Source organism: Solanum stenotomum, chromosome 11 (assembly GCF_019186545.1).
Source record: "Solanum stenotomum isolate F172 chromosome 11, ASM1918654v1, whole genome shotgun sequence".
NCBI lineage: Eukaryota > Viridiplantae > Streptophyta > Magnoliopsida > Solanales > Solanaceae > Solanum > Solanum stenotomum.
Window position 1 is genome coordinate 41,363,193 of NC_064292.1, and position 72,089 is coordinate 41,435,281.

The window sequence follows — 72,089 nt, forward strand, 5'->3', positions numbered from 1 at the left end:
TCTGAAAAATATCCTAACTTTGGTCGAATTTGTTGTTACGATACCAAACTTTCATGAGGATCTATTACCCCCAAACTATTTAATATTGTATTTTAAACAGATATATTTGCCCATACTCAGTCTATGTTAGTTGAGTGTATCACACGCACGTTTTAATACATTAAATTTATTAAATTAGTCATTTTGTTCCCTTTAATAAACATATTTCGTGCCCAAGCTGTTCTTCCTCCTCTTCCCTTTTCGTTGCGTCCAAATAGCAGCTGAAATAGCCATCAAACAGTAGCTGAAAGAGCCAACAAAATCAACCAACAACACAGCCAAAAGCATCAGCCAAACCCGATCCAAAACCCCACTGGAAACAACCACCAAACTCGCTTGAAAACAACTACCAAACTGGCCTAAAACAGCGACCAAACGACCTCCTCCAATGCTGCTAACAGATCATGAAATAGCCACCATCACCACCAATAACCGGCCTCCGCCAGACACCAAACAAGCTGCCAACAACAGCTTCCGTCGCTGCTCCGGCGAGGAGCTTGTAGTTCCGATGAACTGGAGCTCGACCGGTTTCAAACCACCACAACTAGCCAGCAGCGAACCAGTCGCCTTTCCCCTCTCCCATTTACGATTTTGTATTACTTTATAGGTGTTTTGTCTCAACCTTGACCACTCCGAAGCAGCAAGCTCCGAGTTCAATGGCTTCACCCATCAGCGAACAAGACGCCGGAATCGCTCACCTGGCCCTTCAATGGTGGTCTTCCGGATTAGTATTCTAGTGAAAGAGAAAGGGTTTAAAATGAATTAGAATTAGAGGTAAAAAGAAATAGATAGAGTTTAATCAATGTATTGATACGTGGCATTTAATGATTGACCTAAAAAGGATTATTTGGTGCCCTACGCGCCTATGCATCGTGTTTTCACGCACTTGACCAGTTGGGCAAATATATATGTTTAAAATACGATATTAAATAGTCTGGGGGTAAGAGGTCCTCATTAAAGTTTGGTATCGTAACAGTAAATTCGGCCAAAGTTGAGGTATTTTTCAAACATTTATCCCTTTAATTTTTGTACCCTCTTCGTGAAATTCAAATCTCACTTGCAACAATTTTTTCCCTTTTTTAACAAGAGCTTTTGTTATTTAATTTTTGTAACCTCTTCGTGAAATTTCTGGCTCCGTCATTGGCTATAATCATCGGAATGTCAATAAACTACAACTTTGTAAGTTTGAATACCAAAGTATTTAAATTTTTAAAGGCTGATCATTAGGATTACATGGTTCAATCTAACGTATCTAGTTGCACAAAAAAGGCATCCACAGACGAGATACATCAAGCAGGTCAATTTAAGGTATAACAAAGTAACAAAGAAACAAGTAATTCAAATAACTATGTTATATGTATTTGACTGATTTTATAATTTTTTAAACGAAAAATATGAATTTGATCAAGATGTGCCAGTTGCATCAAATTACATCCCTGTAAGCAATTCAGAAGTTCACAAATCAACTTCACAGTAGTAAGATCAGTTGGAGCTAATCTTTGTACTCCCATTGAGTGCAGTGCATTCAGATGCAAACACCAATTCTGAATTTTTGATTAGTGATAGTGCCCTTCCACCTCAAATACTAGCAACCAAAATCGTTGTACACACATCAACAGTGGTCACGACAGAGACGCCAGTTCAATGGAATAGACAACTTGGAAGATGGAATAAATCACCATATGTTACTGAATTTGGATCTGGTTCAAGCACCAAAGTTGTGTCAGATACTTTTGCTCAAATTCATCCACAGGCTTGTGAATGGATGCAAGGCCATCACATATGCCTTTCAATTCATTAATATATTCATCAATCTTTTTGGTTCCTAGCCTAACATTTTGCAGTTGTTGTTTGAGCTAGAACTCCTTATCTTTCGTTGCTTGAAGATAATCTTCTTCCTAGCATTCCCACATCTCCTTGGCAGTTGAGCAGCCTACAATCAGGTACATGCTTTCTTCTGTCAAGGTGCTTAAGATCCAATTTCTTAGCAACACATCCTTCTCCTCCTAGTAATCAGTACTGATGTTGTCTTGTGCATCCTTTTCAACTGCTACAGCTTCCTCAACAGTGGAATATGTACTTTTAGTTGGTTCATTCTCTGTGATGAGGTAGGTTAAGCTTATCACTTGAATCAACTGAAACATTTGTGTCCTTCATATAAGATAATTTGTTGGTTTAAGTTTAATGGAACAAGATGCAATAAGATGGTGAAGTGAGGAGGTTGATAGGGTGTTGGTAGAAGAGGTCATTGCAATTCAATATTGTGGTTATTCTAATTTTTGGATCTAATACGTTAAAGAGCAGAAAAGCTTTAATGCTCTGATACCATGTATAATTCTCACGTAAGGTATAGAGAAATCAAGGATTGTATTGATAATTAAACTGTTAAGTTAAATGCTCCTTATTTAGGAGAAGAGTCTTATTCTAGCTACACTAGGAATCCTACTACAATACAAATATATTATTTACATGAGTAGTATAACTAAAACACCTTATCCTAGTCGACTTTAGCTCCATACAAGAAACATCAACTTAGTCGTACATAAGTTAGAATTTAGTAGTCTAGTCCTAGTGTGACTCCAACTCTACATCAGTAAACTCGTCAGTCAGCTTTATTGGACCAATTCCTTTGACATGTTCCAATCATCAGCTTCCTTCATCTTCAACAGTAACTACGTGTATTGCAATGATGCATATTAACTATAAATAATATTTCTCTTTTTACACCCCAAAAAGGGTCTTTTTCCAATACCAAATCACTTGTCTGTTTTTTTTTTTTTCAATTTAAGTCAATTTACGATTTGGTGTAGTTTTCGATCGATTTTATTCACATCTAATCTATATCTTATATTTTGACCTTATTAATTAACCATTGTATTTATGGTTGTTGCTATCACTATAAGAAAAGTGTTGATTACCTAGGGATTTTCATAGGAATAGTACAGTAAATTCGCAGGTAATTTGATTACCTGCGAATTTTCTTGCAAAATGAAATCCGATGGAAAAACCTTCGTAGGTAACTCTTACCTGCGGATTTATACAATCCCTAGGTAATTTACCTGGGGAATTTAAATTCGCAGGTGTGTTACTCGCGGATTTATCTGCGATAACTATCGAAAATTCTTGTGAATTTTTTGCTAAAATTTCTTATAAAAACGAAATTTCTTGCAGTTTTTCGTAGAAATATTTCGCAAGTGATTCCCCATGAAGATCCCCAAGTAAATCCATAGGAGTTTGGAGATGAAATTTTTTGAAATAAAAGGAAATTTCTTGCGGATATATATGAAAGTATTGCTCAAGATAATTCCAATGAAAAGAAACCCGCAAGAACCAACAAAAACACAATTCATGTTATATCACTTCATTCAACAAAAAAAACAGAATTCATAATTCATAATTCCGATGAAAATAAACCTGCATGATCAATAGTTAATGATTCTTAAACATACAAAAACAAAATACAACTCAAATTTGAATCCTAAATAGTACCATCAACTATCTCAATCCCCATTTGAAGATGATGTGTTATAATGGGTAGAACCACTGTCATTCACGTTATCATGGGTAGAACCACTATCATTCACACTATCAGAGTCATCACCACTTTCATTCTCATAAGCTTGATTGTCTTATTGAGATGATTGCTCATTTGAAGATGATGTGTTGTATACATTCTTTTTCTACTAGTCCAATTCCCTCCTCATCCGCTTATTTTTGTGACACTCTTTCTGCAGTTAGGCATATAAGTCAGCATTGGAAGCATTTACCTGAGCTTTAATCATCTCATCAATTTCTCTCAATAAAGCTAATGTTGATTGTTTAGACGATGCCTTTACAGATCGACCCAGGGAGCCAAGACCTTTAACTCTTTCTTTTTTCTTTCTACCAACAGATTGCACCCAGATATCCATTTCTGTTAATTGAGAAGGTTGATCAGCTAAATTAGTTTTTCCTTTCGCAGTTGATGCACTTTGAGAAGCTAATAATTCTTGTTTCTTTCTTTCAAAAGTATTCTGCATCAAAACAAGTTATTTGAGACAATATTTAAAGGCAATATAAAACTTTTGACAAAAAGATAATCTATCAAGTCTAACTTAAAAAAAAATAGCGTGCAATATAAAATATCAAGTCAACACTCCTAAAACAAATGAAATTGAATAACATAAGTTCTAAATACATTTTTAAAATACTAATAATCACTTTAATATATTAAGAAAAAATACAATTTTTTATTTATATCCTTAACCTAATGTCCTACTTCATTTCTCTAGGATCTTTTAAAATACTAATAATCATGATTATTTTAGTAAACTATACACTTTTTATATGAATATATGTAAAAATGATTGGAGTGAGCATTTACCATATTACCCTATATTTTGGTGTGGGGCGTGGGCGATGGAAGGCAGTGAGTTCCGCTCACGCACCAGTTTTTGCCATGCAACCTTATTGCGCCTTTTCCCAATTCTCGAACAGAAAATAAAGAGGGAAGAAGGAAAAATTATCCTCCCTATTTCCCTTTTTTTCTTTTTTTCTTTCCCTCTGAAAATTATTCACAATTTTACATTAATTAATTTTATATTTCCCTTTCTAATTTTGTATAGATTGACGTAACAGTGGGTGAAGGGGCCTCATCTTCTTCAAAGAAATCCAGGAAACCAGATTGTAATTCTTTTTCTTTCATTTTTTATCTTTGTGTTTTCAATGATCAATTTTTCTTTTAAAGTTTTATGGTTTTCAAGATTCAATTTTTATTGGTAGAAAAACAAGAACAGGGTAAATAAATATGGTCCTCTGTATTTTCGTTAAAATAGAGATCTGGGTTATTTATAAATTCAATTTAGGGATCTTTTATATGGGGGTATTTACATTGTTTTATTTATATGAACCCTATTTAGTTAACCGTAGAATTAATTACGTACATTGTAACAAATGCACTGCAATTCTCATAGATGTGTACGTTAACTGAAGCAGAGGTCTAAAAAGAATGCTAATAACATATGATGTATTAATTGAAGCAGAGGTCTAAAAAGAATGAAATTGTAAGCTAATTCTCATAGATGTGTCAACTGAGTACTTTTGACCTTTCAAATTCTACTCATGGTCCAACAGACAACTTGGTTCGGAAACGGAATATAATCACAAAATGGCTTGGGTTGAATTAACTGAATTTTGGGTTGTTCCATCAAGTAAAGGAAACGGAATGAGGAACACGATCCAACATCAAACGATAACATAACTAACAATTGGAATATAATCACAAAATGGCTCAACAAAACTTGATTAAAACAGAAAGAACGAAGCATCTTCGTCACTCTAAGCAAGAGCACCCACATTGAAGGTATCCTACAGACGCTTGGATACCTCAACCATCCCAGAAAACAGAAGCCCAAACTGCTCCACTGGTTCTTTTAAGCCAGAATAAAATCAAGACTTTCCAGATTTTAGTGAATCAGTTCCACATGATCTCTGCGGTGACCTTTTTCAGAAATCAAACTACAAGAACAGAAACTAAAAGGTGCAAAGCAAGCATGCTTTTCCACTCTCTTTCGTACAGTTCAGTATAACTGCTGAATTGAGCAAGGGGAAAAACTGATGAACATGTAAAGAAAAGATGACAACAAGCTGTACTAAGTTTCAAGATTATGAATATATTCGTACTCTAACTTTAGCTCTCTCTCAGATTGTACTTGACTCTACTACTCATTTGCAGTTATCCTTAAGTGGTTAACATATAATTCATGTGCTGATTTCCTCTCTAATAAAGTATGGACTATGAACAATATTAGACCAAATACATAGACAACCCGTAAAGTTATTAAAATAGACAGACACATAATGCATGCCTAAAAAAGCCTATTGAGCTATCAACAACAACAATCATTTAAAATTTAAAAACAAAAGAGAAGGAATAAGTACCGGGGGAGGCAAAAATAAATAAATAAATTCTATTAGAACCAGTAGAACAGAATGATCCGTACATGTATGGAAGAAAAATCTTTCAAAATTCAGGTCCTAAAGAAGTTTATACTCTTCTACTTGAGATTTGAATTTGTCTAAAAGGAAGAAATATCACATAATTAAAGGCTTTCCTAAGATTACTAAATCACTTTATTGACCACTAGGTTACTCCTTAGATGCGATGATGATCATTCAACATGTTAAGTACTATTTCTTTGTGGCAATTAACTGAAGTTGGACTGACAGATTATATGGTAATAAGTTAAAGTATATAAGGCAAAAGTTGAAGGAGCTGAAGCCACACTTAAAATTGCTAAACAATAATAATTACAAGTCATAGAGAAGACCCAACTCATCAGACACTATTTAAACGTAGTACAGTCCAGCAGCCACAAGTGACCAAATTAAAGGAGCAGTTGAGTTAAAGTAATAGTCGAGACGCTAGAACAAACATCATTTGTAGGATATTAAAATTCAATAATCTATAGAGAAGAAACATAGTAAGGAAATGCACTCATCTTCTCCAATATTGGTGGCAAGTTTACCCACCAACCAGCATCTATATATATGGGTGTGGGATGTAGCAATCTATTTGACGATTACCCGAAGTGTGCACAGTTGATCCAAACACCGCCATCATAAACAAAAAACTAACAACATAACAAGCACCTAAGAAGAAATACAGCTAATGAAAAAAAAATGAGCTAAACTTAACACCGCAACAATCATTGACCAAGTATTTAAGCGAGAAATTTGATTTGCAAGAAAATTTCACTCAATTTTCATCCAAACTACATCAGTAAACAAAAATTTATAGATAAACTTCACAGAGATTGAAATTTGTAGATTGGCAAGCAAATCTTCCGATATGTAGTCCTTTACTTCGGAAAAATCTGCTTGGAGAGAAGCATGAGGTCTGCTTGGAGAGTTTTGAGATGAGCTTGGAGATGAACTTTGGATGAGCTTGGAGCTACACCGATTGGAGCTTTGGAAAATCAGATCGCTTCCACCATTGCTTCTGCATGTGAGTTTTGGAGAGAACCTTTAGTGGGTTTGTGTAAAGTAAGTTAGAGAGAAGGAAAATGAGTATAATGGGTCTTACAATCACTTTCCAATTCCTAAAGTTTTAATTGAGTTTTTAATTGTTCTATTATCCAAAAAAAAAAAAATATATATATATATATATATAAGTGTAAAAGAATCTAATCATCTAAAAGATATGTAACTTACTAATTATTTCTGGAATTAGTAATTTAGGAATGTCTAGGTAAATTATTTCTCATTCCTAAATTCTCAATTATTTCTTAAATTCCCAACTATTTCTCATTCCTAAATTTTGGTCTAATAATTCCTAAATTTCCAATTATTTCTCAAGGTAATAAAATGTCTAGGTAAATCCCCATAAATAATTTTTTAGACAGTCTAGAATTTTCCTACAGATTAAAAAGGATTTTAAAAATAAAAATAAAAATTGGTCCATGTACCTAGGAATTTAGCTAGAGATATTGTTCCTGCGAATATATTTCCCTAGGTAATTTTGCAGGAACTAATTTAGTGGAAAATGGTATCAACTTTAGCTGTGAAATTTGTTGGGAATATAAGTTTCACAAGTAATATATTCTAATATTGAGGAATTTAAAATTTTCGCAAGAAAATTTGCAAGTATTACCTGCGACAATTTTTCCCAAGTAAAAGCCTCATGTAATTCACACTTTTCTAGTAGTGTATTTTACTAGTTTGTATGTCCTTATATCGAGAGAATTGCATGAATAAAGATTCAAAAGAATCCAAATTATTAGAAAGAAGTAGGAAAGAGAGAGAATATATATAAAAGAGAATTTTCAAAAGGCAAAATGATGTATGACTATTACTAACTAAAATAATGAGCTAGGAACAATCATAGCACAATCTTTGTGAAGGTAAGCAATATTTAAAAAGTGAAGGAAAAATCTTTGTAAAGGAAACTTATTTGAATAATTATCCAGAAAACATCTTTCGATATTAAAAAAATTAGATGCGGTCCTTTTTTTGAAAAATAATTTAGAAGTACCGCGTGACGTTCTATACAAGTTAAGAGGTGTCTATTAAAAAAACAAACAAAAAAAAAGATCTACCAACCAGCCTATTTAAAAAATATTGATCCTTGTTGACTTGACATTTTTTTTTAAAAAAATAATATTTATTTTATCAAACTAAAACTAATATCTANGTGTTTCTAAGCATAGTGAAGATGCCACACAATTATATTAGTTAGTTGCAATTATGAATAGTAGAGTCACAAAGTTAGTTAGTTACATGTTGGCTATGAATAGGTTAACATTAACTAAACTAGTTAGTTGAAAGATCTTGTGGATAAGTCACACTATATATTTGAGATGAGTAGACATTATATATGATTGATCTAGTAATTCATACTGAATAAAATTCTCTCTTCTTAGTTGCCATAGCTGATCTTAATTCATCAAGTGTTATAGATGAATGCTTCTTAAAATGTCTATTCATTGAATAAAGAGTGATTTTGTTCTTTTTTCAAACGGAAAATGTTTAAATATGTTGTCGAACTTTGAGAACAGACTCATCTATGTCATTCATTAAAAGTTTGACTCATCTATGCCATTTTCGTTTGAGAAAAAACTCATTCATTCCATTATTTATTAGCTGAAATGACATAGATAAGTCAAACACTTAACAAATGACATAAATGAGTTTTTTTTCAAAAATCGTTGATATATATATATATTTTAGCCTTTCCCCTTTTTCAAATAATGTAATTGTACTTTGAACAAAGTAAATTAAACAAACAACAATAGTAAAATATATATACTCTAGTTACTATAAGCCATGTTCTTACCCGTTAACTTTGGGTGTAACATGGTGTAGCAGCCAAAAATGAATGAAGTAACAAGATAAAAACTTGCTCGTAAATACGGTGCATATTATAAAGTTGTGTCTAGTAAAATTGTTTTAAATAATTAAGTTATATCAAAAGTATATATTAAATTGTAATGTATTGAACTTTTTTTGAAATTATCCTGATAATGTTGAAAATAATTAAAAAAAAATAAAATGAGAATATATAATATTGAAGAATTCATGCATAATATTCTACTATACATGCTTGCTAACTGGAGTTCACTAGTTTTTATTGTAATGATGATATCACCAGTTTGACTTTCAACGTAATGACCAAATCTACATTATTGGAAAATGACATTCATGCCATTATAATATAAAATACAAAATATTTAATCATGAAGTTTTCTAGCTTGACAAAACTTAGAAAATAATTCAAAATCGAACCGAAACTGATAGTTTGGATGGAAAAATAGTTATTAACTTATCAGTAATGGGTTATTGATTTAGCGATTTCGGTAACGGTTTTGATTTTTTTTCGTCGGGCTATCGATTCTAACAGTTTTAGGTTTTTCCTTAACGGGTTAGCTGACAACCCGACAGTAAATAAAATAATTATATTTATACAACTATCTGGTATATAAAGTTCTTGACTTAGAGTTTAGTTCATATGTTTATTTCAGGTTGTCTCAAATTCTCGATTATTCTACAATGTGACAGTGTTTTCTTTTGAGGAAAATACAATTGGTCAAGTTTTGTGTATGGTTCATTTAATTTGTCACCTAGTTTCTAAGTGATTTTCAATTATTATTTTTATCAAATCTTAAAGGTTAAATCGATAATGATCAATAAGTGATAAACCAATAATCGATAATCGATAATATGGTACGGATCCGTTTCACCCACTAGGCCAGTACAAGAATATGTAGCAATTAGAACAAGTCAAAAGAATAGCAAAGACAAAAGGCAGCGACAACGCGGATATGCAATTGGCAGCCAATAGTGACCAAAGAGATTTAAAATAACGTGTTTTTCTGCCTATAAATATTTGAGTGAAACATTATTCCCTCAACACATCACAAAGATAATAAACATCAATAATTCTTTCAACAAACTTTGCATTTTAATTTCAAAATGGCAAGTTCAAACAACTCTTTTGTTGCTATATTTTCTCTTCTTCTACTCTCTACCATGCAATGCCATGCACAACTTTCTTCCACATTTTACGACCGAACTTGCCCTAATGCTCTCACCACTATTCGTACAAGTATAAGACAAGCAATTTCAAGCGAACGTCGTATGGCTGCATCCCTCATTCGTCTTCATTTTCATGATTGTTTTGTTCAGGTTGGATATATACATTAATCTATATGTTTATCGAACTACTTTTAATTTATTGGTTTGATGACATGCATAATATTATACTAATACTAATTATATATAATTTGCGGCTTTAACTTTTATAGGGTTGTGATGCTTCTCTCTTGCTTGATGAAACTCCAACGATTGTCAGCGAGAAGACTGCGCTGCCAAATCTTGGATCAGTTAGAGGCTTTGGTATTATAGAAGATGCAAAAAGAGAGGTTGAGAAAACATGTCCTGGAGTTGTATCGTGTGCTGACATACTTGCAGTTGCTGCTAGAGATGCATCAAGTCTCGTAAGTACATTTCACTTTTTCACACTATGAAAAGAAGAAACTTTTTTTATTCTAACCAATTAATGTTACGTTAATAACAATCAGGTTGGCGGTCCATCATGGACAGTGAAACTCGGAAGAAGAGACTCAACCACTGCAAGTCATACTCTTGCAGAAACTGATCTTCCCGGTCCTTTCGATCCTCTTAGTAGGCTTATTTCTGGCTTTGCCAACAAAGGCCTTAGCACAAGGGATATGGTTGCTTTATCAGGTAAAACTCGATCTAATTATTGATATCGATTATATATAGATTTGTACATATTTATAACAACTTCTAACTTTTTAAATTTTCCGATTAATTCTAGGATCACATTCAATTGGACAAGCACAATGCTTCCTTTTCCGTGATAGAATTTATAGCAATGGAACAGACATCGATGCTGGATTTGCTAGCACTAGAAGACGTCAGTGTCCTCAAGAAGATCAAAATGGAAACCTAGCTCCACTTGATTTGGTAACACCTAATCAATTGGATAACAACTACTTCAAGAATTTAAGGCAAAGAAAAGGTCTTCTTCAATCTGATCAAGTTCTTTTGAGCGGAGGGTCTACTGATGATATTGTTTTAGAATATAGCAATAGCCCTCGAGCATTTGCCTCTGATTTTGCTGCAGCCATGATTAAAATGGGAGATATTAGTCCTCTAACTGGTCAAAATGGGATCATAAGAACTGTTTGTGGAGCTATAAATTGATTTTTCAAAAGCCTCTTACTTGTATAATTGCTAAGTTTATTTGTATTCATTTGATTTTTTTCCCTATATATTTTTTGTATTGTTTCAGGAATATAATGAAATAAAATCTTCGTTATGCTTTAAGGAAGTAGTTAAGTTCTAGCTAATGTTTAGCAATGTAATTACTTGGCTCCATTTTTAATACATAATTAGGCTTAAATATTTTGAAACACATTAATCATAATTATGATTAATCTTTTATCTCAATTTAAGATAATATAAATAAATTTTATACTATCAGCATATATATAACATTACTATAAATTTTTCGACTATTAATGTGCAATTGGAATTTTGTTGTAATTTTCGACTACTGTAATCGATAAATTAAAATTTATTTTATTGTATTTTTTTAATTTTACCCTACCATAATGAAGTCAACAGAAAAATAACTACAGTAATTCATAACTTGTTAAGATACTTTAAAAATATCATTAAACTGTGACTATGATCGTTATCATTATTAAAACAAATTAAAATGACTATCTATTTCGTAATAGATTTTATTGAGCATGGAAAACGAAATGTTCTCCAAAAGTAATAATTTAATCCCATTGACTATTGATTTTGACATTTCATAATTTTATCCTACAAATTAGATATTATCAAATCATTGGTACGAAAGGGCAATGTCAAAGAATTGATGATGTATGACTATATAAATAATTATAATACTCACATTTGACAAATAATAATTATTTTGACATTAAACTACTAGATGCTATCCTTTTTGTTTAATTAACCATTCCAAAGTCCAACTTTTATAGCGTGGTGTTCTACACAAGTTGCCTGCAGTCACTTTCTACGTACCCCACCAGCAGTCTAAAAGTATCAAACATTAGCGGCAGGAGTCTTAGTTTTCGTTAAGGAAATTGTATATAAAAAAAAGTTAATATACAAAGAAATCAAGGAAATTCAACACCTATAATATCAAAAATAAATTTGACTGAGTAGTAATTGGATATAGCCTGCTGCTGACTTTGATTTTTGGTTTACCGAATAAAAAGTTATTCAGAAAATAAATATATAACTTCTCACTTCTCTAATAAATTTGTGTGATATAGTGAAACAAGCAAATTAGCTGTAAATGTTTTGATATAGTGAAACAAGAAAGATGATATTTAGTTAGGTAGATTGTAGTGTATGATAAATTATTAATATTTAATATTTAATATTTATGAAGGGTAAAGTAGTAAAATACTATTGTTTTAATGGGTTATCGATTTACGCAATAACTCAATACTAAAAACCAAAATTGAACGATAACCCATAATTTATTTATTTTTTGTAAAACCATTAAAAACCCATAAATCTAATAAGATTTTTTTCAATTTAATTTATTAATCGATTTGATTTTCACAGCCCTACTCCTATTAGCCAAAACTGTGGCAAGAGTTGTCGTTGACAATAATGTGAACTCTTTTTAATAAAGTATTAGATGCTGCTTTAATTTATAAAATTTCGATTTTAATTCTGTTATATAATTGGATATAGCCTGCTGACTTTGACTTTCAACTAATATAATGCCTAAATATATTTTGTTGAAAATGACATTTATGCATGCCATTATTTATTGTTATTATTATTATAGTATTTAATTCATGAAGCTTCCTAGTACGTACGATAGAAATGTAGGAATAAAGTGAATTGTGAAAAGAAAAAGTCTTCTACAAAAGGAGACCATTTATTTATTAAATTAATTAGAGAATTATACAAATATCTCTAGCTAGATATTAATCTGATAAAAAATAATATCCGAAATTATAATGTAAATCCACATTGGAATAAAGATAAATTAAAATGACTTTATATCTTTCTCAGTTTATTAAATTTTACCCAGCTAAAAATAAATCTTCTCCTAAATACATTTTTTAATAATGTCATTGACCTTTGACTTTTGACATTTCAATTCCTAATAATTGTTACTTTGACTTTTTTTTGTTAAATAAAAATCCTTAATAGAAATAAATATAAGCAAAGAGGCTGGACCTTACTTTGTTAATTCATAATAATTGTTCCTTTGACTTTCTTATGTCAGCCAGAACACGATTATAAATTAATCATTGAAATCATAAGTTTTTTCCCAAAATAGAAAGGGATTTGTCAAAGACAAGATGATGTATATATGACTATAAGGATTAATGAGCAAGGAGCAATAATAGAAACCTAACAACAATCTTAATTTGTCAACACAATTATGTTATTATATATAGGGAAAAGGATCTGATATACCCCTCAACTTTGTCATTTGGAGCTGATATGCCCCTCGTTATGAAAGTGGCTCATATATACCCTTACCGTTATACAAACGGCTCACATATACCCCTACTTTTACAAAATGAGCTCACATATACCCTTCATTTAATGGGAGTGACAAAATTAGTTTTAAATTTATATATTTAACCTTTAATTTTTTTTAAAAACATTTAGGGGTATATATGATCATTCTAGCAAAGTTCAAGGTATATTTTAATCTTTTTCATACATAAATTATTTTTTGACTTCTTTGATTATCATTATTTGAGTTTCTTATTCTTATTTTATTTTCTTCTTTTATTCCTTAATGTAAGAAAAAAATTTAAAATAATTTTTTTGTGGCTATATTATAATTTAAAACTAGTTTTTCGGCTATATTGTAATTTAGTTTTTGTATTTGGAAAAAAAATTGGGTCATCTATAATAAATTTTACAAGAATATTAGTGAAACATAAATAAATTTGACCATCAAAATAATAAATCTAAATTAGTCATTGAACCAAAAAAAGAAATCAAAAAAATATATGTTTGAGTAGGATTAAGTATTCCCCATATGGGATTATACTTTGTTTAAAAAAAATATTAAAAAATTAAACTAAAATTAATTTTTTCACTTCCGTTAGAGAAAAGGGTATATGTGAGCCATTTGTATAATAGTAGGGGTATATATGAGCCATTTTTATAACAAGGGGTATATCAGCTCTAAATGACAAAGTTAAAAGGTATATCAGACCCTTTCCCCTTATGTATATACAATAGACTGAGTTACAATTTGAAGTTAAAGTTCAGAATTTTAATTTGTTTAAGTTATTGATTTTGATCGAAATATCACTAGTTTTGTTATTGATCACTTGCTACAATTAATATTTCATTATAACAATTAAATTATTTTTTGTTAGAGAAATGAATATACATAGTCGTTTATCAAAATAACAATTAATGAATATATATTTTTTATATATTAATGGATGATATATATTAAATATGTATATAATTTCGATACAAAATAATGTATATATGACTAGTAAATTTAATTATCTAAGTTGATTGGTTAAATATGTAACTTACTCTTTTATTTTATTTTTAGGATTAACTTTTCATGCTATATTTATTTGTCTATGCTAGTGTTTGCCTATAACAATAACAGCAAGCAATATATAACAATACACACTTTGTACAAGCAATATATAACAATACACACTTTGTAAATGCCTTACTCAAATATTAATTAGTTTTTTATTATTCCACTTCCGTTTATAGTCATATGTTTTAATAATTAAATTAAGGGAAAAACGATAAATATACCTTCGAACTATCGTAAATGGTATGCAGATACCCTCCGTCATATTTTTGGGACATTGGTGCCCCTGCCGTCTAAAAACTAGAACATATATATCCGTTATACTAACACACATACACGTGTCATAATCTTATTCACCGATCCAACATTTATTAAATATCGGTTCGACGGATAAGATTGTGTCACGTGTCCCTATTTAATCTTCCGTTAGAGTGAAGGGCATATATGCTCTAGTTTTTGGACGNGGATTAACTTTTCATGCTATATTTATTTGTCTATGCTAGTGTTTGCCTATAACAATAACAGCAAGCAATATATAACAATACACACTTTGTACAAGCAATATATAACAATACACACTTTGTAAATGCCTTACTCAAATATTAATTAGTTTTTTATTATTCCACTTCCGTTTATAGTCATATGTTTTTATAATTAAATTAAGGAAAAAATGATAAATATACCTCGAACTATCGTAAATGATATGCAGATACCTTCCGTCATACTTTTGGGACATTGGTGCCCCTGTCGTTAAAAAAAACTAGAGCATATATACCCTTTATACTAACGGACATACACATGTCATAATCTTATCCACCGATCCAACACTTATTAAATATTAGATCGACGGATAAGATTGTGTCACGTGTCCCTATTTAATCTTCCGTTAGAGTGAAGGGCATATATGCTCTAGTTTTTGGACGGTAGGGGCACTTATGTCCCAAAAGTATGACAGAGGGTATCTACATATCAATTACGATAGTTCGGGGATATATTTGTCTTTTTACCCTTAAATTAATGTCAACCATTTCAAAGTTGAACCTTTATAGCGTAGTATTTTGTCAAGGGTGCTTATTTGAAAAGAAAAAAAAAACTTGTTTTGACCTAGTAACATATCTTCCAAATATTATAATTCAGTTTCAATTCAAATATTCACTCCATTCATTTTTACTTGTCACAGTTTGATTTGACACACCCATTAAAAAAATAGTTAATGATATAGGTTATCCTCTATTAAATGATGTCTTAGAAAATGATTTGGCAAAATAAGTATTTAATACAACATAGAAAAAATTATTATCTTTTCTTGATAGGTCAGAAGTGACAAGTAAAAATGAAAGTCTATTTAGGAATAAGTGACAAGTAAAGTGAACGGAGGGAGTATAATTTTTTAAAAAAAACTTTGTTAAATGAAAAATTCAAATAAAAAAGGATAGAATTAGTCAAGGAGTTAAGCTGTCGGGCTGTACGGATCCGTTATTCATTTTATTTGAAATATACTAGTATAATTTATTCTCTTACAATTATATAAAAAATTATAAATTTATTTATGTAAGTAATTATATATACGTTAGTTACACTGATAGTTTAAAAAAGGGATAATTATACATAATGGCAAATTATTAATGTAAAATAAATAAAGTAGCTATCGTTTCATATATTTCCTTTAAGGAGCAAAGTCTCGGTCAAATTGCTATTAATGGGCCCACCGATTTGTATAAGTAAAAAAAAAACTGACGTTATTCCTTTTATACAATATCTTCTTCTCGTTTATATCTCTTATTTCCTTCAATTTCTCCCAAATTTTCTCCCCAAAATCAGTTTGAAATTTCAAATCTCCACCAGCACGTTCTCAATCGCGGTTTCAAAATCCCTTCAAAAATTTCAGGTACCGCCAAAACTTATCTCAATCGATTAATTTAAATTTTTGTCTATTTTTTTCAGTTTTTTCAAGCTATTTTTCACATCAGTTCCTAATCCATACAGAGTTTTCCTTCAAACAATGGATGCCCAGTCTCCATCTAAAAGATTCACAAGAGGTATACCCTTGCATGTCGAAAATAGTGTTTTGAACTTCAAGTTTTGAACTTCCAATTTTTTGATTGTAATATACTCATTTGATCGATTAAGTCTTTTACTTCCTTGTTTTTGTTAATTTCATTATATATGCAGTTTAACACTTTAATAATTATACAAACTAAATTATACAATGTATATTTATACATTAACTGTATAAATTTATGTGTATTTTTTATGTTGTGTATATGTATACACTTATTGATGTGTCGAGTAAAAAAAGGAAAGATAAAACTTACGTTTATACAGATCACAATGATAAACTGAAGTTGTTGTTTGTGGGTCATTGGACTGTATAATCATCATTTTTATATTTTTTGTGTTGATTCATGTCTTCTATTGTTTGCTTATACAATTTGTGGTTGTATAAATGTATAATATTAGTATACACACATTTATGAGGCTTATACAATTGTGGTTGTATTTTTTATGTTGTGTATATGTATACACATATTGTGAGGCTTATACAATTATCAATAAAATATAAATATACACACGACTTAAATAACAATGGTTTTTATACATTAACTATATAAATATATGAGTATGTTTTATATTGAGTATATAAATATACATTTGTTAGGATTATACAATTGTTCATAAAGTTTAATTATACAAATCAACTTATACAATGTATGTTTATACACTAACAGTATAAATCTAGGAGTACATTTATGTTGAATATATACATATACATTATTAAGCTTATGGGATGTTCATAAAGTATAAGTATACAAATCACTTAACTAACAACGACATATATTTACAGATTAACTGTATAAATTTTGAAAGTTTATACAATCTTTAATTCCCTTAATTCATTATGAATATACATTATCTGTTCAAAAAGGGAAAATCAATATAACTAATACAATAGAATACAATGTTTAATAGCCGGCTTATACAAATATAATAAAATGTTCAATTTAACTTATACATATAGAATTTCTGTATATGATGTACAATATATACGCCAACGATAATTCATATTATATACAAGAGCATGAATACAAAATGAAGATAAAAAAGGATCACAATTAATAGGACATAACAATTTTATTCCATCATCAACATTCCAACTCATACAGTTTAAACACAGAGCCAGTTTAGAATAACATTCAAGTATCTATAAAATTGAATTTACACTCAAATATAATCAAAAGAGCTTATTAAACTTCTTGAGGTCTGTTTCTACATGAATGCCTATTGTTACCTGCAACTCCACATGTGTTACACGTATGTTTTCCTTTGAGACCAAGCAATTCACATTTTGTTTTTGAACGGTGTTTATTTTTTGGCCTTCCTGGAGGTCTTTTGAATTTTGGAGGCCGGACTTCATCATACATTATGTATTCAGGTATCACCCATTCTGCTACATCATGCAATGAATAAATTGGTATCTCATAAATCTTCAAAATCGTCTTTGGTTTATACAAATTCGAGCAATATCCATCAGCCACTAGACTTTTCCTCTTTAGTACAACCCAAGCATGTTCACATGGTATTTCTTCGTATTAAAACTTTCCACAACTGCATGTTTTATTCTTTAAACATACCACAAAACTCCTACCATCATCAGTCACATTATATATATATTCAGTTGACAGCACAACCTGTTTCATACAAATAGATTTATTTATATGTATAAGTCTATGCAATTGTATATATATTCTATCTGTGTGCATAATTGATTAATTAACACTACATATACATAAAACATACCCCCATTTGTGTGCTCATTGCTTCATTTTCGATCAGTATCTTCTGAAATTTTCCAATCAACGGAGTAAATGTGCAGGCTATCTCGTGTTTGTTGTCATGATTCCATCTCCCAAACATCAGTTTAACCTCTTCTAGAAAATTAAAAATTGGTAATTCACGTACATACACTAATGCAACATTTATACTCTCTGCAATGTTAGACGTCATAGCCTATCCCCGATGAGTTTCTGCATGACACCTTGACCACTTATCATATCCAGCTAGCTCCAAATACTCTTTGACACCTACACCAACCTTTTCTACAGTATCCATCAACCTATCAAACTCAACTTTACTGCAAGTCTTTGCCATAGTATAAAACATAGGACTTAGCTCCTTTGATGCCTTCCTAAATTTCTTCTCTACATTACACCACCAGTGCCACATACAAGCATAATGTGGCACATTTTTATACACTTTTGTGACTGCCTTTATGATGCTCTCATTTTTATCGAAGACTACACACATATTACTCCTTTCCCCATAAGCCTTTCTTAGTTGTACAAAAAATCAAGACCAAGCTGCGTCATTTTCTGAATCAATGATACCATAGGCCAGTGGGAAAATATGTCCTACATTTTTATTTACATACAAATTAACATAAAATAAAAAATATACATTCACAAACATAATGAAACATACCTGCTCCGTCCATTGTACTTGCAGCCACAAATGTTCCATTATACGGTCCTCTTAGGTGACTTCCATCAACAACTACGACAGGCCTGCAATGATCGAAGCCTTGTATACAATTATTCAACGCAACAAAAAGATACAAGAACTCATTTTTGTCTGTTTTCTTTAGACGAATATGCGAGCCTGGATATGTAATATCCATCATATACAAGTATGCTGAAAGTTTGCTGTAAGATGCAGTTGTGGTGCCCCTCAATGAAATCAAAGCCTTTTCTTTAGCCCTCCAAGCCAACGAGTAATTTACATCAACTCCCAAATATATCTTTACATCACTCTGAATATCAGAAGGTGTATATTTTCTCTTGTGATCAACAAGCTTAGGCTTAACGATCCCACAAATCAGCATGTTTGTCGCATGTTTTTGTGAATACACTTTATCCTTCAAAGGACAAGTATGATCTGTATTAAATGCTCGGATCCTAAACGTTCCAGACTTGTTGATATTTGATGCTTTCATCAACCACTCACATTCATCAGAAATACATTCCAGCATATAACTACATCAACAAATACAACACAACATATAAATATACAAATAACTAAAACAACATATACAGTAATGTATTTGTTTGTATAAACTAGTTACCTGATTGCATTTGACCTCACAGTTCTATATTGAAATCTATTTTCAATTGCATAATTTTCCATCATAGATTTCAAAGTGGCTTTGTTCTTATACACTTGGTCAATCTCCACGTACTTATTACAAGGATCTGAAATGAATCCATCGCAGCTCCCTGACCCCAAGACACAAAACGGCTCTACCGATTCACCAATTGATAGCTGCCTAGTCTCAAAATCAGCAAATTGATGTAACCATATCATTCTCCTGATTTGAACTTTCACACAATTCAGTGATATTGCTATTATTATCCATTTTGCTTATACAAATTGGATACTTGTTGAAGTCATCTGCAGCCTTTTTAATCATGATATACACTCTAACACCCATGTCGTTGTGAATCAACATTGGCGTTTTGCTTTCTTTAACCTTATACTCAATTTTCAGCTTAATCACATTTGTATCAACACTGAGTTGCATTGCAATAACATTATACAACTCCTTATACGATGAACTTTCTTTAAAAATCATCCCCTCAATTGGATAATCAACGTAACAATTGTCATTGTCCCATCTACCGGAATGCATAACCAAAATCGCTAATGAAGCCATTTTCAAAATTTCTGTATAAAAAAAAAGTTATATATACATATACATTTATACGATTAAGAATTCAACAACAAGCAGAACATATATTTATACAAATTCTAGCAACTTCACCTATTCACATATATATACATATTCCAATTATATACTCATATAAACGTTTATACACACATTCTGCATATACATTTTTATATAAGCAATTATATACACAAATTAAAATTTTATACACAATTATACAATTTCATACAAGTGCAGTGTTATTATTACTTTCACATAGTACAAATTTTTGCATTTGTATAACAATCATATATCCAAAATCATGATGAAGATGCACTGTATAAAACATACACATAATAGTTTCATATATGAATTATACATATCTTACTGAATCATATCTAAAAACCTATACGTATAAACTCTAAGCAACTATACAAATCCGAACACAAATATTACTGTGAAATGAGCGAATCTCTGATCACAAATTCAAAATAATTAACAATTTCATCCAGAAAATTTCCAGATCACAATTTTTTCTAGATTACAAATTAACTATACAATCATAAGTGTTAAACTCTATTTCGAACAAAATATACACCTCTCAATATACATTCAACTTAAATTGATGATTGTTAAAAAGGAAATCTGATTTTGAATACATGTTGAACACCATCTTCGACCAAAAAAAGCAAAATCAGAGTATGTTTTCGTCATGAAATTACCTCCTGTTGCTATCTCTACAGTCCAATGATCTCGATTGTTTGTGTAGTACCGTCAATAGCTTGATCCATTTTCTGAATTGAGTTACAATGGANAGAAAATTTCCAGATCACAATTTTTTCTAGATTACAAATTAACTATACAATCATAAGTGTTAAACTCTATTTCGAACAAAATATACACCTCTCAATATACATTCAACTTAAATTGATGATTGTTAAAAAGGAAATCTGATTTTGAATACATGTTGAACACCATCTTCGACCAAAAAAAGCAAAATCAGAGTATGTTTTCGTCATGAAATTACCTCCTGTTGCTATCTCTACAGTCCAATGATCTCGATTGTTTGTGTAGTACCGTCAATAGCTTGATCCATTTTCTGAATTGAGTTACAATGGAGTTCTTACTATTGAAGACGACGAAGAAGGAAGGGAATTCGAATGGAATAGAACGTGCGTGACTTCAGTGATTTTTTTCCTTTTTTTTTTAACAGAAATTAACGCCTTTTTTTTTTTTTTTAAACAATCAAAATGTATTAAAAAAAACTGACTAGCGAATATAAAAAAGACACATCCATAGCAAACTATAATTTTGCTACGGACTGCAATTTTACAAAGTTTGCTATAGCATACAATTAGCAATTTTTTATTTGCTATACGTAAAATTTTCTCTTTAAAAAATTACACCACGAAAAAAAGGTTTAAAATCAAGGGCGAAAATCGATGGACAAGGTTATAAGTTTAATTTTTACGAAAAATGCATTGTCGATTTTACCTTCATCGCTTTCGTGAAACTAATAGACAGGATCGGTTAAAATTGAGGGACAACCGATCGTGTCCGTCAGAAGGTATATATGATTTTCATAAATATTCATTCAAATATAGTTAGTTGGAATTGTACCCAGGTATCACTACACCAAAATAAACTTTTAGTGACAATTAATTTTTCTTTTAGTGGCAATATTTATTGCCACAAAAATATTTACCGACATTTAATCGAGCAATTTTCACATATAACAAATATAAAAATTATATTTGCATGTTATAGTTATAACTATAGTTTGCATAATTGCGTTCCATAACAAATTTTATGTTTGCTATGGAGCTTTTGATTTGTATAATTCGCAAAATACATCCAATTTTCTACAAATTGTTCAGTTTTGTATAAATTCATTTATACACTGTAATTTGCATAATAAGATCTGTATTTGTATAATTATTAGTGTATAGGAAGAAAATATATGTATTTGTATTTGTATATACACTTTTCTCTCGCTTTATACAAACACAAACGCATTTTCTACATTTTATATCCAAATGTATAAAATGACTAATTGTATACCGAATCAGATGGCAAAAAAATGGGATGTTTACTGCGAATTACAAATCAAATAAACTAGGACAATAACATTTAATTTGAATTAATAGTTTACTATTTCATAAAATTTTCCCTTAATTTATTGCTATTGCATTCAATGTCGCTAAATGCTTTAGTGATATTTATTTAGAGTGCCGGTAAACACCAATATTATTGCCGCAAAAAGTTAATACTTTTGGCGGCATTTTTTTAGTGTCAATTACTATTGCCAGTAAAATCACCTTAACATAACTTTAGACAATTTTACTGCTCAATTACACATGCTCTTTGACGAAATATTTTAATCATTATTATTTATACTTTTCAATTATAATTTTGCACTTCAAAAGTTGACCTCGTCCATCAATTTTTATAAAAAAAAATATAAAATAATTAAAAAAAGGAATAACTGCGTTGATTTTCTGTTTAAAAAAAAAACAACGAACATCCAATATCAACCCAAAAACCAAAAACCAAAAACCTCGTCACTTAGTTCTCTTTTCTCGGTAAATTCGTCACTTAGTCAGAACAAAAAACCTAAAAATAGTGTGAAGTCACATTTTCAACTATAATTATTATATATGATATGAAGTAAGTTGATTTTTATCCTTTTGAAGATAATGTACTTGTTATGTTTTAATTTATTTGTTTTATTTTTTTCTCTATATTTGGTATTTTAAGAAGAGTGTCTTTCCTTTTTTTGTCAACTCTTTAATTTCAATTTTTCACATGACATATTTAAAATCATAAAATTAAATAACATTTTAATACCATTATAAGATTCAAAAGTCCTTTTAATTTTTTCTTAAATTATATATCATGTTAAAGTAGACAAATAAAATAAATTAAACAAGACGGAATAATATATATGTGTAACTCATGAGAAGAGCCTTTCAAATATAGGTAGACAAAGAAAAAGTCAAATACAAAAGCTAGCAATAACGCGGAATATTAATTTTGCAATTGGCAGCCAATAGTGACCAAAAAAAGACTTTCATTTGCCTATAAATATTTCAGTAGCACATTTCTTCTTCTATCACCTTAACATCTATTCTTACTTCTTGGCATCATATATTATACACACTTTCCAAATGATTACTTCAAACAACTCTTTTGTTGCTATATTTTCTCTTCTCTTACTCTCTAGCATGCAATGTCATGCACAACTTTCTTCTACATTCTATGACCGCACTTGCCCTACTGCTCTCACCACTATTCGTACAAGCATAAGACAAGCAGTTTCAAGTGAACGTCGCATGGCTGCATCCCTCATTCGTCTTCATTTTCATGATTGCTTTGTTCAGGTCAGTTATATTAGATGCTTTATGTTTCTCTAAGTACTCAAGTTCAAATTATTGGCTTGACGACGTATAATATATATTGATTGTAATTTGTGGATTTAACTTTAATTATGTATAGGGTTGTGATGCTTCTATCTTACTTGATGAGACTCCAACAATTGTAAGCGAGAAGACTGCATTGCCAAATCTTGGATCAGCTAGAGGATACGGTATTATAGAAGATGCAAAAAGGGAACTTGAGAAAACATGTCCAGGAATTGTGTCATGTGCAGACATACTTGCAGTTGCTGCTAGGGATGCATCCACTCTCGTAAGTGCTCCTAGTTTTAAAAAATGCTATAAAAAGGTATGGTCGGTACTAATCAATATTATGTTTATTAACAATCAGGTTGGAGGTCCATCATGGACGGTGAAACTTGGAAGACGAGATTCAACCACTGCAAGTCATACTCTTGCTGAAACTGATCTCCCAGGTCCTTTTGATCCTCTTGATAGGATTATTTCTGGCTTTGCCAACAAAGGCCTTAGCACAAAGGATATGGTTGCTTTATCAGGTAAAACCCTCATTATAAAATTATTAAAAAAAGAATTTTATCAATCATATACTTGTATAGATAAGAAGATCTAACGATTTAAATCATCTTATTCTAGGTGCACATTCAATTGGTCAAGCACAATGTTTCCTTTTCCGCGATAGAATTTACAGTAATGGAACAGACATCGATGCTGGATTTGCTAGCACTAGAAGACGTCAATGTCCTCAAGAAGATCAAAATGGAAACCTAGCTCCACTTGATTTGGTTACACCCAATCAATTGGATAACAATTACTACAAGAACTTGATTCAAAGAAAAGGTCTTCTTCAATCAGATCAAGTCCTTCTTAGTGGCGGATCAACAGATAGCATTGTTACTGAATATAGCAACAACCCTCGCACATTTGCCTCTGATTTTGCTGCAGCCATGATTAAAATGGGAGATATTAGTCCTCTAACCGGTCAAAATGGGATCATAAGAACTGTTTGTGGAGCTATAAATTGATTTTTCACTTATAAGTATATTTATATTAATTATTTGGATTTATTTTCTCTATGTAATGAGTTGAAATAATGAAATAAACTCTGTGTGATTCTCTAATGAAGTTAAAATTTCTACCTAATGTTTCACAAATATATTACACAAGGCAAAGAGGTGAAAAAAATCTAACCACAAAAAACAAAAAAATTATAATAATGGGTCCATCGACTTGAATAAAAAAAAAAAAGTAACTTTAGATACATATTTGTCTGAGCTCATGAAAAATAGAATTAAAGTTGATTAAGAAATAAAATATGGAGAATTCTTGATTAATAAAATAAATTGGAATACATATTTCTCGATATCATGATATGGTTGGGAAATAAATTAAAGGAAGAAGAACACTTTGTTATAATTTTATTTGTATAGATAGAAATGGGAAAGTGTTGAGATTTATTCACGTGAATTCAAGATATGTGAACTTTATTGAATCAAGATACCGCTTAACAAAATGATATACATATAGTCAATTTGTTAACACATATACAAACTCATGAGATGTACTAGTCAACCACATGTAAGGGACCGGATAGATAATACACTAAAATGCAGTAGAAGATAATAAACTACTCCATAAAGTAAAAAAAAATACAGCAAGGAGTTTTACATGGAAACATCCTTGTTCAAGGGAGGAAAATCACGATCATTCACACAAGATTTTCATCAGTTTTCACTATTTTCAAGCAACAAGTGAATACAAACTCCAAATATACATAAATAGATTAAACTCTTAATCTCACCACATGTAATAGCCCTATTACAAAGAGAGCCAAAACAATACCTCTATTTCCCACTATATTAACTAACTCCAATTAATATAGACTTCAATCACACACCACACAGTTAACTCTAACTATGCTTATTATTTTTTCTCACAACAAAGACTTGATGTGTTCCTTTATAGATTAGAAACAGATCTTACAAGTTCACCACAACCCAAGTGTTCACTAACAACACTTAGAAGACACACTTGATAACTCTATCAGGTCTTTTAAGGTTGTTGAAGGCTTGAATTCTTCAAAGACAAAAAACACCTTTTAATATTTTTGCTTTTAATGTCTTGACTGAGTTGTTTCATGTCAAATGAAGATATATTATCCTCTGAACAAAATAACCTAGCTAGTGTTCTTTGATTGGTTGAGTACATTGTTTTCGTTTCTTGTGCTCACTAACCACGTCAGAGAGGATCACCCTTTATAGTTTTTCACTATTTGACTTAAGATACTTGATCACCTATGGGATCAGGTTGCAGATTTGTGAGTATCATCAAAATTTCGAATTCTAACATTTTTTCCTTTTTTGATGATAACAAACAAACACTTTATTATTTCCTTTCCATCAATATTTTCCAGCATACATAGTCCCCTGTCACTTGTTAATTAGATTCCCCCTGTCACAAATACCCCCTGTCACCAACACCATTCTTTCCCCTTTTGACATCATAAAAAAGTTAAAGTAGTAAACATAAGCAAGATGTCAAGCAAAAACACAATGAATCCATAGACAAAGGGCAACACAAAACATGAGTAACTAAGCACACAGAGAAGAATCAACGTAGCAAATAAAACAAGGGAAGGTATCATCAATAGAAGGAAAACATCCACCATACTAACTGTAAGTGAAAAGCGAAAAATAACAAAGTCACAAAGCCACTGTCAGATACAAAAACAAAGGATCGGGAAGGACTTTAAGACGGAGGGGGTTGGGGGACAAGAGATTTTAGGATCAGGTTCATGCGGGTGTTCTCATCCTCATGGACGTGGATAAGATTTTGGGTTAGAGACTTGACCTCAGCATCCAATTTGGCATTTGATTCAACCAACTTAACATTGCGAGCCTTTAGTGCTTCAACATTCTCTTGCCCACATGTACTTGGACCTGGTCCCTAAGATTGTTCCTTCTGAAGCAGTACTTCAAGCCTCGTAATCTCCAATTCTTTTACGGTCAACAAGGCTTCTCAGGCATGGCTTATCTAGAACATCCGGATCAAACACCGTGCCATTTAACACATTTTGGTTTCGACAGTAGTTACTCGCTCCTCCCTAGTTAAAACTTTACGACCCTTTCCCTTTTTTAGTAGGCAAACCAAGTCCCTTCACATACTTAGACCTAGGTTCCACTACTTTTTCCACAAGTTCTACTACCTCTTCCGTAGACTTCTTTTTATCCTTCTTCTTTCTCTTCATCACACCCCTTGACTTTGATTCTAGTGTCTTAATCTTTTTTCCATATACAACCTTTTTGATCTTGTTCACTACTCGTACTATATCCTCAGATTCAGTAGCGCTATTATTCGGCTCCTGTGACACATCGACTAGGTCTGTAGGCAGAACTAGTTTGTCTTCAAAGATGCGGTGGTTTTCCTCTTGCGTCTGTGCTAAGTTGTTTGTGCCTTGTTGGCAGCCATGACGTCATTTAACAACTTCTTTTGAGCTCTGCAAGTGGGATAACTTTTGACAATATTTGAGGGAGCAAATTCGATCATTTTCCCTCTTCCTTCGCCGGGCCTTGAAATTACCCATATTATGTTGTGCCTTCCTCTTCTCTTTAGCTTAATCACCATGAGTTTATACCTGCAGAAGGTACTGAGTTGAATTAATATGTGAATGCTAGACAAAAAGCAAACGTAAGGTATAAAGAATGCATTACCAAAAGAAATTAATAAGATAATGAAATTATTTTAGTAATTACAGCCTATGCTAGAATTTAAAATAAGGCATCGAGGCAAAAACAAAAATTACAAAACAGATATTTAAGACTTTTCCTGGGACTAGAACTTTTTCTTTATTGACCTAACTATATAGGATCAACATTAATTAATTTCATAACTCAAACATAGAACTTTAAAATATTCATATGATTTTTCAATTTATCTACTCAATGATGTGGGATACACGCGCAAATCACGTGCCCAGAATTTAGTATTATTAAAAGTGGCAAGTTTTGAAGCACACAGTTGACTTACTTTTTTGCCTTTATTCTAAAACTATTTTTATAATATTTTTCTTTCTCTGTCCAACAATACTTGTCTACTATTAATATTTTACACTTCTTAAGAATCTATAAATAGAAGGGTAATTTTACTATATTACCCTTTGAATATAATAAATACAATGTCTTGAAATATGTAATAGAGAATTACTATATTAATGATAAGGAAAAATTATGATCTAAGTGTAAAATTATCCATTGATTTCATAAAATGGACAAGTATTGTTGAACATCCCAAAATAATATAGTGGACAACTATTATTGCTGAAGAAGAATGATTTCCTCTTTTTGTTAAAAGAAAAAATCCCATAAAAGTGGGCAATGGAAAAGGTTTTAAAACATAGAAGAAGTTAAAAATAAAAAAGAAAGAAAAAGTTAATCACCCTAAAATAATTAAGAATAGGAAAAGTCAAAACAAGTACAAAATTCGGAGTAAAATAAGCCCTTAATTAAAAAAAGGAAAAGTAAAAAAAAAGGTGCAAAATTCGCTGGAAAAAGTAAAAAAAAAAGAAAAGAATGAGGCTGACTGGATTCGAACCCTCGCCCTCATGCTTCGCGCGCGTTATTTTTCAAGTGTTAACCAGCGCACCCACGACTACTAGTGTTCTATGGGTGCTTATTTTTCTTTAATAACGTATTTATCATATTTTCTATATATATATATATATATACAAAAAAATTTCCGGAGTCAATGGGTGCTCGAGCACCCAAAACTGACTACGTGGGTCCGCCCCTGATTATTGGACAAAGAGAGTATGTACGGGAAAAGACACAAGTACCCCCCCTACAGTATGAGCGACATCTCAACGACACACCTTAACTAAACTAATGTCTTATTAACCCCCTGAACTCATTTATTTTGTAATTTAATACACCTTTTGACTTATGTGGCACACTCTGTGACTCCACACAATTGTGGCATGTGAGAAATGTTTGGATGCCACGTAAGCTAAAAGGTGTACAAAATTACAAAAAAAAATGAGTTAAGGGGGGTAATAGGACCCTAATTTAGTTAATGTGTGTCTCTGGGATTTTGCTCATAGTCTAGCGGGGATAGGGATGTACAAAACCGAACTGAAAACCAAACCAAACCGCAAACCGGAAAAAAAAACCTGACCAGTAGTATGGTTTGACTTGGTTTGGAATTGAAAAAAAAAACCCGACTATATTTGGGTTGGTTTTATTTTAACTAAAAAAACCAACCCGAGACCAAATCAACCCGACATTATATAGATAATTTTAAAATTTTATTTTATACATAAAAATATTTACTTTGATATAATTTTTAAATAATTCTTATACTTTTTCATAGTTTTTCGAACTAATGATTCAAATAGAATTCTTATTATACAAATCTAAATTCGAAACAACTTTGACATGCAAAGGCTCGTAATCCTCTTGGATGGAGTTTCATCATTCATTTTTTGTAAAAGCTTGAAATCTGAAGATCAAAGTGAGATTTTTGGGAAAGAAATTACCCAAAAACAAGAAGCATAAGTCGGTCATATACAAACAGAAAAAAATAGACACGATTTAGATTGTTATGTGCAAAAGTGAAAACATGATTAGGAGGGAGAGAGTGAAATTCGAAATTCATATGGATATGTGTGAGTGAATTAAGGAAAAATATTAGGAAATGGAGAAAGGAGAGATAAAATTGAGTTTGTATAAAATTTTATACTAAGGCCAAGAATTGTGATGTTACGTTGATTCTGTATACAAATAATGGGTGGAGGGTGGGTGAGTTGGGTCCCATATTTAATGGCAAAATTTATCAAAACTGTAGTCACGGAAACTATACCCCTGTTGAATAATAACATAGTAATGTTTGCCAAGTCACGTAATTTTCCCTTTAATATATTATTAAATTTAGAAACTGAATGGTCCAATAAAAATTATAGTTCATAAATGTTGGTAATTATAATAAAGCTTAAATCAAAATCAAATTAATATTACTGCAAAAAGAAAATCAATTCAATACTAAGAATTGTTCTTTAGTTTTACATTGGTTTAGAAAATTAAAATACATACTCTAATTTTAATTTCCTTTAATATTTAGTCATGTAACTAGTACTTATTAAACTTATTTTAGCATGATTTATAACTTTTAAATTATGATCATTTTCATTATGACTTATTAATTTGCAATATTTGTTTTACGCGATTTCATTATTATTTTTTTGTTGGATATTTTAGTGTCATTAATCATATCATATATTGTGTTATTTTCTTAAGAAACACCTTAGATAGTTGTATTTTGGTAGGACTAAAGAAATATTTGAAGTACAAGTAAATTATATATTTGTATGAATACTTTAATGGAAAAATCCGAACAAAACCCGGAAATCCGAAAAAATCCAAAAAAATCCAAGGTTGAAAAACCCGACTTTTATTGATTTGGTTTGGTTTATAAATTTAAAATTCGACACAAATGATTTGGTTTGATTTTGAAAAATCCGAACCAACCCAGCTATGTACATCCCTAAAGGGGGTACTTGTGCCTTATCCCGAGTATGTACTAAAAAGTAAAATTTTTATTGCAATAAATATTATTAGACCATTAAATATTTTATAATGAATTTGTTTAGATGAGAAATTAAATTTGTATTAGTTTTTTTCAATTTCTTCGAGTTACTATTCTATTTAATGCTTATCGTGAATATACAATATACAAAATTATCATTTAATATCTTAATTATAGTATTAAATGTGCTCAAGTGTTTCCCATTTCAATTTCCAAATAATATTCAAGTCTGTACCAAGAAAATTCGTATGCATTAAGCTCTATTTTTTCTACTATATTTTCTTTATTTCTCTATTAGTTTTTTTTTTTTCAAGTAGCTCAAAAATCATGTTTTTTAACAATAAATGAGGTATTTTATTTGTTTTAAATTTTATATGCAACCTCTATTATTTACCACATCACTTGTGTTATACGTTTTAGCAGTTAAGGGGTATTTATGAATTTTTGACTAAAGTAAGCCATTATTTAAATCAATTCACCAAAATAATATGTTTTTTTGAAAATTTATAAAATTAGTATAAATGTATTCTTGAGTAACGTTTTAGACTATATTTTATTAAAAAAATTTCTGACGCATAAAATATATGGGCTGACGGCATTAAGTAAAGAAACGTTATTGGTGGAACGTTTTAACTATAAAACGTTATTGTCAAATACGTTTTATGATTCGTTACTCGGAGGCACATTTTATAGCTAAAACGTTACTCGCAGTTAGGGGTGTTCACGGGTTGGTTTGGATCGGTTATTGGTCAACACCAAAACCAAATCAACTTAATCGGTTTTAAAATTATCAAAACCAAACCAAACCAAATATAATATACATTTATCGGTTTGGTTTGGTTCGGTTATTCGGTTATTAACCATACACAAAAATAAAAGAAACAATTCATTTAAAATGTGATAAAAGTGATAACAATCCATTCAAAACGAAAATAGTTAGAATGACTTAAATTACTGAATTTTTGATTACTAAATTTACTATCAATAAAGCTTTAAAATTCACTATATTGGTCTAGAAGGAAGAGAAAATAACATTTTCAGTCCTAAAGAATTGTCATAGACACTCATATACATGAAATCAATAAGATAAATGTTTCATTTTGGGAATTTTTGCTTTCAATAAGTAAATTATAAAGAAATTTTAATGAAAATATGTATAAGATATTTAAAATTGTTTACAAAAATAATATATTAAGTATGTATATTAATAAAATATATGTATATAATTCATAGGTTTGGTTCGGTTCGGTTATTTCTTCGATTTTTTTCAAATAAAACCATAACCAAACCAAATACTATTCGTTTTCAAAAATCTAAAACCAAAACCAAACCAAACCCAAATAAAATCGGTTTTATTTTATCGGTTTGGTTTGGTTTTTCGGTTTGGATTGGTTTTTATCCAAACCGTGAACACCCCTACTCGCAGTAACATTTTCTTTAAAATTCAGACATAGACTTTTAGTTTTCTTAGTACGTTTCTTGTTAATGTATCGGTTACTTTTTAACTGTTCACGAATTTTAGTTGTGTTTGTATCCTTCCAATTAGTTGTTGTAAGCTAACTTCAATCCAAGATTCCAACAATGCACGACGTTTCTTTTTCCGTTCTTGTCCCTTTTGAATAAGCTATGTTTGTGAGCATAACCATGTTCTATTGGATTTTTCTTGTGAAAATCAAGTGAACAAAAAAGGATAAAACAAATAAATAAAAGTGATGATTTTTCTTTCAATTTTCCTCCAAGTGTTCGATAAATTATAGTGATAAATTACCACCTCAAATTAATATCCTAGCGAGAGAAAATTACTCTCGAGTTAGAAAATCAACATTATACATGTAGAGAATACTAAGAAAAAAGAGAGTAAAGAACCAATAGACAAATGAATATCGAAAATCATCGAAAATCCTAATAATTAGGATCTAAAGTAGTGAAATTTATTTTGCTCTAAAAAAAAATCAAAAAATTGTTAATGTTAATATAACTATTTAAAGAAAAATATTTTTACAAAACAATAATAATTAATAATTAATTCTCAAAATTTTAAAATAAATTTAAAATTTATCTCAAATTGAAGACATCACTAAAAAAAATTAAAATTTAATAGATAGAGAGAGAGAGTTGATATTTAGAAAATCATCTTTAAGTAACTTACGTCTTGAAAACAAATGTTGGATATATATATATATATATATATATATATATATATGGAAATTGTGGGTGAGAGAACGACCGAAAAATCACATGACTGACAATGAAATATTTCTATAAATTATTTCTTGAACACGTAATTTTTTTCTACACTTGTAAGAATTCAAAAATTCTTTTATATGTGAATATTTTGATTTCTCCACTTTTTAGAATTATTAGATCCTTTCAACTGACAAAATTAAAACTCGTGAACAGTTAAAAAGTAACTGATACATTAACAAAAAAACGTACTAAGCAACTGTCTGAATTTTAAAGAAACGTCACTGTGAGTAACGTTTTAGCTATAAATCGCACCTCCGAGTAATGAATCATAAAACGTATTTGGCAGTAACGTTTTATGCTTAAAACGTTACCACCAATAACGTTTCGTTATTTAACGCCGTCAGCCCATCTATTTTATGCGTCAGAATTTTTTTAATAAATTAATAGCCTAAAACGTTACTCAAGAATACATTTATACTAGTTCTGTAAATTTTCAAAAAAACATATTATTTTGGTGAATTTATTTAAATAATGGTTTACTTTGGTCAAAACTTCGGTATTTATTTGCTATGAAATTCAATGGTGAGTGATATATTTATCTTCAAATCCTACATTTTGGAGAATTCGAAATTTGAAATTATGATTTTATGATTTGAAGTTAACATCCCTAAATGTATTCATACATACACATTTCAGGGGATATGAGTTGCATTTCGTTAAGGCGTGAATGGATGGTAATTCAGTTGAAAATAACTCTAACATTGTAGCAAAGCATTCCCATTAGCTTGAATTTCATATCAAAATCCACATACAGAACTTTTTCATTTACAAATAAAAAGCATAACCCAAAGTAGTCCTCATAAATCCGACTTCTGTAAAAAAAATAAAAAATCACTCTATGCTTGACTATTATTGCCCAACCATTATTTTGCTCCTGGAGACTCACATGACACACCACCAACACCTAGTAGATGAACTTAGCTTCATTGATAAAACTAAGGTTCCGCACGATGCCAATGGTCCTCTTTTGAAGCTTGTGAATAACAAGTAGGTTCCTCACTAGAATGCGTAATAGCAGACAAGGAAAAGGGAATCGTAGGCTTCAACGAACCAGTTTGAGTACGAGTAACCATGCGTTGAACAGAAGGTAGTGGAGCCTGAGTGAATTATTATCAGATGGAGCAGTAGGCAGTGGTGAGTGGATGTTTGTTCCCACTGAAGGTTGGTGCAAAGCTGGACTAGACGAAGGTAACAGAGAAGCGATAACACTTGACTCAGAGGAAGCATGAGGGGTTGGTTGAGAAGGCAACAACGGTAGTTGTAAAGTTATTGGGTCACTAACAGAATTGGTCGATGAGCTGGGAATCTTTGCATCCTGTGAGGAAAATGGAAACACATTTTCATCAAAAATGACATGACGATATACAAAAAAATTTCCTGAATCAGGGTCAAAACATTTATACCTCTGATGAATTTTACTATATCCTAGAAAAATACAACGTTTAGACCTAGGTGACAATTTGTCGTTTGCATAAGGACGAAGCCAAGGAAAACAAAGACAACAAAAGACACGTAATAAAGAGTAATCAGGATCTGTTGTTGTAGCCGAGGTGTAGGTAGTCTATTAATAGTATACACGGCTGTTTCAAAAGCATTAGTCCAAAAACGAGAAGGAACGTTAGAATGATGCAATAGTGCTCTCCCTGTTTCAACAATATGCCTATGTTTTCGTTCCGCACAACCATTTTGTTCGGGAGTATAAGGACAGGAGGATCTTTGTGTAATCCCATTATCACATAAATATTGTGTCAAAGCTTGAAACTCACCTCCCCAATCAGCTTGAAAAGATTTAATAGATCGTCCAAAATACTTTTCAACAATAGTACGAAATTGGATAAATATAGAAAGAACTTCAGACTTGAACCGAAGAAAGTAGATCCAAGTGTATTTACTAAAATGATAAAAAAAAAAGATGACATAATATTGATAACCATCATTAGAAACAACTGGGGCAGGGCCCCATACATCTGAACAAATTAAATCAAGAGGGCCAGATGCCTTAAAAGTAGACTCGCCAAACAGGACTTTATGACTCTTACTAACAGCACAAGCAGTGCATAAACTAGATGGTTTACTAGACGTGAAAACAGCAGCCGATAACGCTTGACGAACTATAGGATAGGATGCATGCGTCAAACGAGCATGCCAAACACCAAGAGAAGCAGCAAAGGAAGCTGGTGAGAGTAATTTCGTCACCGGAAGAGAATAGAGTCCATCAGTACTCGGGCCAGTGTGTAGTATCCCCTTCGTTTCCAAGTCCTTAATCAAAAAATGATCAAGAAAAAATTCAACAGAGACATTATTAGACTTGGCAAAAGAACTAATAGAGACCAAATTCTGAGTAGCGGTAGGAACATGTAGAATATGATCAAGTTTAAAATTTTTATCAGCAGCACTGATGAAATTTTTACCTATGTGAGATATGGGTAATTTAGAATCATTACCTAGAGTGACCTTTTCAGGACCTTGATATTCAGAATGCATAGCAAGATTATCAAGATTAGAGGTAAGATGATGCGTGGTACCACTATCCATCAACCAATTCTGTGTAGGTGAGGTTTGGGTACTGGCCAAATGTGAGGCAGGGCGGTTGGATATTCTGGTTCCATTATGAGTTTTTGGTGAGGGATAGACTCGTGCAATGTGCCCTTTGCCTTCACAGTTGTGACAAACAATTTGTGACATGTCTGAAGGTATTGGATTAGGGGGCTGGTGGGAAGCACAATTTTGAGTCGACTAAGAGAATCCTTGATTCTGATAGCGTACACGACCTCGATTACCTCTTCCTACTCTCCCACAACCAGGATGCGGAGTGAATGAACTCTGGGTAAACTGTGACGTGGGTGCAATAACAGTAAGAGCTTCATCTCATTTTAATTGACGTTCTTCATTCAACAACATTCCATATAAAGTGTCAAAAGAAATTTCCTCTTGACGTGATTCAAGTGATCTTGTGAAAGGACGATAAGTTAGTCCTAATCCAGCAAGAACAAATTCGACTAAATCATCATTGGAAATTGGGTGCTGCAAGGCAGCCAACCTGTCCGAAATTCCCTTCGCCTTTATTATATATGACTCAATACTTGCATTCTCTCTCTATAAATTATGCAACTGAGATTTTAACTCACGAATTTGTGGCTTTGAACCGGAAGCATAAGTAGTCACAAGTTTAGTCCACGCTTTTTGAGCAGTTTCAGCACCAACTAGTTGAGGTAATATACCTTCAGAGACTAAAGCAACGATCCAACTTAGGACAAGTTGATCTTCTCTCACCCAAGAATTATAGGCAGGGTTGGGTTCATTATTATCCAGAAGCTGTTTTGGAATTACCTCATTACCTTCAATATGATAATCAAGACCACAACCCCTAACCATAGGGAGAAATTGTGTCTTCCACAACAAAAAATTGGAGAATGTAAGTTTAACAGGCAGTTGATGGGCAAGGTTGGGAGAAGGAAAAGCAGTAACAAAGGAATTATGTGTAGCGGATGATGTTCCAGACGTAGTAGAAGTAGAGTCGCCTGCCATTGCCGTCGTTGCGTTGTGTTTTTTTTTTTTTGGTTGTTTAAACCTCTTAGGGCTTTGATACCATGTAGAACCTTTTCAATAATACTATATGTGATGTACATGAGTGAATATATATAAAGTCTAACTTAAGAGTCCTATAGTTACACAAGTACAGTAACAAAACCAACACAAACTAGGAGATAGGAGACTAATCCTAGTTGGACTACAAATGCTGCATCATCTGTCTTCACCGGTGATTGGAGGTTGTTAAGGAATGATTTTATTTTGGAAAAATGACTTCATTGTTGTCGATGGACTTGCAATCAATAGCGAGGAGATGTATTACACCATTAAGGTACAATGATGTTATTTTATGCTATTTATGTTAGTGCATAAAGTAACGTCATTGTACCTGAATGGTGCAATCACCAATGTATCTCCTCACTATTAGTTGCAACTACATCGACAACAACAAAGTCCTTTTTCCAAACTTAAGCCATTACCCCACAACCTCTAATAGCCGGAACATTAGCTATATAAATGAAGCTAAATTCATCTGTAGGTGTTGGTGGTGTGTCACAGGAGCAAACCAAAGGTTGGTCGATGATAGTCAAGCATAGAGCAAAATATTTTATAAAAGTCGGATTGCTCGGATCCACGACCATTCCATATCATAAGAATCATTATGGGGTTTCTTCATTGTCGCTATCATCATATGTGCTCTAGAGTGTTGGTACTAAAAGGATTGCAACATTTTGAGGACCCCATCTCTAGCCACAATTGGGGTGATTGGTTAACAAAATCTGAAATAGTACTATTCAATATTAGTGGTTGAGGCATTGATGGTAGTGATGGTGGTGTCTGTGTGGTGGAATCGTAGATGGTATCATTGATATTAGTGATTGAGTCTTTGGTGGTGGTGGTGGTGGAGTGATAAAATTGTGAATGGTAATATTAAATCTTATCGATTGAGGTATTGGTGGTACTGATATGGTAGAATTGACAAAAGTATCATTGAATATAAGGGGTTGAGACATTGGTGGTTGTGGTGGTGGTGGTAGAATCTTGAATGGAACTGTTAATTATAGCGGTTGAGGCATTTGTGGTTGTGTTGATGATGTCGATGAGGTGTACTCGGTAATGAATCCATTGAATATTAGTGGTTGAGGCATTGGTGGTGGTGGTGGTGGCCGGTGTTTTTGGGGCATCATGAAGGGTACTATTGAATGATAGAGGTTGATTCATATGTGGTGGTAGTTGTAGTGCCGGTACCATTGAATATTAATGATTGAGGCATTGGTGGTGGTGGAATCCTGAATGGTACTATTGAATATTAGTGGTTGAGGCATTGTGGTGGTGTATTGTTGGGGTTACGGAATCAGGAATGGTACTGTTGAATATTAGTAATTGAGGCATTGGTGGTGGAGGTAGGGTGCTGGAATGTCAACGACGGTGTGATGGTAGATGGGGCATGATTGTAAGTACAAATGAAACTGGAACTTGTATGTGAGAGGTGTTTTGATTTCCTTCTTATGATTCAGTGGAGACATATATGAATAATGAGTTCCTTCTACTCATTTATAGCTATAACTTGTATATCTGAATTATGGATATCATTTTCAAATTATATTAGTAAGATTGGTAAAGATATTTTAATATTGGTCAATTATATAATAATTAGGTGAAATATTTACTACAAAAAATCGTTTACACTCTGATTTTTTCTAGCTAAATATTGCATATTTTCACCTTCTTTTCCAAATAATTTAAAAGCAAATTGCAATTAATATGCAAGTTTAGCAATAGGTCAATGACTCCACAATGATTCAGCTAGATATCACATATTTTACCTTCTTTTCCAAATAATGTAAAAGCAAATTGTAATTAATATGCAAGATTTAGCAATAGTTCAATGACTCAGCAATGATTCGGCTAGATATTGCATATTTTCACCTTCTTCTCCAAATGATTTAAAAGAAAATTATAATTAATATGTAGCAAAACGTAAATGACTCAGCAATGATTTAGCTAGATATCTCATATTTTACCTTCTTTTCCAAATAATTTAAAAGCAAATTGCAATCAATATGCAAGATTTAGCAATAGGTTAATGACTCGACAATGATTCAACTAGATAACACATATTTTCACCGTTCTTTTCCAAATAATTTAAAAGTAAATTATAATTAATATACAAGATTTAGCAATAGGTCAATGACTCAGCAATGATTCACCTAGATATCACATATTTTCACCTTCTTTTCCAAATAATTTAAAAGGCAAATTGTAATTAATGGAAGATTTAGCAATAAGTCAATGACTCCGCAATGATCCAACTAGATATCACATATTTTAACTTCTTTTCCAAATACTGTAAAAGTAAATTGTAATTAATATGCAAGATTTAGAAATAGTTCAATGACTTAGCAATGATTCAGCTAGATATTGCATATTTTCACCTTCTTCTCCAAATGATTTAAAAGCAAAATGTAATTAATATGCAAGATTTCACAATAGGCCAATGACTCGGCGATGATTAAGCTAGATATCACATATTTTACTTTCTTTTCCAAATAATTTAAAATCAAATTACAATTAATATGCAAGATTTTGCAATAAGTTAATGATTTGGCATTGATTCAGCTAGATATCACATATTTTCACCTTCTTTTTCAAATAATTCAAGAGCAAGTTGTAATTAATATGCAATATTTAGCAATAGGTCAATGACTCGACAATGATTCAGCTAGATATCACATATTTTCATCTTCTTCTTTTTTCAAATAATTTAAAAGCAAATTGTAATTAATATGCAAGATTTAGCGATAGGTCTATGACTCAGCAATGATTCAACTAGATATTGCATATTTTCACCTTTTTTTCCAAATAATTTAAAGGAATAAGACAAAGTACCCCCTAGACTATGACTTAAATTTCAGAGACACGCCTAAACTTAACTAGGATCATATTACCCCTAAACTAATTTTAAAATGGAATAAATACACCATAAATGCTAATGTGACATAGAGAGTGTGCATACTCTCTTGAAGGCAAGTGATGAGTGAACAAATTGAACGCATGTTCTTTTTTAATTGGTAACTTTATAATTAGTTAGTACACATAATTATGGATATTAAAACTTATATATATTTAATTATTTTCATTTCTTTCTTTGTCAAATATTTATTTTAATTTATTTCTCACTTTAAACTTTTATTTTTTTCTTTCATTAATTTCTTGCCTTTTCACTTCTAATTATTTTTTAAAAATTATGCGTATTTTTTTTAAAAAATAATTAAAAAGCTTCATTTAATTTAATGTTTTAAATTTTTTTATGTTTTATTTGATTTTCTTCACTTAGTTTGATATTCGTTTGAATTTAACTTATTTGAAATACAAGACATTTGGTATTAAATTTGAAATCAAGTCAAAAGGAAAGAAAAAGAAAATAAAAAGAGTAAATAAAATCAGGATCCCAATAAAATCAATAGAAAAAAAAGAGAAAAAAACAATGAATAAAGATAAAAAGAAAAAAAGTTTAGGGACAAGGCAAAAAAAAAAAAAGTGTATTAACTTAATTTAAATAAATGATAAAGAAAATAGGATTTTTTTAAAAAAAAACTTTAAGAAAAATTTGTTTAAAAAAATATAAAAATATTTACACGCGTGGCAAACGTGTTGTACAAACACATCCAACTTGGGTGGTTGAATGTGCCACGTCAACACAAAAGCTGCACAAAAATATGAAAAAATGAGCTGGTGCGGGGAGGGGGGGGGGAGGGTAATAGGACCCTAGATAAATTTAGATGTATCTCTGAAATTTTGGTCATAGTCTAGGAGATACTTGTCCTTATCACTACTTTAAAGAGCAAATTGTAATTAATTAATATGCAAGATCCAACAACATGTCAAAGACTCAAACAATGATTCTTTTGTGAAACAGCTTACAAACATTTCTTGTAACATCTTTTATAACACTAATTGTACTCCCATATTTAAAAAAAAATACCTCTAAATTGTCTTCACTGTTTTCTTAAAATATTTAATCCTGATGATCGAAAAACAGAATTTGAATTAGTGTGGTAGCACATTGAATTTGAGTTTCATCAATGAGTTACTATCTATAATAAAGACTAATATTCTCAAATATATTTGAGCTTTATTCGTTTTAAATTGAAGGAATTAATGATGAATTTCTCTAATGTGTTATATTTCATAAGTATTTTTCTAAAGGGATGTGCAAAAAATACTCATAATTTTTTTAAATAATTAAAAGCGAAAAGATAAGAAACTAATGAAAGAGAAAAAAAGTAAAAAGTTTAAAGTAAGAAGAAATTAAAATAAATATTTTACAAAGAAATATATATATATATACACACACACACTAGTATTTGGACACGTGTGTTGCATGTATATCCCATATTATATGCTTACATAATATATGTCTATAGTTATAAATTTATGTATAAATTTTATAAAACATTTGATTGCAATATAAATTGAAAAACATGTATAAGATAAGAAATCAAAACAGATACCCTCAAATTTCAAACTATACACATAATAAGAATATGTATTTCTAATGAGTTTAATCAATCATATCTTGCAATAATCCCTGTTATTCATTGAGAAACTTTCAATCTATACATCAACATTCAACAATGTATATATAAAGAAAACTTGAAATGCAGAACAACAATTATATCTATATTTTTGAAAACACTATAAAGTCAATTTTCCTTTTTGCATTATAATATGGATTGCAGACTACAACTTCTATTGAAAAGAGGAAAGACAAAATTATGGAAAATAGTTTCAATAAATTTGAATGAAAAATGTAAAATTGTAATAAAAGAGAAGAAAAAATCAGTAGAATATAGTTACCTAAACATGAATAAGGAAGTATGTTGAGTAAAAGAAGAGTAATGCAAAAGTGTGAGCTGATATATGAAGGAAATTGACAAATATAATAATCTGTATTGAATAATGAAAAGACAACTCTTCAATTTCTGCAAAAAAAATATAACTACGAGCTCAAGATAATATAAAATTATTAATTTAATAAATGACATAAATAAATAACATACATTGTATGTGTGTAGTTAATAGGGTAGTGAAAAAGACTCTTTCTGAAATTATTTTTTATCTCTTTAAAGTATTTTTAAAATTATAATATTAGTGCTATAGAAAATCATATATAGTCATAAGCTACTGCAAGTTTTTATACTAATTATTTTATTAAATTATATACCTATTATTTATTTTTAATTATTTATAATCATTCTGAAAATGTATAAACTAATTTTGGAAAGCTTGTAAAATGAGAGAAATTATTATTTCCTATCATTATTTTAGCTATTATTAACATTTAGTATGACAACATTTAAAAAAGCAGCCTCCTTTAAATATTCATTGTTTCTAAATTAACGTAGTCAAGAATTTGAAATGTTTTGACGTTTTGTTTATCTAAACACGTAGAATTTTGTTTTTGAACCTGAAACGTGTAATTAAGCCTTGGGTGAATAATAATTTTATTTTTACTATTTAATTAATTAAATAATTTATAATATTTTAATATAACGAAGGGGTAAAATGATAATCCAACTTTAAAGGTTGGAGCTTCCCACTTTCAGTAATATATGATATATATATCCCTTGATGAAATGAACATGTATCATTGGGATGTCGGTCATAGTTTAGGGAGTACTTATGCATTATCCTTTTATTTAATTAAGAAAACACACAAGATTTATTTATTAGGGATAATTTCAGAAACCTACCTTCATGTTTGTCTTCATTTCACTCACCTCTCTTGTGGTTTTTGATATTACAATTAGCTCCCTTATTTACTTCTTTGTAACAATTCTTTTAAAATATTTATCATTAATATAAATATTTATGATTCGACTATATTCACCTTCTAATATACTTTTTTTAATCTTATTAATTATGTAAATTTTCCTTACATAGGGAGTAATATTTATTGTCAAAATTCTAACTAGTTATATCATACCTATTTTCTCTGTCAAATCATGTGAATCGTTAGAACTTTTATCTCTAACTCCAAAATCTTTTATCCTTGTTAATTAAGATCACTCCTTATAATTCTTAATTTCATGGATATTGAACTTAAATCTTGATTTATGGACATGGGCAGGAAATTGTAGGGATTTCAAATTTGAATCTGTTTAAAATAGGGATAAGGGTCTGAAAAATATCTCAACTTTGGTCGGATTTGCTGTTGCGATACTAAACTTTCATAAGGACCTATTACCTCCCTAGACTATTTAATACCGTATTTTTTACCCCTGAACTATTTAATAGTGTATTTTAAAGGTATATATGTGCCCACGTGGAAATATTACTATTTATAATTTTGCATTATTTTTTATGTCCACGTGGACAAATATATGTTTAAAATACGGTATTAAATAGTCTAGGGTGGTAATAGGTCCTCATGAAAGTTTAGTATCGCAACAGCAAATCCGACCAAAGTTGGGATATTTTTCAGATACTTATCCCTTTAAAATAATACAACAAAAGATTTTGGAGTTTGAATACTTGAAAATACAATTGAGTTCTATTAAATATATATGGCAATATCAAAGATGGAAATGCAACTGATACGAGTAGAGAACCAAACTTGCCATTAAGAAAATCTAAACTATGATTGAAGTTCTAGCGAGAGACTCAAATTTAACTAGGGTTTTATTACTATCTTAAACTATTATAAAATGGAATAAACACACCCCAAAAGTTAACGTGACATAGAAAATGTGTACATTTTTTTGAACACGAGTGAAGACCGAAAAAATTGGACACATATCCTTTTTAATTGGTCTATTTACAATTAGTTAGAACACATAATTATTGACATTAAATTTTTTATATATTTAATTATTTTCATTTTTTCCTTGTAAAATATTTATTTTAATTTCTTCCCCCACTTTAACTTTTATATTTTTCTCTTTCATTAATTTTTTATCTTTTCACTCCTAATTATTTTTAAAAAACTATGTGCATTTCTTTAAAAAAATCAATCAAAAAGTGTCCTTTAATTTTTAACATTTTATTTGATTTTATTCATTTATTTTGATATTCGTTCAGAATTAACTTATTTTAAATTATATATATATAAAAGAGAACCTTAGGTCCACCTGCGTGGCGCCACCACAAATCAGGATTCCTTTTTAAATTTATTTATTTCCAAAACTAGTCTTCCCCTTTCATGAAACGTTGTGACTTTTTTGAAAAATTGTGACTTTTATGAAGGGTTGCAACTTCAATGAAAAATTGTGGCTTTTATGAAAAGTTGTGACTTTTATAAAGAGTTGAGACTTTTATGAAAAGTTGTGACTTTTATGAAAGGTTGTTACATTTCCGAAAGGTTGTAACTTTTCCAAAGAGTTGTGACATTTCCGATAAAGCACAATAAACATTTGTTGACACTACCCTTTGTTGTCTATAAATAGAGGGATTTCCTCTCATTTTAAAACAACGAAAATTCTGAACTTTTTCTTCTTCTTCTGCACAAATAAATATTCGTGTACTTTGCTCCTGTTGAGTGACTTACTGCACCATTGTATTTGTATCAATACACTGGTGAATAGAATCGTTCTATGCTGAGAGGACCTATTCCTTTAAACCTCGGGTACTAGAGGAGAATAATTTCCTTAAGGGGACATTCTGCATTCAGTGGGCTCAATTTTTTCCTTTCTGTTTCACTCTATTGTTACAGATCCTGATATATTTTTTACAGTCATTAGTTTATGCTTATGTTATTAATATAACACTTTAAGATTTCAGAGAAATGTTTTGCCTTAAGATAAATGTTATTGACAATGTAGAGTATGTATCAAAAATACTGATATTACTGAATAATCATATGTAAGCTTAATAAAAGAGTTCAATCCCGTGTGAAGCATGGATAATTTACCTAGTATAAGATATTTGAAGTCAAATCAAAAGGAAAGGCAAAGAAAATAAAAAGAACAAATAAAATTAATAGACAAAAAAGAGAAAAAAAAAACAGTGAATGAATACAAAAACAATGAAAGCTCATTTTCTTATGTTGTCTTCTCTATCTTTTAATTGATTTATGTTCCGGTCACTTTTGGGCCAGCTTTACAGACTTTGATATACCTTTATATGTTTTTCTATATAAATAAAATAAAATGGGCCTAGTGGCCACATTTAATTATTTTTTTTAAAAGAAGATAAAAATAAAATGAAGCATTTTTTTTAAAATACCAGGGAAATTATTTGAAAGAAATTGTGTATTGGAGTAATTTATATATAAGATGAAGAAAATAAAAAGATTTTTAAAAAATTAAAATAAATTAATAATTTAAAATATATTAAAAAATACTTATACATGTGGCAGACGTGTGTTGTACAAACACAACTAATTTACCTGGTTGAAGGTGCCACATCAGTACAAAAGGTGCACGAAAATACAAAAAAAAAGGTGGGGGGGGGGGGTGGGGTTAATAGATCCTGATTAAGTTAAAATATACCATTGAGCTTTCAGTCATAATTTAGGGAATACTTATGCATTGTCCCTTAAGAAATATTTTTGCAAATGGAAAGAACCCTACTGTATTTCTTCTATTCTATGACCTCAATACCTATTTCTTCTGACAATAATAATCACTTAAGAGCTGTCAATATGGGCTAACCACCCTGTAGACACACAAATTTTATTGGATTTAACTCATACAAAATTTGGATTAAATTCATGTTTATTTGGGTTGAATGATTAAATTGGGCTTTACAAATAAACAAGTTCACTTTTATTAAATTCAAGTCCAAGGTTAATTTCACCTTGAAACCCAAATTTATGTCATGTGTCACAGTGACTAGGCATCCAAGACCAACAAGGTGATGCCACGTGTCCAAATGAGGTGATAGTCCTAGTCAAATGCAAGAACCAATCACAATCTGCCAAGTGTCAAAATGACATCCTTTGGCCAATCACAAGCAACCTTGTCCACTCCCTACAACTATAAATAGGGATGTACATGACATTCTAAGGGTGATTCTAAGAAGACTTCAACAAGCATTAAGCAAAGATTGGAGAAAGATAAAACACCAACTACATAGCTCTTTGAAGGTGTGGTCAACAGAGTTCTTCCCGGAGATCGACTTGAACAGACGAAGTGCTTCCTGACGTTCTCAAAGATCAAATACATCTCAAAAAGGTCTACATCATCCTACATTCGAGAAATACGCTACTGAAAGCCCTCGAATCACGTAGAAATACTAGGAGAGAAGAATCAAGAGAACAACAGGATTGTACTCACAAGATTCAGAAATAAAAATCACATTTTCTTTTATTTATTTTGCTTGCAGTTAATTTTCAGCGGTTACAAAAAATTGTTGCGAACAAATTTGGCATGCCTAGTGGGACCAATTTTGCTTTTCATCTCTTCCTCCTACAAATCAAAAAACAACAAGTTCAACTTCCCAATGACCTTCAAGAAGATCAATGATTTTTCACGCAAGGATTCTGATGTTGCCACATTTGTTGATTTTAGTGATGCTAATCCAATCACTCGACACGTGGTCAAGACTAGTGGCTTGGATGGATCTGAATACTTCTCCTCTTCGGAGATGGCAAGAAAGAGCAAGTCTCAAATGACACTTGTAACTGTAATCCTTGGGGGCAACTTTGCATCCATGTTCTGTGATGAACTTTCTCAACCTAGCTTCAACTTTGGTGAATTTAAGAGTTCAACAGATTCTTCAATTTCAACAAAGTTCAACTCCTTGATGTTTGATGCAACTGACATGGACAAGAAGTTTGCAATAATGGAGCAAACCATTGAAACCTTGAAGAAGTCTATTGATGACAAAAATCTCCAAATCTCCCAACTTATGAGCAAGTTAGATCTCTCCAACTCTGAAGAGTCACGTCACAATCTAACAATGCAAGAAAAAATTTATGTTCCCACCACACCAGTTGAGTCTCAATGCACAAAGCAATCTTCTTCAGTGACCACTTTAATAGTTCAACAACTACAAAATATGATCACAAACACCATTAAAGCTCAATATGGAGGCCCACCACATAGTCACCTAGGATATTCAAAGTTGTATTCCAAGCGAATCGAGGGTTTACTGATGCCAATTGGATATCAACCACCAAACTAGCAACAATTTAATGGGAGGGGAAATCCAAGGAAACATATTACCCATTTCGTCGAGACTTGTAGCAATCCTGGTACACATGTTGATCTTCTTTTCAAGCAGTTTGTTCGTTCTTTAAAAGAAAACGTATTTGATTGGTATACAAACTTGGAGTCAAAATCAATTGATTGTAGGGAGCAATTAGAAAATCAATTTCTCAATCATTTCTACAGTACCCGTCGTACAGTGAGCATGATGGAATTGACAAACACAAAATAAAGTAAGGATGAAACTGTAGTGGACTATATCAATCGTTGGCGAATGTTGAGCTTAGATTGCAAGGATCAACTTTCTAAAATCTTTGCAGTTGAAATTTATATACAAGGAATGCATTAGGGCCTTGCATATATCCTTCAAGGAATTAAGCCTCGAACTTTTGAAGAATTAGCTACACGCGCTCATGACATGGAGTTGAGCATTACATGCCGTGGAAAGACATCGTCTGTCTTTGATCCAAGAAAAGAAGATACACAATTCAAAGAGTCGTTAGAATACCAAACTAAGGAATCCATGGGGGTAGTCATGACTTCTACAAAAGCCTCCATAAAACAAAAGTTGAAAGAGAAAGTGGCAAATGAACAAACCCGAGAAGTGAAAAATCAATATACCTTGAAAGAGTTACCAGCAAAAGTGTATCCCTTTCTAGACTCTCACATTCCTGCGATTATTGATGAGTTGCTAACTAAGAAAGTCATTGCTAACTAAGAAAGTCATTGCACTCCCAGATTCAAAGTGACCCAAAGAATTCAATAAAATTGATGATCCTATGTATTGTAAATTTCACCGCATCATGGGTCATCACACCACAAAATGCTTCATTCTGAAGGAAAAAATCATGACATTGGTACGAGAGGGAAATATCATCATTGACGATGGTGAGACAACTTAAACAAATCATTCTAGTGTCAAACTTGACCATAAAAAAGATTCGATTTCAGAAGCTCTTCCCCCTATGGCATCTCCAAAAATTAAATACAGTGTCATCATACTACATACTACAGTTTGGGAGCTTTGACCCAGTTAAATTTTCTGCCCTAAAGAAAACAACAAACACATCCAAAGTATATGACTTCTCCAATGAAAAGAATGCCGATACTTAGATTTTGGTCACTCGCAAAAGGCAAAAGCGTCAAGGGACTTCTAAACTCTGACTTTCAAATGTCAACAAAAAATAAAGTGCAAATCAGCTTCAACAATGCGTAAACATAAAATTAAATATCAATTCAAAGTGCATGAATGCTTAATCACAAAAGGTTAGAAGGACGATTATATTGATGAACTTCTTTCCTGAAATGCTCATCGATGTATGAGCTTAAACTTCAAGTTGAATACTCCTCGGCGTACAAGCCTAACTGCAAGTTGTAATGCTCCTCGACACAGGAGCCTAAATTGCAAGTTGAACTGCTCATTGATGCATGTGCCTAAACTGCAAATTCAAATGCTCCTTAATGCATGAGCCTAAACTACAAGTTGCAACACTCTTCAACACAGGAGCCTAAACTACAAGTTATAATGCTCCTTGACGCACGAGCCTAAACTAAAAGTTAAACACTCCTTGAGATATGAGCCTAAAATACAAGTTGAAACGCTCCTCAACGCACGAGCCTAAAACTGCAAGTTGAAATGCTTATTGACGCACGAGCCTAAACTGCAAGTTAAAACTCCCTTCGACGTACGAGCCTAAACTGCAAGTTACAACGCCCCTCGACGTACTAGCCTAAACTACAAGTTAAAACGTTCCTCGACGCACGAGCCTAAACTGCAAGTTGAAACACTTTTCGACATAAGAGCCTAAACTGTAAATTGAAACGCTCATCGATGCACAAGCATAAACTACAAGTTGAAATGCTCCTCGATGCACGAGTCTAAACTGCAAGTTACAACGCTCCTTGATATATGAGCCTAAGTTGCAAGTTGAAACACTCCTCGAAATACGAGCCTAAACTGTAAGTTGAAATGCTCTTCGATGCACGAGTCTAAACTGTAAGTTGAAATGCTCCTCAACGCACGAGCGTAAACTGCAAGTTGAAATGCTCCTCGACGTACGATCCTAAACTGCAAGTTACAATGCTCCTTAAGGTACAAGCATAAAATGCATGTTACTCCTTGCCCGCAAGAGTATAAACTATGTACGGCCTAAAAAAAGAAACTCATCATCTTGAACTACGATATGACTTGACCCTCCTCACCGAGGTACATAGGCGTTTGGCACTTTAAGCTCAGTCGCATGAGTAAAATAAGAAGGTTTTATGGCATTGTGTGATTATCACACTAGTTCTTTAGAATTATATAGCTAGCACGTGAGTTCAAATGTGCCACATATGAGCAAAGGAGAAGAGTTAAGCAAGGCAGAGTCTTAGCTAACTTCAAAGACATATTTGTAAAAATTTGTAAAGGTTTTGATCATGATTTTTATATATATTGCAGTTCTTAGAGTCCACTTGACCATGATTTTTACACATACGGTAGTTCTTGAATCCCTCACCACAACAAAATAAGAAGCTCGTGATTCAGGAACTCCTACTTCGAGTTATGATTTTCTTTGCCACAGACGCGCAATTAAAACTGAAGAACTAAGCAAGGCAGAATTGTGAGCTGATTTCGGAGCAACATTCGTACCAATCTTTAAAGTCTTTCACCATGGTTTTTACACCTATAATAGTTATTTGAGTCCTCTTTTTAATGGAAAAAGAAACTCATGATTACAGTACTCCTACTTCGAGTTATGAATTTTCTACTACAGACGTGTGAAGCTGAAGATCCGAGTAAGACAGAATTGTGAGCTGACTTCGAAGTAATATTTGTATCAATCCATAAAGTCTTTGACCGTGATTTTTACATATAATGTACTTCTTTGAATCATCTTTCCAACGAAATAAGAAACTCGTGATTTCAACACTCCTACTTTGAGTTATGAATTTTCTACTATGGATGCGCAAAGCTGAAGAATCAAGCAAGATAAAATTGTGAGCTGACTTCGAAGTGACAAGTTGATTCCGCCAACGCCGTAAGAAAGGTGGATTCTCCAACTGTTCTCTCTCCAAGTCTCCAATGAAAGCTAAAGCAGCTGATTGTCTCAACCAGCTCCGCAATGAAGGTTTAAGGTGAAGCACCAAATGATTATTTGCCAAATCCTTTCCAATCGGAAGTGTAGGTACATCACGTGTTCCTTTCCAATTAAGGGAATTATTTATATCTTGTTGATAAGAAATCGAGATTGTTTGCGCTCCTTTGTGAACCTATTAAAAAAAAGTGATGAAGCACATGGTGGTAACTGCCGAAGCTTCTCGATTCTACAAGATTGAGCGCTTGGTCGGCCTCAATAACATGAAGGTTCAAATCAATAGTATGTCGTATTGCCAAAAAAACACAATGCATGCTTCATTGTGGATATTGCTTCAGACTGACCATAATTGTGAGGAGAACTTCCAGATTTGGGGACTATTTCAAAAATCAATTCTTGTCAATACGAAAGAGGTTTTACGTTATTTTTTAGATATGTTGTAGTACTAAGAGTCTAGTTTCTCCAGAATCAAGCTTCTCGTCATTTAAATGCTCCTACACCAAGAAAAGGACGTTTTAGCTAGATTTCTCATAATTGTGAGGAAATCTTTCAGATTTGGAGACCAACTTCAAAAATCAATTTCCGTCAATAAGAAATGTTTTTGACGTTGATTTTTGGATATGTTGTAGTACTAAAAGTCGAGTTTTTCCAAAATCAAACCGCTCATCGTTTGAATGCTCCTACACCAAGAAAAGGACGTTTTAGCGAGATTGTGCATAACTGTGAGGATAATTTCAGATTTGGAGACCAACTTCAAAAATCAATTTCCGTCAATATGAAAGGTTTTTTATGTTGATTTTTAGATATGTTGTAGTACTAAAAGTTTAGTTTCTCCAGAATCAAGCCGATTGTCATTGGAATGCTCCTACACCAAGAAAATGACGTTTTAGTGAGATTGCGCATCTGTGAGGAGAACTTCCAGATTTAGAGACCAACTTCAAAAATCAATTCCCGTCAATACGAAAGATTTTTTATGTTGATTTTTGGACATGTCATAGTACTAAAAGTCTAGTTTCTCCAGGATCAAGACACTCATCGTTTGAATGCTCCTACACCAAGAAAAGGACGTTTTGACAGGACTGCATGAAATATAGAAAGAACACACCAAATTTGGAGTTGTACTTCAAAAATATTCTGTACATGAAAGATGTTTATATAGAGGTTCTATGAATAATTCTCATTCTTTTTACAAGGAAAGTTGTGGTAAGATAGGAAGAAACAAATCAAATCAATTCTTCCGCATCTAAATGGAAGATGCTTAACACTCAAAAGGAAAGCAATAATGCTTAGGATTGGAAGAATGATTCTTTAAAAATCAAGAAAATGAAAGAAAGTTGGTGTAATTGTTAAATTACCAATTATTTCCAAGTTGAAGATTTGCAAAAAAAAGGTGTAAATCAAGCTATGTTTTTATTTTATTTAAAATTCAACTTGGGGGACTTATGTGGCGCTCTAAGTGTTGATGTCCAAACTTGTATTCAAGTCTATGATGGATGTTTTTTTTTTTTGAATTTAAAAGTCATACAACTTTGTCACATTGATTTGTTTATCCCTCTCGAGAGAATCCTCCATATCGTCCTTTGAGTGGATTGAAATAATAAAAGTACTTAGGAGCACATCAAAATGGGGTTGCAGATGACCGTACTACGCAACTTGTTTCGTCGCAAGAAACCGAGTCAAGCAAATGTCTTAAGAATGATATTGTTGGATTCATAATACTTCAAGTCTCACAATCAAGTGTCGGCAAACCTACACTTCAACGAGGCTTGACGTAGGGGGCATCTGTAGACACACAAATTTTATTGGATTTAATTCATACAAAATTTGGATTAAATTCATGTTTATTTGGGTTGAATGATTAATTTGGGTTTTACAAATAAATAAGACCATTTCTATTAAATTCAAGTCCAAGGTCAATTTCACCTTGAAACCCAAACCCATGCCACATGTCACAGTGACTAGGCATCCAAGACCATCAAGGTGACGCCATGTGTCCAAATGAGGTGGTAGTCCCAGTCAAATGCAAGAACCAATCACAATCTGCCAAGTGTCAAAATGACATTCTTTGGTCAATCACAAGGAACCTTGTCCACTCCCTACAACTATAAATAGGGGATGGACATGACATGGGATTCTAAGAAGACTTCAACAAGAATTTTGCAAAGATTGGAGAAAGCTACAACACCAACTACATAGCTCTTCGAAGGAGTGGTCAACAGAGTTCTTCCCGGAGATCGACTTGAAATGACGAAGTGCTTCCCGATGTTCTCGGAACTCAAATACATCTGAAATAGGTCTACATCATCCTATATTCTAGAAATACGCTACTGAAGGCCCTAGAATCACAGAGAAATATTAGGAGAGAAGAATCAAGAGAACAACAGAATTGTACTCACAAGATTCATCAATAAAAATCACATTTTCTTTTATTTATTTTGCTTGCAATTAATTCAGCACTTACACAAATTTATTGCGAACAAGCCCACCCATCCGGACTAATCCATACCGTCTTTAAAATTTGACGGGTGAGGCCGAGTTGGCCCATTTTTTTGTGGGCAAAAAAATAGTCAACCCAACCAACAAGTATGTGGACTACGGGCTATGTTGGGTCAGCCTACATTTTAAAAAGTATATATTTAAAAAAAAAAATTAAATCAAATTATAATTTAAAAATATTATCATAAATATCGATAAGACAATATTACATGGTGTTTGTGTTACTAATTGTTAATCAAATCCACAAATAAAATTATCTTTATATATTTATTAAGTTTGACTTCAAGTAAAAGTATAAATAGCTAAATAGAAATATTAACCTAATTATTTTCTAATGATCATAATAAAACACAAAAAAAATTGACAATATTTCATATGCTACGGCCTACGTGGTGTAGTGGCGGAGCCAGGAATTTCACAAAGAGTGTTCAGAAATAGCACAACAAAAGCTCATTTCAAAGTTGAACTAGTGTGATTCAAACACACGAGCACTTCCTCATTCCAAGGAAGTGAAACCACTAAGCTATAACAATATGTCATGTTAAGGGTGTCCAAAATATGTTATTTAATCATTTCGTGTATCATTTTACGTGTATATGCGATATTTTTTCCGATGAGGGAGTCCAATTGGACACCCAGACACCATGTGGCTACGCCACCGACGTAGCGATTCCCTAAAAATTATAGAGAATTTTTATTTTATGTTGTATATATTCCATAAACATAATTTGTATTTAAATTTTAATATTTAATACTTTAAATAGATTTTGAGTTTAGACTCATGATATTTTTAATACTCTATTTTATTTTTATTTTTTATTTAATTTTTATTTGGCTCTCGGGACAGTCTTACCCATATTTCTCAAGTCCCACAAATCAACAAACTTATTCAAGCCGTTCTAAAAAGATCTTTTCTTAAATGGGCTCCAAAAATCTTAGTCCATCTCTATCAAATCACCGATTCGGCCAGGCCGGCCCAACAGGCATAGCCCATATATTGGCGGCTCTAAATCACAATATTACTAATATATGCTTCGATTTGCATACAAATAGTAACAATGGTGGAGGATGGAAATTAATTTAGAAAATAAATCAGTAGCATCTTAAAAAGGGGTAAAGTAGTCCACTCATAATTTTTTTAAACTAAAACTAATTAAATTAAAAGAATTGTTACAGAAAAAGAAAAATAAGGGAGGTAAATGTAATATCCAAAATCACAGTGGAGGTGAGTGAAATAGAGTCAAACCTAGATGTCTCTAAAAGTTTATTTATTTATTATTGTTTACATGTGTTTACTTTACATGGACGATATAATGAATGCTTTAAAATGCATGTCTCATGCGCTGAGTTGATCCCCTCTCGTTCCCACTTGCCATATGTATAGGTAAAAATTGATGGTTGTGATTCATTTCCTACAAAAATACTAAAAAGAAAAATAATTTTAACCAAAATAAAGAAAAGAAAATAAAAGTAATGTCAACACCTACAAAAGAAAAAAAAATCCATCACATGATTTATTGAAAAAAATAGGGAAAATGCATAAGTACCCCCCCAACCTATGCTCGAAATCCCAGAGACACACCTAACCTTTACTAAGGTCCTATTACCCCCCCGAACTTAATTTATCTATAATATTCTACCCCTTTTCGGCCTACGTGGCACTATCCTTGAAAAAAATGTCAACATGCGCTGGGCCCACAAGATAGTGCCACGTAGGCCAAAAAGGGGTAGAATATTACATATAAAATAAGTTCGAGGGGGTAATAGGACCTTAGTAAAGGTTAGGTGTGTCTCGGGGATTTCGGGTATAGGCTGGGGGGGTACTTATGCATTTTCCCAAAAAAATATTGGAATTTCAAATCCTACATTTTGGAGAATTTGGAATTTGAAATTATGATTTGAAGTTGACATTCCCAAATGTTATTCATTTATACAAATTTCAGGGCATATGAGTTGCTTTTCGTTAAGGCATGAATGGATGGTAATTCAATTGATAATACAAGATTCTAGATGGACAGAATAACTCTAACATTGTAGCAAAGAATTTCCATTAGCTTGAATTTCATATCAAAATCCACATACATAACTTTTTCCTTTACAAATAAAAAAGCATAACCCAAACCAGTCCTCATAAATCCAACTTCTGTAAAAAAAAAATTGCTCTATGCTTGACTATCATCGTCCAACCATTATTTTGCTCCTGGAGACTCACATGACACACCACCAACACCTAGCAGATGAACTTAGCTTCACTGATATAACTAATGTTCCGGCGATTGGAGGTTGTTGAGGAATGGCTTTATTTTGGAAAAATGACTTCATTATTGTCGATGGACTTGCAATCAATAGCGAGGAGATATATTGCACCATTAAGGTACAATGATTTTATTTTATGCTATTTATGTTAGTGCAAGTAAGGTTATTTTATTTTATTTATGTTGGGGCAATTATAATATTATAAAGTTATTTTATGCTATTTGCAACTATAGTATTAGGTACCAATTTAATGAATATTGTTATTTTCTGCAATTAAGCCTAAAGTTTCAGAAATGTTAATGCTTGGGAAGGTAAGCCACTAAATAATAAGTATTTTGGCTAACACATAAGCTAATTGCACTAACCACTTCCAACTAGCTGACTTAGGATTAAATCCTAAGTCGACTAGTTGAAAATGGCAAGTGCAATGAACACATGAGTTGGTCTGAGTACAAAGTGCTTATTATTTAGTACTTATTTCTCTGGGCATTAAAATTTCATGAAAATCTAGCATAAATAGCAGAAAATAACAATATTCTTTAAATTGTCACAAAACTTGTATCTAATATTATAATTGCACTAGCATAAAATAACCTTATAATTTATAAATGCACTAGCATAAATAGAATAAAGTAACCTTATAATATTAAAATTGCATTAACATAAAAAGCATAAAATAACGTCATTGTACCTGAATGGTGAAATGTGTCTCCTCGCTATTAGTTGCAACTCCATTGACAACAACGAAGTCCTTTTCCAAACTAAAGACATTCCTCCACAACCTCCAATAGCCGGAATATTAGCTATATCAATGAAGCTAAATTCATCTGCTAGGGGTTGGTGGTGTGTCCTGTGAGTCTCCCAGAACAAAACCATGATTGGACGATGATAGTCAAGCATAGAGCAAAGTAGTTTATATAAGTCGGATTGCTCAGAGCCATGACAATTCCATGTCATTAGATTCATTTTGGGGATTCTTCATCGTCGTCATCATCATATGTACTCTAGAGTGTTGGTACTAGAAAGACTGCAACATTTTGAGGGGCCCATCTCTGGCCACGATTGGGGTGGTTGGTCAACAGAATCTGAAATGGTATTGCTCAATATTAGCGGTTAAGGCATTAATGGTAATGATGGTGGTGTTTGTTTTGTGGAATCATAAATGGTATCGTTGATATTAATGATTGAGGCATTCGTGGTGGTGGTGATAGGGTGGTGAAATCGTGAATGGTACTATTGAATCTTATCGATTGAGGCATTGGTGGTGCCGATGTGGTGGAATTGGGAAAAGTATCATTGAATATATGGGATTGAGGCATTGGTGGTTGTGGTGGTGGTGGAATCTTGAATGTAACTATTGAATATTAGCGATTGAAGCATTAGTGGTGGTGGTAGGGTGGTGGAATGTCGTCAACGGTGTGATGAGAGTGATGGTAGATGAGGCATGATTGTAAGTACAAATAAAACTGGAATTTGTTTGTGAGAGATGTTTTGTTTTCCTTCTTATAATTCAATGGAGACTGATATGAATAATGAGTTCCTTCTGCTTATTTATAGCTATAATTTGTATATCTGGATTATGTTTATCTCTTTCAAATTATATCAGTAGGATTTGTAAAGATATTTTAATATTGGTCAACTATATAATAATAAGGTGAAATATTTATAGCATATTGTCACCTTCTTTTCCAAATAATTTAAAAGCAAATTGCAATTAATATGCAAGATTTAGCAATAGGTCAATGACTCGGCAATGATTCAGCTAGATATCGCATATTTTTACCTTCTTTCCCAAATAATTTAAAAGTAAATTGTAATTAATATGCAAGATTTAGCAATATTTCAATGACTCAGCAATGATTCAGCTAGATATTGCATATTTTCACCTTCTTTTCCAAATAATTTAAAAGTAAATTATAATTAATATGCAAGATTTAGCAAAAGGTCAATGACTCAGCAATGATTTAGCTAGAATCACATATTTTACCTTCTTTTCCAAATAATTAATATGCAAAATTTAGCAATAGGTCAATGACTCGACAATGATTCAACTAGATATCACATATTTTCACCTTCTTTTCCAAATACTTTAATAGCAAACAGTAATTAATATACAAGATTTAGCAATAAGTCAATGACTCAGCAATGATTCACCTAGATATCACATATTTTCACCTTCTTTTCCAAATAATTTAAAAGGCAATTGTAATTGATATGCAAGATTTAGCAATAGGTCAATCACTCAACAATGATTCAGCTAGATTTTGCATATTTTCACCTTCTTTTTCAAATAATTTAAAGGGACAAGACACAAATACTCCCTAGACTATGATCGAAATTCAGAGACACACCTAAATTTAACTAGGATCCTATTGCCTACCTAAATTAATTTAAAATGAAATAAATACACCATAAATGTTGACGTGACATAGAGAGAGTGCAGACTCTCTTGAAGACAAGTGATAAGTGAACAAATTAGACGCATATTGCTTGAGAGGAATTGACTGAAAAAAGACTTAAATTGAGACAATAATACATCATCTTTTTTTATATAGGAAAAGACTCAAATATGTTATTGAATTTTGAGATTGCGTCATCTTTTTCTTCCTCCAAAGAGAAGAAAAACTAATTATTAGTTGTGGGGTTCGATCGGTTATTTCAGTTGTGATGGTTTTGGGTTTCTAAATTGTCATCTTGCTGCTTCATTTATACTCTTGAAATTACTATTATATCTTCTTGTTTTCTTAGAATTCTCTTTTCTATTCTTTGAATTTATTTTTTACATAACGAAAATCAAGAATTTATAGAAAGAGGTTGCATAAGGGGTTGTTTTAGACGTTAAAATCTATATCTATACTATAAACTTTAATGTTGGAGAAAAGTTTTTATTTTATCCATATGTATGTGTATTTATACAAGAGAGTAAACCACAAATAAGAAAAAAATCAACTAATAAGTATTGTGATCAGGGGCCTATCTAGAAGGGGTGCCATGGGTTCACGTGAACTCATGCTCCCCTCTCTAGATCATATATAGTAGTATTATATTTGTTTTAAAAAAATTAACTATAGATGTGTGAACCCACTTTCAAAGTATCATATAGTAATACGATGATGATTGGGTGCACCTCTCTAATTGAGGATAGAAACTTAAATCTTTTATCTATTTTGTCTTTTTGAGTAACACCTCTCCAAGTGGTTATCGGTTATACTTTTGACTTTCAACTAATTTTTATTTTGTTTTTTTCCTTTAATCTTTCAAAATTTTCAAGTGTGTTACATTGAAAATTCCTAAAATTTTAGCAATGTAAATTTTTTATAAAATTAAATCAAATGTGTCTTTTAAAATTTAAAACTAGTAGTATTATATATTTTTGACCTATAATTTTTAAAAATATAATTGTTCATACTAAGAACCTAAAAGTCAAATCGATCAAATTTATATTTAAGATACATTTTTTCGTAATCGTACACCCATCTTGTCAAAATTCTGGATACGCCTCTAATTGTGATCTTCTCCTAATCATAATAGAAACTAAACCACTATAATGAGATACTAAGATATGAAAGATCAATCAAGAGATATCACTAATATGCCCCCACAAGATGGTAGATCAGTCCAGTATACCAATCTTGGACCTTTGATTGAAGCTTTTGGAAGCGGCTTGGTAATAAGATTGGCTGATCATCTCGTAATGAAGTGACTATGATTATGTTGTTGAGAGTGAAGTGACTATGATTAAGTTGTTGTTGTTGTGTTGTTGGAAGGACATTCTCATATACACACCTATGCATGAAGGTGAAAGGTTTTCCCACATAATATGATTCTAAGGTTGAAAGGCTTTCACACCTAATTGAATATGAGATGGAAGCTTACACACAAGTTGAGTCCGGCTTCCAAATGGGATCCTTTTACACTAGTTGAGTCCAGGTTCCCAAGTATATCTCATGAGATGGAGACCTTTTACGTAAGTTGAGTCCGAGTTTCTAGTAGCAATCTCAATATCTATTGAGTTATCATAATTGATATACCTTGAAGTTGTGATTTGAAATCACTTCATGAATAGCTTGAGTTGGTAAGACAAGACCACTTCATGGTAGCTTGAGTAGAAGATCTCATGGTAGCCTTGGATTGAGAAATCGTACCCTTCATAAGGTTAGCTTGAACTAGCATAATAGCTTGTTGGCAGAGACTGTGAACAACATGATGGTCAATCTCAATGTGCATCATTTTGGAATAAAAAAAGGGTTTAGCAAACACATAGGTAGCACTAAGATTATCACAATAGATAAATGGCGGTTTCTTGAGAATAACAGATAACTCCTAAACTAAATTACGGAATCAACAAATTTCACCTGAAGCTGAAGGCAATAGCCTGATATTCAGCTTTTGTGGACGAGCGAGCAACAACTATTGACTTCTTAGAACTCCATTAGATTGGATTGGAGCCTAAAAGCACAATCTATGTTGTAGAAGAGGAGTGATCTTCACGATTACCTGCCTACTGTGAACCAGAGAAGGCATGCAAATTTAGTGACTTGCCTTTACAAAGAAACAGACCATTAGCAAATGTGCTAGCAAGGTAGTGAAGAACGCATTTGACCATAACCCAATGTGTAGTCGTTGGAGCACTTGTAAACTGAGACAATTTGCTTACAGCAAAGGAAACATCTGTTCTAATAAGGTGAAGATGTTGTAAACTTCCAACTATACTCTGATATCCAAGTACTAGGAAAGTTAGTAAGGAAAGGTGGGACAAAAAAAGTCACTCTTCGATTAGGCGGTTAGAGCCTTGATTATGAATAAGTAGTGAATATGTATAATCGGGAGCGAGGTTACGAGCTGGCAGAGACAAAAAATATGGACACTGGTAATTAATTGAAGGGGAAAAGGAGTAGGACTAGAATCAAAAGGTCTAATCAATAGAGGCAAGCAAGGAAAAGAAATGGATGCTACGAATGCTCTTTTTTCCCAAATTCATTTTGTTTGAGAATTTGTGATCGTAACAAATTGTTACTAGTAATTGTGGGTTGAGGAGCCGAACCGTTACTAGTTGTTTCAATATCGCATGATTAAGTGAAAGAAGTTCCGATCACAAACAACTTCTAAAAGAAGAGAAAAGATGAGGGGCAAGGGCGGAAAGAGCCATCACTCTTTTTTTCACATAATGTAAACCAAGAATTTATCCAAAGAGGTTACATATGACGTTGTTTTAGACGGTGAAAATTAAATCTAAATAGTTCATAGTTTTATCCATAGTTATTTAATAAAAATGAGATAAACACATCATAATATTAAGAATGTATTCCATACCAAGGAAAAGTTGTTCCCAAAATTAAGTAAATTTCTAACTTATTCTTCTTGTAATAGATACATAAGTAAAATATATATTTATAAAACAAGTCTCCACAAATTCACGTTGTATCATTGATACAATATTTTTGTTATATTTCTTTGCTCAATTTAATTGGATACACTTTTTATATGGAAAAAGATAAATATATCCATAAACTATTGTAATTATTATTTAAATATCATGCGTTATACTTTTAGGACATTGATGACTCCACCGTCTAACTTTTGGGTCCCAACTCCCTCCGGCCTACCCAAAAAAAATCATATTTTTTCTTTCTTAATTGTTCCACCAACAGCAACCAAACACTCCATGAACTAGACCCACGCCTGAACTGCATCACACGACTCCATCTTCTCCGACGAAGTTCCACAAACAAAACCACATTTAACTGCTACTAAACTTCGCCTCCCTCGCTCCGGTGAAATCAGCGAGGCACCGACCCACACTCAAATAAATCACAGGTGCATGCCAGTGGTGAATCAATAAGCCAAAATCCAGAGAAAGCATAAAGAACATGATCACAAAATCACCCAACCAATCTAGAGAACCAAATAATATATTCAAAACTGAATTAAACACCCAAACTAGTTACAATCACAAAATTACCCAACCAATTAAAATTGAGATATACCCACGAAAAAAATGCACAACAATTGTCTCAATCGAAAATCTAACAGCATAACCAATAATGGTTGTGGTGGAGCGGTAAGTACTCCTTCATCCTTAATCAAGAGATCTCGGGTTCGAGCCTCCTTGGGTACAGAGTCGCCTTAGTTAGGGAGCGCTTTACCCCCCCCCCTCCCAATGTAGGACTTCTTGGTGCAAATCCAGATTTAGTTGGGCTCCAAAGTGGATACCAGAAATCAGGTGAGAAACCAAAAAAAAGTAAATTTAACAGCATAAGAAGAATAGAAGGTGGAATAACAATTTCTATGAAAAGCTTGTGTAGGTGTTTTACGTATGTATTGTTATCATTTTGAGTCTGTAATAGAGTTATTGCCTTGAAGTCTTGTAATATAGTTGTTACAAGGGGAAGGGATTAAGGGGCGTTTGGTAACTGGATAATAAACAAATTATCCATATATTAATTTCCGTATAACTTATACGATGTTTGGTAAGTTATTTATGTATAAAATTAATACTATGATGTTTGATTGACAATTTAGAAACCCGGATGACTAATACATGTATAAGTTATTAGAGAATCTATGTATTATTTTATGCGGGATAGAAGATGGAATAATTAATCCCTACATAACTAATATCTGCATAAAATAATAAATAAATTCACTCATTAACTAATATCTACATCACTAATACTTAAATAACTCTAGCTAGCTACCAAATAACCCCTAAAAGTTTAATCCTAGGATAACAAGAATCTATAAGCTAACATCACTCGGTTGTTTTGGTGGAATTGTTGGTGAAATCTTACACTGGTAGGTTGTGATTTTACTTCCTTGAGCAAGGAGGTTTTTATGTTCTTTACTTACTGTTTTTGTAGTTGCTTAATTATTTTCCTCTCCACTAGTTGTTTCTGATCAAGTACAGGATCCCTTTACCACAACCATAGTCCCCGTACCACTACAGTAAATAATCTACACCACCCTTCCCCTAATAAACATGGTTAGGGACTGAATGGACTGGCGCTAAGGGTATGAGTCAAGGTGATCCTATTTTAATCTATATGACATATTTCGACTCAACAAAAATTGTTAGTGTCGTTTTCTATCATATGTAACTTTAACTTAGGGATCCGTTGTTTAACAACTGGTAAACATTGTTATGCTGTAATTTGACTATCTTTAGAAAAATTACTTTTTGAAATGTTCTAAGTATAAAACAATTTAAGAAAAATACTTAGAAAAGAGTCGTCACTTAATTTTTTAAAGAAATTAAGAAAACTTAATTTAAAAAGACTTTAACAGATTAAGTCTTTATAAATTTAGAGAAAATGGGTAATAGGTCTTATTTACGCTTCAAGAAGGTTTTTAAGGCATTTGAAGCATCCGCTAATAAGCGGTTGTCCTACGACTTGGTTAAATATTTTTGATTATTTTTTTAAGGAAAATGAGTTAATAATAATATTAATTTACAATATTTGATTAACTTTGAGAAACTAATTAAATAAATGACACATTTTATTTTATAGAGAAAGGGGCCTAAAATGGAACATTTGAATTAAAATGCAAGTGATTAAGGTTTGAACAAAATTAGATTTATAAAAAATTATTTGAATCATTTTAGGATAATAATTTAAATCGATTTGATTAATTAAAAGTATTAAAACGATTTTAAATTAAATGAAGAATAAATAAAAAGTTTTGACTAAATATATTCAATAAAAGTGTAAGAGTTGATAAAAAATGAATTATATTGAAATATATTAACATAAAGAATAGGGAAAATTGTATATAATAGCAAACTATTAATTCAAATTAAATGCTATAAATATACTTTGATTTAATTGTACCTTATAGCAAACTATTGATATTTTCGCCACTCTCCCTGGTGGAATCTCACTCGCCACTCTCGTTTGGTGGCAGTCTCGCTCGCCCTCTCTCGCTTTTATACAAACACAAATGTATAAAATGTGTTTGTGTTTGTATAAAGCGAGAGGAAATTATATATATACATATATTTTCGTTCCCCTCTCCCAGATCTCGCTCGCCACTCTCCCAAATCTCACTCGCCTCTCTCGCTTATACAAACAGAAACGAAATGTATAAATTGCGCTTCTGTTTGTATAAAGCAAGAGAAAATTGTATATACACATGCAAATACATATATCTTCGTCCTATACACTTATAATTATATAATACAAATATTTCTCTACCCAATTCTTTTTTGCCTCTCTCTTTCTCGTTTTATACAAACACAGACTATACAAATATAATGTATAATTTATGTTTGAATAAAGCGAAAGAGAGAGCGATTTTTGATATACAAATATTTTTGTCAACGATTTATACAAACGAGAGGCTAACAACAATTTATACAAATGGTCTGCCAGCGAAATTATACAAATCTGAAGAGGAGCCAACGAATTATACAATTGCTTCTTTTTGTATATATATATATAGCGAAATAGACAGCTTTCAATTGTATATGTATAGTGAATTATACATATATATGTTTGCTATGGAGCGCAATTATGCAAACTTTTCTATGGCATACAAATATGAATTTTGTGTTTGCTATATGTGAAAGTTGCTCTAAAGAATATAGTTCATCTTTTGGGGAATTTGATTAAGTTATTTAAAGTTAGAGTTAATAAAAAAAAAAACTAACAATAAATAATCACAATTAAATAGGTTAAGAGTAAAGGAGAAATTTAATTTGGGCCTGCTGCAGTTGTATTTGGGTTTTTGCCTCATTCCCATTTTTGTATACACTTGTTGTATGTCAGTGTATATCGAATGTATACAACCAAATTTTCAGGGTTTCAAGACTTGTATACTTGCTTTCCTCTCACTTCACGATCCAGTTGATGAGGTTGACTCGGAGAATTTTTGGGTTTGACCCAACAAAAGAAATGAAAGGAGAGGTAAAGGAGTCCATTGGACTCAATCCATATCACATGCAAAGAAAAGGAAAAGAATTAACATTCACTCTTAGATGTCACTAGAAAAACTATATAAAGTTTAACTCAATTAATCCATGAAATGTACTTATTGTAATGGACCTGGTAATCAACGAGAATATTTCTTTTTTTTTTCAATGGACTTCCAGACAAAGATATAAACATGTTATTTCAAATGTAAAAATCATACCAACATTAAAAATGGAAACTTAAGCTTCCAAACACCCCATATATAAGGAATAAAGTAAATGCATAAATAAAGGGGAATAAAATGACTATTAATAAGTATGTAGTTACACAATATGCACATCTAAAATGAGGATCTTCATAAATGCAAGCAATGGCTGCGTGTGAGTATTAAAGTTTAATGCGAGGAAAACTTTTGAACTAAAAGGAAGCAATACACATGTTAAACTATATAGTCAAAAATAAAAATAAATAAATAAATAATAAAGCTATTTATGAGCTTAAGGAAATGAGATATTACAATATTCAAATGGAAGCAACATCACTAATTGAAATATGATGAGCTTTCAAGTTAAATGGACAAATATTATATCAAAATTGGATCACAATAAACAAAATCTCAGTGCAAATCTAATGTTGATGTGATATACACCAATAGCAAAGCTATTCTTCTAAAGCTCAGCCAAACAAAGAGATTGAAAGGAAAGGAAAAATTCAAACTTTAAAATATGTATTTCTAGAATTTCAAATCAACATGCTTATCGGAGGGACTCAAATAGTGACCAAAACCGGACATATTGGACTACGAGTAAACTCAAAACATTTAGCAAATTCATGATGTATTAATGGACCAAACAAATTGGTAACAACATTACACACATATACTTTTGAGATGCATTTTGCGCTTTAATCGCCTAAGCAGACAAACATGAGCAACAACATCTTTTATCTATGATTGCGGAAACAAGGATAGTATAGCTAAAACAATACGAGGCATAAACAAAAAAATTAATGAGACGGAGGAGCTGAAATCTCATGGCAAAACAAATAAGACAACATCGTTACACAAGAGAAATAAATAGTCTAGTAAACATAAATTGAGGTTAAGAAGGAATTTTACCTTTTTCGGAGCAGCAAACTGAGATGACGAGCTTGACCGTGAATCTTTTACACCACTGTGACCTTAACTCAAGCAAGAAGAGAATCAATACAGAAAAAAAAATAGCTATCGAATTTTCGTCCTCTCAATTTAAAAATAAACTTCTATTTTGTAGAACATAAAATCTCTTATCTCCCACTTTCCTTAATCCTCCTCTCTTTTCCCCACCCCCAACACTAAAGAAAAATGGAGGTTTATATAGAGGAAATTTGGGATCGATTTAGGGGGGAAAAAGTTCAGCAAGAATTCAAAATCTTTTGACTCAATTAGTGAATCCAACTAAAGATTAAATAAATGAATTAATATTAATTAATTAACGAGCTTCTTAATCTTAATAAAGTAAAATAATTAACTTAATTATAAATTAATTATTTAAAATATAAACTATTATATAACTAAACTAATTCCCCACATAGTGGGATTTCACTGGGTATGTTGTTGTTGTATATAACTAAACTAATTAACCAAATATTTAACAAAATCTTTTTTGAGGCAATTTTTGAATATTCATAAACTATGCTAATTATATACAAAATTATATAAAACATATATATTATTTAAAATTATAAAAAGTGACAAAACTATTTAAAATAACTTTAAAAATATTTTAAATTTTATAAAATCAATTATTTCAAATCGTTTGAAATTTAAGAAGCTCGATGATTAATTTATATTGTGAAGGGCCAAAATTGGGTGTCAACAATCATTCTTACATTATTTGCATGCTAAAAATTTGTTTCACGAAATTTGCATAATTTTAAACGCAAACTTAATTTGTTATGATTTTAAAATGTATCTTATTTTTAGATAATTCTTTCTTTTCCTAATACTTACTCATTTGAACTCGAAAAAAATTAGTTGAAACAATAATTTTCCTAAAAAGAATTCTTGGCATAAAAAAAAAGAAACTTACATAAATATACTATATTAAGAAAATATTTACTATTTATAGCAATAATATATTTTTCACTTGATCACTTTTAATACATTTATAATATAGTTTTAATATATATTACAAAGAACAATTTATAAAGCACATATAATACAAGTTTTATTGATGAATAATACATTTATCACACATTTTAATACAATGTGCCAATTTCTTACCAAACAAGCATAATATATTTTAAAACAGTTATAATACATATATATTGCATACATTAATTCACACTTTTAATACATATTGCAAATTTATCATAGTATTATTATAAATAAAAAGTATCACTAAAATCAGTAATTATTTATTAAAAGGCACCTATTCAGGTTATCTTTCAAAACAATATTTCTATTAAACCCACCAAAAAAAATGATTCCATTAAATACACCAAAAACTAGAATAAAAGGATATTCTTGACACCAAAAGCAAACCACGGTAAAATTGAGTTATTTATGATAGTACAAAGGGCAATTTTGCCCCTTTTGTTGCCGCAATGAATTGTCATGTCAACAATAAATGACTTATGTAGACATCCATTAACTTGGAGGGCATTTGTTGTCCAAGAAATAGACGGGGGATATTTTTTATACCAAAATTAAACCGAGGGTAAATGTGAGGTACTTCGAATAATTCAATGGTATTTTTGACCCTTTTTCATAGAAAGAAAAAGAAAAGAATTCGTCATAATTTTAAACTCACACAATGTAGTTCAAAGATGTTCTCAATAAACACTTGAATAAATAACGAATTTTCCTTTTACGAGATCCTAAAAGACAAAAATCCTCCATGACATTTCAAGAAAAAGAACTGATCTGTATTAAAATCATATTGCACAGATTATGTTTTTGCCTTCACCAATTTAAGATCTGGCCTCTACAAAAACCTTATTACATCATTTGACCGATCAAAATTTCTTAGCAGCACGAATGATGCCTACATAATTTTAAAGACGCAATTATTTTCACTATGATACAATTAAATAACAAACTACATGACAGTAGGAAACAGAAAGGGAAAAAAAGAATTTAGGGGTCGTTTGGTGTGAGGGATAATACCATATAGTCCCGGGATTAAATTATAGTACCGCTTATTTTGTTGTTTGGTTGGCAAGTTCGGGATAACTTATCCCGGGATTAATAATTAGTACCGGGATAAGTTATCCCTCTATTTGGGTGGTATAGTAATCCCGGGATAACTTATCCCGGGATAAAATAGGTAAATGACAAAAATGTCTCTTTCAACCCTTTTGTTATATCACTTTTTACATTAATGAAGGGTATTTTTGTAAACAAATAAATTGTTCTTAAAATTTATTATTTTGAATACAACAAACCAAACACTCAATAAAAAATAATCCCAACACAACTTATCCCATCATAACTAATCCCAACATAACTTATCTCAACATAACTTATCCCATCATAACTCATTTTCAAACCAAACGACCCCTTAGAGTTTTACTGAACTCAGTAATCTCTTCTCCTCCTAGTGACAAGGTCGTTACTGATAACATCCTCTTCATTTAATCTCTTCTCCTCCTAGTGACAAGGTCGTGTTACTGATAACATCCTCTTCATTTTCACATTGTTGCAGAAATTCTCTGTAAGACTCGTCATAAGCAGTAGCCATTTGCAGATAATTAATCGCATCCTTCTTGTGGCCAGCATTGATCAATGTACTGGAAAATAATCATGTACCACTTTAATCAATTGTAGAATTGGAATAAACAAGGTCTTCTAGAACTTGCTTTGAGAAAATAAACCATGTATCAAGAATTAAAACAAACTTTTACCTTGACAGTAGTACTAATCCGTCATAGTAATGGGCCTTGCTCTTTGGGTCATCTGGCTCTTTCAACGTGGCTATGCGTTCCAGGTGTGCAAGTCCCTCTCCCATCTTACCCTGTAAAGGAAAAGGAATGGCGCAATATCACTATGAGGAACCTACTTCCAGTATATAACTACGACACGAACTATCCTAGATTTTAGGCTTGGCTCAAGAAAGGAGAGGCCTTGAGTATCTGCCACTGACCAAGCCCAAAAATATGGCAAGTCAAGCTCATAACACCACAAGGAAAATAGAATTTGGGTCCAACTAAGCTCTGCTGAGAGAGCAACTTAGACAGTCATCATATTTAGAGGGCATAAACATGTCTAGAATCCTTAAATAGTATTGTCCGGCAATTATCTGGAGGTGTCGATATCCTTTCAGCTTCATCCACCATCCACACAAACTCTAGGCTCTGAGAAATCAGCCGACAACCAACCCACCTTCATATAATTTGCTTGATTCAATCTCAATTTGAGTCCAACAAGTGAGATGAGGAAAGAAAGGGAGTGAGGTTTAGCTAAAAAAGATTTTGAGAACCGGTATTCTTCAGAATTCTTAATGCTGGAGACCTCCAAAAACTTATGAACAAACTGTGGTCTAGTACGAACTAATTACAGAGACCCTAAAAAGACTCAACTGATCAGCTTCCTCTACATTTGCTTCCTTACACTAAAAATAAAAGTTTATAATATAATTCCACTTATTCATATCAAACATCTGTAAGTAGAAGACACCTTTCGATGTAAGTTGAGCAGCTCCTCACATCTTTTCTTATGGGAATCATCACAGTCGGGAAAACTCACTATGAATCATCTCTACAGTAGAACTTTATCATCAAAATGAGGGGAAACCATTAATGTCTTCTGTTCCGGAACTATAATAGGTTCTTAGCGTTTCCACCTATTCTTGTGGACTGCTTCCTTGTATCTTCCTTCTCCCTTCAAGGATTGGTCTAAGAAGAGAGCCAAGGACTAATTTGAATTCGCGCTTAGATAAATATACTAAGGAGAGTAAAGTGAACAATTTATCTCTGACTTTCATTGAACAAGCTAAAAATGTTTTATTACATGATATCTGCAAAACTAAATTACTCGGTAAGTTGATAGCCCATATCTATAGACAATATGTTTCAACATCATCACAAGCTAACAGCCCATATCTGAGAGTTATATATATATGCCTCAAATTCTTTACAAAGATGTACATCCACTCATTAGCTTTTGATGATCTTCAAGCAGAAACTATTATATATGTCTAAAAGTTAGACAAATTGAGCTGAGCTAATATTGCTACTTGTATTAGACATGAACTTCTCCGTTACAACGAGCAACTTTTGATCCATTTTCATCTGATTACTATCCAATTCTTTTACTTCCCCATTAGAAGAAGGCAGTTTTCGGTTTAAATAACCTAAGACTGGGCTAGTACCTTGCATTAAAGACCCCCTATTATGAAGCTTGCAATGCGGCTTACAAGTCCGAACCACCCCTCGTTAGGCTTGTTTTCAGGGATAATAATCACTGATCTAGTTTGATCATTCATCATAACCAAAACAAATCTACCATACTTATTGTGCTGAAGTTTAGCTAATTTAGAAATAGTGAAAAAAGTAAAGAGAGAACATGCAATGGCTAGGATTTCCTTCAATAAATGGACAAGGCAGAAATACAGGGAGGAACAGTAATCAGTTTGTCTAGAATATGGAGAGGAGAGGGGGAAGAGCAGCTAGGTATTGGGGGAGGCCAGGTTGAATCCTCACTATCATTATATAGAAGAGCAGCAATCAGGCATCAGCAGGTCTAGGGGCATGTGGGGTCTATAAGAATAAAACATATTCCCTCCGTTTCAATTTGTTTGTCCTATTTTGACTTGGCATGGAGTATAAAAAAGTAAAGAAGACTTTTGAATCTTGTGGTCTTAAATTAAAGATATGTCAAATGAACCAAAATCTCCTTTAATCTTGTGGTCTTAAACATGTCATGTGGAAAGTTGAAATTAAAGAGTTGCCAAAAAGGAAAGAGGCATACTTTTTGAAACGGACTAAAAAGAAAAGTAGGACAAGCAAATTGAAACGGAGAGAGTATATTGTAACACCCAGAAAATTTTTGAACTAAGACTCGAACCATCCTTTGTTGTGAGTAGGATTTTACCAAGGAATTTAAAATTTCTCAAGTATTAAGGTCAAGTCACTAGATGCAGCACCTCGAGTTCCAAAAAAAACTAAATTGGAAATAGCAAAATCTGAAATTTTGTAAGTTATGCTTAAGTTATGAGTTTTGAGTCAACTTCAAACGACCATAACTCTCAGTACAGGATGAGTTAGGTGTGCCATGAGATGGAAAATGAAAGGTCTTTGAATTATCTTTCCAATGCCATCGAGTTTGCTAAGTTTCGAGGTCGGATGAGTGAGATATGCCTTTTTGAAGTCAAAAAGTTACCCGAAAATAGTAAGGGGTATTTTGGTCTTTTCCTTACCCAATCAAATATAATTCGTTTTTAGTAAGGTTTTAAGGGTCTAATCCGATTAGGTTCAGTTTTATAATCCTAATATATGCCTAGGGTTTTAGTTGAGAGTTCAAGAAGAGAAAAGAGGAGAGGATCAAAGTGTTCGTCGAGGTTCTTGAGTTTTATTGCGGATTTTCGCCATGGGTTTAATCCCTAAGAGTTACGTAAGCTTCCATAGTGTTGGGTTCATTCACCCACACGCCAATCATGAGTTTCTTTTGCGAATCTATCCATAAATATTGAGCAATTTAATTTCTTGATGAGTTCTTGATAAGTGTTCTTGAAGTTTCTTTATCAATTAAGTTTTGATATAAGATTCTACTTGGGTCAACCTCAAACGACCATATCTCTTAGAATATAAAGAAAGAGTTACGTGAGTCATAACCTATTAAATTAAAGGTATTTGAATCTACTTTCGAACGCCACCAATTTCGTGTCAATCTAATTTCTGAGTAAAAAGTTATGACTATTTTAGTAACCTATACAGTGCTGTTACGAATTTAGCTGACGGAAAAACATTAAAAAGGGTTGTTTTTGTTTTTTTACCTCCAAGAAAACCCTAAACGAATTTATTGATTAATAAAAGGCTCAAAACAATCAGATTTTCATCTTTTAGTCCATCATTCTCTTCTCTCTCAAACCCTAGGGTAAAACTCTAAGGAAAAATCGAAGTAGAAGACTCCATTCAAGATTCTTTCCATCTTTTTCAAGATTCTTCTTCAAGGTAAGATTTTCTTCAAGAATTCCATTATTTCCAACTCAAGTTCCTCCATACAATTATGAATCACTAATGAAAATCATAAATCTTAGCCATAGAGATTTCAAGAAATTAATTCAAGAATCTCAAGAAAGGTTTTCTTGATTGTTTACCTTCAAGCTAGGGTTTCAAGACTTCTAATCAAGTTCTTCTTTAAGAACCTTGTTTTTTTCAAGTATGTAAGGTTATCATAGTGTTGGACTAGTTCGTCCTCACACCCTATATCTTCTTTCAAATCAGTAAAAGAGGAATCTAGGATTCTACCCCCCTAAATTTGAGTATTCTTGAGATAATTTGATTTGAGTTCTTGAGTTCATGGTTCTTTTAAAAATTCTATTTCTAATTATTGAGTTTCCATATTTTTATTGAGATCCTTGAGTTGATTTGTTCATGTCTATAATTCAGCATGAACCCTATTTTGAGTTATAAATCTTGAGAAGTTTTTCAAAGCAAACACTTGAGTTTTAAACTGAGTTTTGAGGAAGTAAGTATGAGAATGAGAAGAGTCGTATACATGAGTTCCATATTGTTATTTAGACCCTTGAGACGAGTCGTTCATGCCCATAAATCCCACATGAACTCCATCATTTGAGTATCTTTAAGAGGAGTAGTAACTTCAAGTTCTAAGTCTGGAGTATTGAGTTCCTAATCATTTTGGGATATATTCCTAATCATGGGGCTACTACATGTTACCCATGAAGGTCCTTGAGTTGAGTAGTTCATGCCCATAATTTCGCATGAACCCTATGAGTCGAGCAGTCTTGAGATGAGAGGTATCATTGAGACCTTGAGTTAAGTAGTTCATGCCCATAATTCCGCATGAACCCTCCGAGTCGAGCATTCTTGAGATGAGTAGTATCATCGACTCCTTGAGTTCTTGAGTTCCAAGTATTGAGTTCTATGCATGGTTATTGAAAACCTTGAATTGAGTCGTTTACGTCCATAATTCGGCATGAACCCTATTTTAAGAAGATTTTTTACAAATTGTTTTATCACTTGTTTTAAAGACTTGAGCACTGAGTTGAGGAAGAGTAGAGTTGAGTTCATTTTCTTTAAAATGATATATGGGAACTAAGTATTCCCAAGAGTAAATGTTTTTACATTTAAGATGAGAGGAGACTGAGATTTCCAAAAGAGTTTTGAGCAATTTGAGTACCATCTCTTTTAAGAGAGATTTTTGAGTAATAATCTCAAAACACAGAAAGAGTTATGTTTTTAAACATATGAGCTAGTTATATTTTGGGAGTAGTATTGAGCACCGATATTGGGGAGAGTTCAGACAACTCACAGCCCCCATAAACCATGTAGCCAACGTGGGTAGAAAGGGTCATACTTTTTAGATGATTCCTTAATGCTTTTTAGCATAGACTAGTGGATCCACTTAGTAGTAGGCCTTATACCCCTGGCAAAGTATAGGACAGTTCTGGCAGCGTGGGCGAGACGTTGTATCATCACATAGCTCATAGTGATGATTGTCAGTTAGAGAAACTCCCACAGAGATATTTTGTATTCTTATATACACAGAGTTTATTTTGTATTTTCATATACAAACAGAGTTATTTTGTATCCTTGCATACAAACTTAGTTATTATTGTATTCTTAAATAAATTGAGTTGCTTTCTACTGTTTTAAAAGCTTTCCATATATTGCATCTTTAATTGTTGTTTTATATTGAGTTGAGTATCCAGATTCGAGTATCTTATTATTGAGTTGTTCCTTCTTTAACTGAGTTGAATATCTCCTTATTGAGTTGAGTCTTATTTTCTTTGAGTCGAGTTGAACCATGTTTCTTTGAGTTGAGTTGAGTTGAGTAAGTTGATAAGAGGTAAGTATGTTTCCTTTTTATCAAGTTCAAGCCTATATTTATGCTTTAGAATTCCCTTACATGCTCGTACATTCCACGTACTGAGCCAGTTGGCCTGCATCGTTTCATGATGCAGATACAGGTATT

The 72,089-nt window shown here is 31.9% G+C and overlaps 4 protein-coding genes and 1 pseudogene across 4 annotated transcripts in view; 2 read left to right on the plus strand and 3 right to left on the minus strand.

Annotated features, from left to right (window-relative positions):
* The first annotated feature begins 9,936 nt into the window (after window positions 1-9,936).
* Window positions 9,937-11,384, plus strand: LOC125845507 (lignin-forming anionic peroxidase). Its single transcript, XM_049525022.1, has 4 exons — window positions 9,937-10,200; window positions 10,320-10,511; window positions 10,596-10,761; window positions 10,856-11,384. Exons 1-4 carry the CDS (start codon window positions 9,988-9,990, stop codon window positions 11,242-11,244), a joined length of 960 nt encoding a protein of 319 aa, XP_049380979.1. The 5' UTR covers window positions 9,937-9,987; the 3' UTR covers window positions 11,245-11,384.
* Window positions 11,385-17,865: 6,481 nt separating this feature from the next.
* LOC125843540 (uncharacterized) lies at window positions 17,866-18,625 on the minus strand (annotated as a pseudogene).
* Window positions 18,626-18,628: 3 nt separating this feature from the next.
* Window positions 18,629-19,610, minus strand: LOC125845925 (uncharacterized). Its single transcript, XM_049525411.1, has 2 exons — window positions 19,100-19,610; window positions 18,629-18,915 (listed from the first exon to the last, which is right to left on the minus strand). The coding sequence occupies exons 1-2, from the start codon at window positions 19,608-19,610 to the stop codon at window positions 18,629-18,631; spliced, it is 798 nt and encodes a 265-aa protein (XP_049381368.1).
* Window positions 19,611-23,438: 3,828 nt separating this feature from the next.
* Window positions 23,439-24,786, plus strand: LOC125844707 (lignin-forming anionic peroxidase-like). Its single transcript, XM_049524036.1, has 4 exons — window positions 23,439-23,698; window positions 23,814-24,005; window positions 24,084-24,249; window positions 24,347-24,786. Exons 1-4 carry the CDS (start codon window positions 23,486-23,488, stop codon window positions 24,733-24,735), a joined length of 960 nt encoding a protein of 319 aa, XP_049379993.1. The 5' UTR covers window positions 23,439-23,485; the 3' UTR covers window positions 24,736-24,786.
* Window positions 24,787-66,495: 41,709 nt separating this feature from the next.
* LOC125843609 (ALBINO3-like protein 2, chloroplastic) overlaps window positions 66,496-72,089 on the minus strand; it is a 36,449-nt gene continuing 30,855 nt past the window's right edge. Inside the window, exons 14-16 of the mRNA XM_049522752.1 lie at window positions 66,839-66,948; window positions 66,601-66,724; window positions 66,496-66,545 (exon numbers count right to left, since the gene is read on the minus strand). Coding sequence (XP_049378709.1) covers window positions 66,513-66,545; window positions 66,601-66,724; window positions 66,839-66,948 — 267 coding nt within the window. The 3' untranslated portion in view covers window positions 66,496-66,512. The remainder of the gene's footprint in view (window positions 66,546-66,600; window positions 66,725-66,838; window positions 66,949-72,089) is intronic.

Bases quoted from the DNA above. Each gene is read 5' to 3' on its own strand.
- LOC125845925 (XM_049525411.1), bottom strand. From the start codon at position 19,610: ATGAAAGCATCAAATATCAACAAGTCTGGAACGTTTAGGATCCGAGCA. The intron at 18,916-19,099 runs GTATGTTTCATT...ATATGTGTGTAG, and splicing joins AAGTACAATGGACGGAGCAG to TCTTCGATAAAAATGAGAGC.
- LOC125845507 (XM_049525022.1), top strand. From the start codon at position 9,988: ATGGCAAGTTCAAACAACTCTTTTGTTGCTATATTTTCTCTTCTTCTA. The intron at 10,201-10,319 runs GTTGGATATATA...TAACTTTTATAG, and splicing joins TTCATGATTGTTTTGTTCAG to GGTTGTGATGCTTCTCTCTT. The intron at 10,762-10,855 runs GTAAAACTCGAT...GATTAATTCTAG, and splicing joins GGATATGGTTGCTTTATCAG to GATCACATTCAATTGGACAA.
- LOC125844707 (XM_049524036.1), top strand. From the start codon at position 23,486: ATGATTACTTCAAACAACTCTTTTGTTGCTATATTTTCTCTTCTCTTA. The intron at 24,006-24,083 runs GTAAGTGCTCCT...ATTAACAATCAG, and splicing joins CTAGGGATGCATCCACTCTC to GTTGGAGGTCCATCATGGAC. The intron at 24,250-24,346 runs GTAAAACCCTCA...ATCTTATTCTAG, and splicing joins GGATATGGTTGCTTTATCAG to GTGCACATTCAATTGGTCAA.